We start from the raw sequence: 66,860 nt of genomic DNA on the forward strand, positions 1-66,860 counted from the left end.
AATGGTGGTCAGTGGGTTTACGTATTTCCAGTGAAATTCTTAGACAGCAACTTGGGGGAATGTCACACTTGCGCTGAGGCTGAATTCACAGGCAGAGGTGGCTGCTGACCAATCCAAAAACCCAAGCTAGATCCGTGCCACCCAGAAACATGGGAAGCAGCCTTATAGAATCAAGACCATTGCTCTCATTCAGTGATAGTGACTCTTCAGGGTTTCAGGCAGGGTTTGCTCCCAGCCCAATCTGGAGGTACCCAGGATTGAACACGGGACCTTCTGCATGCAAAGCAAGGGCTCTGTCACTGAGCTCCAGTGGAAGGCTCTCTCAAGCCGCAATCCTGTGGGAGTAAACTCCCTTGAAGTCAGTGAAACTTACTTGTGAGTAAGCCTGCATTGGGTTGCACAGGCCCCTTTGCTCCACTCAGGAACAGCAGAGAAGAGAACCACTTCCAGCTTTCCTTGCTAAGATGTGAACGTATCTTCCAAAACATGGGGGTGTAAATGGTGATGTATGAGCCCCCCAGTTTTTCTACAGCATGTTTAGCTCTTTAATTGATGGCAAAAAGACACACACACTCCCCACAGTGTTTTCCCAGCCATTTAGTGGCTTATCCACTCAAGTCAGTGTGATTCTAGAAGGGGAAAGGGCAGGAGGAGGAGTTAGAATTAGCTGCTGATTAGGTACTTGAGCCAAGGCAGTCAGTCGTCCAGGCTGCCATTACCCAGCCAGTTGCCCACTACCCTGTTCTCCAGCCAGGCTCAGCCAAGCTATTGAATCTATCTGGGTCTTTGAAAGGAGCAAGGAAGCCAAGTTCAGGGTTGTTGTTTTTTAACCATGATTAAATTTGCAGGTCGAAATAACAGGATCTTAAGGGCAGGTCCCACCCAGAAGGTACTAGGCCAGCCAATGTTACAAATGCAAATTGATATTACTCCTGGCCCTGTGTTTACTGCCCAGAGTTACTGCCTTAGCATAAAGATGTGATCATTCCAAACATTGAAAAGCGGCAGTTTCTCTATGGAGGCGCAGCCTCTCCATGTGCCAGCCCAGGGCAACCAGGAATAACAGAATGTGCCTTATACAAAATCAGACCACAGGTCCACCTGGCTCAGCCTTATCTACAGGGACCTGCAGCAGCTCCCCGGGGTTTGAGACAAGGAGACACTCCTGGCCTTACCTTGAGATGCTTCAAGAATCATAGAATCATAGAGTTGGAAGAGACCACAAGGGCCATCGAGTCCAACCCCCTGCCAAGCAGGAAACACCATTAGAGCACTCCTGACATATGGTTGTCAAGCCTCTGCTTAAAGACCTCCAAAGAAGGAGACTCCACCACACTCCTTGGCAGCAAATTCCACTGTCGAACAGCTCTTACTGTCAGGAAGTTCTTCCTAATGTTTAGGTGGAATCTTTTTTCTTGTAGTTTGGAACCATTGCTCCGTGTCCGCTTCTCTGGAGCAAAGGGAAATGGTAATGAGAAGAGGAAAGGATGAGCCCCACAGAAGGAGCTTTGTAAAGCCAAGTTTCACTCTGAGCTGGGTGAAAAGGGACTTTCTTTTCTCTGTCCTGAAACTCCCAACATTCAGCTTCCTTGGAGTTCTGGCGTCATGAAAGAGGGAGGGAAGACTTTTCTCTTTCCACTTTCTCCATGCCGTGCATGATTTTACAAACTTCTATCACTCCACCTCTATCTAGCCTTGTCTCTGAACTAAAGAGGTCCAAATGCTTCGACCATTCTTCACAGGGGAGTCAGTTGTTTTGTCCGCCCTTTTCTGAACCTTCTCCAGCTCTACAATATCCAGAGGCCATACACAGTACAGTGGTACCTCGGGTTACACACGCTTCAGGCTACAGACGCTTCAGGTTACAGACTCCGCTAACCCAGAAATATTACCTCGGGTTAAGAACGTTGCTTCAGGATGAGTACAGAAATCATGATCCGGCAGCGCAGTAGCAGCGGGAGGCCCCGTTAGCTAAAGTGGTGCTTCAGGTTAAGAACAGTTTCAGGTTAAGAACGGACCTCCAGAACGAATTAAGTTCTTAACCCGAGGTACCACTGTATTCCAAATGCAGTCGCAGCCCATAGCTTTGTGCATTTGCACTGTGACATCGGCACTTTACTTTTCGTCCAGGCATGGTAGTGAAGCTGGAACGGATCAACGCTCTCCCCTGTTTTGGACATGCAAAGTTTTAGACCAAATTGCTGCCTAGTTGAGAACCCTAATGAGACACACACATTCTCTCTCTGCTTGTGGAGCTGATCACCTTCCTTCTGTGTCGACTGAACAACCTGGGCAAATTTGTTTGCTAGCATCCCAAGACTCTTCCACAGATAAAGGCACTGATGTAACCATGACAAGAGAAACACACACACACACACACACACACACACTGATCTTTCTCCCGTACCCCCTAATTGCTTGGATTCTATGTCTCTTTATTTGATTTAAATAGTGCTCATTAGCCAAACCATTTCAGAATCAAACAGGGTGTGGGGGAAGGGGAAGGATAACTATTTGCCTTCCACCACCTTCTCCCCGGTTGCCATCAGGGCCGTCAAGATCCTCCTTTGTGAACCACATCAGGCACATGGGAACCACTGGCAGGAAGGTCCATTGTCTGTGGAGCATAGAGGGAGGGGAGGGAGCAGCCAGCCCACCAACCCAGGAGAGTCTGGATAAGTATTTACAGCCCATTTGCAGTGTTTGGGTGGGTGGGTGTGGATCGTCGGCAGGCCTCCCCCCGCCCCTACGAAGCCAAGGGCGGGCTTCACATGGCCGCGAGCTGCCCCAGCACCATCCGGAACTGCTGCGTGCTGTTTGCGAGCTCGTGGACCCGTGCCACCATGTCCTGGGCAGCAGCGGGGGAGGGGTACTGTAGTGCGGCCACCTTGGTGGTGGCCACAATCTCCTTGAGCATGTCACAAAGCAGGTTGCTGTAGTGGGTGACCTTGTGGCGCACGTCCTGCGCCTTGGCCTGGCGCGAGAGAGTGTCCCCGATGAAGACCAGCTTGTGGGCGCTCAGGATGACGAACTTGCTGTGTGCCACGAAGATCTTGGGGGGCTGGTTGGTGCTGACGGCCGTGAAGAAGGCGTCCACGGCGTTGGTCAGGGTGGTGAGGTTGGCCTCGCACTGCTCCAGGTAGAAGAGGAGCAGCTGCCGGTCGGAGGGGCAGAGAGAGGCGCCGTCCCCGGCCCGCACGTGGGCGTAGTGCTGCGGGGGCGTCCAGTTGGACAGGTCGTTGTCGATGGGCCGCGTGACCTCCTGCTCCAGGCGCTCAAACTGCTTCAGCTGCGGACAGGGGGGGGGGGGACACAGGGTGCTCCGTCAAGCAAGGGTGGGCTGTCGAGGACAAATTGCTCCCCCCCCAGCTTGTGACAAAATGAGCCAGCTTCCTCCCCGCAGGGCTACCTGGGACCTGGGCTTTGCCACTGGGATGTGGTGGCATCCTGAAAGCCACAGATCCACACAACCCGGCCCTACCGTTAGGCAGAGTGAGTACGTAGACTCGGGCAGCTGACTTTTGAAAGCAGTGAATGGGAGGTGAAGGTGGAGAGGCAGGAGTGGAGAGTGCCACATGGTCTGCCCTGTTTAAGCTAGCCTGGCATCCTTTACCATCAGTGGCGACCAAACATTTTTGGGCCACCGCCCCATTTGTTCCATGAACTCATCCCCAGTGCCTGCTACCCTGCCAAAAGCATTACAGGTGATGACCATGTTGTGCATGCGCCATTGACATGTGCCTGGCAAAAGCCTTAGTGGCGGGGCTGGACCCAGGAAGCCCACCCCACTCACCTGTTGCTGCTCCAGGTGCCCCTTCCCTTGCCGGATGATGTTGCCCCTCTCAAGCAGCTCCTTCTGGGTTTTCTCAAACTCTTCCTTTCCCTAGTTGTTTTTTAAAGGGGTGAAAAGGAGGTTAGTGCGGGTGCAACCAGAGGGACAGACCCACAGCACAAGGAACCCACTCCCATCAGTGCTAGAGCATCTGCTTGGCATGCAGAAGGTTCAGCCCCCGGCACCTTCACTTTGAAAAGGTTCTGGGCCAAGGCATCCAAAAAAGGACTCTTCACCAACCTGGCTCCCCCCAGATGTTTTGGAACTGCAATTTCAATCAACCCCAGTCAGCACATCTGGTGGACACCTGGTCGGTAAGGGCATGTGTAGGCAACACTGTGCTACCTGGATCAGTGACTTGACTCTGTAAAAAGGCCTATTTCCTATTTGCCTGTTTTTCAGCTTTCCACCACTGGGAAGGGCCGTACCCCAGCGGTTCAAGCACCTGCCTGGCAGGAGGAAAGTCCCCAGGTTCAAACCTTGACATCTCCAGGAGAAGGCTCCCTTGAGAGTCTGGAGCACCAGCACCCATCAACAGAGACAGCCCTGAGCAAGAGAGCCCCATGATGTGACCTGGCAAAAGGCCACCACAGCCCTGAGAGCCTCTCCCTGGCAGGGACCAGAGGCGGCACTGGAGGTGGTTGTGTGCAAAATCCAGTGGGGTAAGAGTGCTAGTCTGCTGCAGCAAAACCAAACAAGAGTCTTGCAGAAGACATGTGACTGGTAGGCACACTTATTGGTTGAGCTGAAAGATATTTTATCGTCTGAGGCAAAAGAGACGATGGCAGCTCCTGCTATTCTACATACAAAAACTGACTAGACCAGCAGCTGGAACATACTTCAGCACTGGTAATGGGGCAGCAGCCTTTACAGCCCCCAAGGGCAGCAAGCCTCTGGGCACATCTGCCTTGGGCAGCTGCCTCACCCTGTCTCATGAAAGGGCCGGACCAGATTATTCAATTATAAACCTGCAGGCAGGGCCTGTTTTTTTTTTAAAGCAAAAATCTTTGTGCAGGGCCCAAGAAACTTCAGAGGCTTTGTATATTAATGGCAATACTTAACCTAAGGCAAAGTGGGTGAAGAGCGGAGAGAGGAGGGGGCCTTCCTGCTTCTGCCACCTGGGGTACAAAACTCCTTATCTCCCAAAAAAATCTATTTTGAAGCTGTTAATTTTGCTGGTGTTGATATTGACATATTGTATCCTTGTTTTTAGATCTTATTACGAATTATGTGAGGAAGATTTAATTTTGCTCTTTACGCTTTGATTATGTTTTCATTCACCGCTATATTCTTGCAATGATGTGAACCTTTCCATGTGGTAAGCCGCCTTGAGCATGGCTTAACAATGGAAAGGTGGAAGATATATAGAAGATGATAACGATGGAAAACTTAGCCTGGTGCCAGGCTTTTAAAATATAGAACTATTATATTCTGGCTGCATTTCCCAGGAGTGTGGCTTGGGGGCTGGAACCTAGCAAGAGGTTTGACCCCTGAGGATGACGGGACTTTGGGAACGGAGGTGGAGGACTGAGCAAGGCCTGCCCCCCCCACCTGTCCATCTTCCCCCAGTGGCGGCTTGTCCCTTTGGAGGCTGTGTGTGTTATGTGTGTGAGCATTCTGCCCTTCCCCCCCCCCACAGCACACCCCTCGTCTTCCCCGCCGCCCAACCCCACCTGCAGGTGGACGTAGTCATAGTCTTCCATCCAGCCGCCCTCGCTGTTCTCATACTGCCCCTCGGGCGAGTCCTGGGTCAGGAACTTGGGCGGAGAGGGCAAGGGCCGGGACTGGATGCTGCTTGCCTTGTCAGCCGGGGTGCCATGGGTGAGGCTGCCATCCCCTCCCAGGGAGGTGGGGGGCACCTTGGTCCTCCGGAAGAGCAAGGAGGCGTTCCCGTGCAGGAAGGAGGCCAACTGCTTGGTGTCGTCCGGCACCCCCCGCGAGTACATTATCAGGTGCTCCAGGTCGTCCGGCGGGGACCCTGGCTTGCCAGCCACCAGGGCGCCAGGGGCCCAGCCGCAGCCATCCAGAGCCTGGCTGTGCCGCAGCAGAGCCTGGTATACGTCCTCCATCTTCTGCACCTGCTTGCTCAGCTTGGCGTAGAGGGAGCGGTCTGAGGCCTGCGAGGCGCTGCTCACGGCCGCGCGGGCAAACTCCAGCAGTTCCCGCAGTGCCCCCCGGACATTCTCGGCCGCCCCCTGGATGCGGGCCGCTTGCACCTCCATCTGCTCGGGGCTGCGCCAGCTGCCGCTGATGAAGGACATGAGGTAGGAGACAGCGGTGCCCACATTGCCCTGGAGCCGGGCCAGCGTCTCCATGGCAACGTCCTGGTCGAGGTGCAAGTCCCTGTCAGGGGCCTCCTTGACGGGCACCATGTCCAGGGAGGAGCTGGAGTGGTTGCTGCGGGTGCTGCCCGTGCTGGAGGCGGAGAGGCGCTTGCCGTCGCCTGCCTTGCCCTCCCGGTCCACCTGGGGTGGCACGTCGTAGATGTAGTCGCCCTCCCCGTCTTTGCTGCCCACCGGCAGCTCCCGCGGCACGTCGTAGACCTCCTGGCTCGCCAGCTTCCTCAGGCCAGGTGGCACGTCGTAGATCTCCTGGGCCTCGGGAACCCCTTTGGTGGCGGCTGGAGGTACGTCGTACACATCCTCAGGCAGGTAAGGCTCTGCCACCGGCGCGGAGGGCTGGGCAAGGATGAGTGGGTGTCGTAAGGGATCAAACGGCTTGGCCTTGCAGAAGACGGGGGGCACGTCGTATGTCTCCTCCCGCGCGGGGCCATCGGGGACGTCTTTGCTGACAGATGGGGGGATGTCGTACACCTGCAGGAGGGTATTAAAGCTGGCGTTTAACCCAGCAGCACATCTGTAGCCCCCTCTGCTTGTAACATGCTGCTAGTTCGTTTCTGGGTCCCATTCAAGGTGCTCACTTGGGCCCCAAAGACTGACATTTTCCCTAGAGACTGTCTAAGGTGCCCAGATCGGCAAATGGGGGGGGCCCTCTTGGTAGTTCCTTGCCCTCAAGAGGCTCTGGGGGAGGGTCTAGCATTCAGCTTTTTGTTTCTTAACATCTGTGGCCATAAAACTGTTTCTCTTAAGTTACACAATAAATCAAGCCTATGCTTCGGAAAGTGTACTTGGTGGGGTGGGTGTTTCTTGGCAATTTTTGTTTTGCCTCCGGGTCAATCGCCTTCTACTCTGCCTTGGGGTCAGAGTGGCTCTCCTAAGCACTGGGGCAGCCCCCCACCACAGCCCCTGCCACTGAAGCTAGAGGCCCTCCCCACTTCCACACCTCGGAAACCTTGCACACCATACTCACCACCTGCAGGCCTTTTTCCACACTGGGGGGCACATCATAAATATCCTGGGCATGAGCCAGATCCCTGCTGTTAGGGCCCTTGACTGCCAAGGTGGGGGTGTCATATACCTGGCAAAAGGAACAAAGGAGAGCAAGAGGTGTTAATTTCCAATGAGTTTGAAACCCATTGAGGGCTGGGGATATGGAAGCAGAGGTTTCACAACCAACCCACCTGCGTGGGCCCCATGCCAACCAGACTCCCCCCACTTCTAGAAGGCAGGGCAACACTCACTTCCTGGCTGCCTTGGTTCCCCAGTAGACCCCGTGTCGGGGGCACGTCGTAGATCTCCTGGAGGTGGCGGGGAAAGTCGTACTCATCCTGCTCTCCTTTGGGGGAGTCATAGACGTAGACCTGACCCACACGCGTGGGGACGACAACCTGCAAGGGGAAAAAAGGGGGGTGGATGAGACAATGTTTGCTGGGCTAGGCAGGTGGGAACCTGGCTGGGAAAGTCACAGGTCTGACCTCCACTTGCCTGAGGCTAACTCTGGGGGCTCCAATGGGTCTGAGACACCGCAACATCTCAGGCTCACCTACTGCATTCACCAAGGATCCTTTCCTCCCCCCCCCTCGCACTTTTAGGGGGGTTGGGAGATGCCCTAAAGACTAGCTCAAAGTCACCCTGAAAAGCCAGGGGTGGGGGGACATCAGCGCCCCTCCAAGCATTCAGCCAAGTCCAATGCATTATCCAGTGCCCTGACCTCTTGGATGCTTCCTAACGCCCAAATGCTGCTGAAGAGCTTTTTCACGCTGGGGCGAACAGTACTGGGAACATACCACTGATCCTAAAAGATGCTCTTAAATAGCATCTGTGTGTGTCACATAGGATGCAGCTCGTCCTTTCCTCCAGCAGAGGGTGCTGCCTGCCCACAGGCAGCCCCCGTCTGGAAGGAACCTCCAGGCACCTTGCAGCAGGAGCCCCTTCTCCAGGGGAGGCAGGGATGACATCATGTTCTATTTCTGGCTCTGAGCAAATGAAGGGCTTGGAGATGAAGCACAATGTGCGCTCATTCCCTCATGGGCAGCCGCTTCTAGAGGCGGGGGAAGGCGAGGGACCCTGCCGCAGACGCCTTCCCGGCTGCCGCTAGTTTGCAGAGCAGGGGGGTGGGGTGGGGTGGGGGGAGTGCATGCATAGAGAGGCATCGGAAGCCAGAGGCTGCAGGAGTCTCCAAGCGCATTTGTGCACAGTCAGAGAGCAATACAACAAAAACGTGGAATTCCGCTACAAGGTTAAGCAGGAATGAGTCTTTGCAAAAGCCGGCTCTTGCTAACTCAATTATAACAATGCACTCAGGTTGCATTATTTATCTTGCTTCTGATCTGCCTGGGGTAGGGTAAAGAGCTGCCAAAAACACTGAAGCTCAGAGAGGAGGCAAGTTGCCCCCGCATGCCGTAAGAACACAAGAAGAGCCTATTGGTCAGGCTCATGACCACCCAGGTGCCTCAGGGAAGCTGGACCAGGACACAAGGGCAGTTTCTCCCCTCCTGCGGTTTCCAGCAACTGGTATTCAGAAGCATTACTGCTTCTGACCTTGGAGGCAGAGCAGAGCCATCATGCCTAGTAGCTACTAATGAAGACTCATCTCTCCTGGAATGGGGACCTCAGAAATGGCAGGTGGGTCAAAGAGGGGATGGATGCAAAACATGGTGTCTGCAAGGTCTGGTATACAGAAATTAGTGAGCCAAAGCACTCCTAAGAACATAGGAATGCAAGAAAAGCCCTGCTGGATCAGGCCCATGGCCTATCACATCCAGTATTCTGTTCCCAGGTACCTGTGGGGAAACCCGCAAGCAAGACCTGAGCACAAGAGCCCTCTTCGCTCCTGGTATTCAGAAGCATTGCTGCCTCCAACCACTGAGGCACAGAATCGCCCTTTGGGCTGGTAGCCGCTGATAGCCCTCTCCTCCTTCATGAATTTGTCTAATCATTTTCTAAAGCTATCTAGGTTGGTGGTCATCATTTCCCCCTGTGGGAGCGAGTGCCATAGTTCAACTATGGCACATTTCAACCACTTACCCCCAATCCCAAACTACACAAATGACCCCAGGCAAGAGCTGGTGGCAGCAGCACCACCAATTGTCTCCATAGCAAATGTGCAACCTCTCCCAGGTAATACCCCAGATCTAAAGTCTCCCAAGACACTTTGGATGCTAGTATCTACAGATCTGATGCTTTGCAACAAAAATTAAAAGAAGCAGGAAAACCAACATATAATTAGCAAGTTAATAAGATTCTCATGAGGGTGGGAATACACATTTTGCAGGTTTTCAAGCCAACAGAGCCTGCCAAGGACTTCAAGATTTCATCATGCACAGCCCACGTATTCCAAACACCACAGCCATAAGGTGTGGGAACTTGTTTTGTTTGAAAAGGGAAAGTGGTGGTTCTCAGGATGGCAGCCATCGAACCAGAGGTGTGCTTGATGGCATCGCTTCATATCTTTAGGAGAACCTTCACTTATGGTTAATGGTCAAAATTCCCCAGCTGTTACTGGACTCCCACCACCCCTATCCCTGGTCCTGCTACCTAGGGAGGATGGGAATTGCAGTCCAGCAACAGCCGGGGACCCAAGTCTGAGAAACACTGCTTTAGGATAACCAACTAGGACCTGGGAGAGACCAGGGTTCAAATCCCTGCTTGGCCTTAAATCTTTCCCTTGATGACCTTGGGGGCCAGGCACTGCCCCTCAGCCTAACCTAAAAAGGGCAGAAGACCCCCTGCATGCCACCTGGAGCTGCTCAGAGGAAAAGGTGGGATATAAATGCAATACGTAACGTGGCACTGCCCTGAAAAATGGAGATCTTCCCATGGCACAGAAGCAGCCAGATGCTGCAACGCAGGTTTGCCCAGAGTGGTGCCACTCGCACAGCGCCACCATGAGCCACTCCCCAAACACACACACAAACACACCCTGCATGGTACCCCTTTGGCCTGCCCTCAAAGGCAGGAAAAAGCAACAAGGTCACCGGCGAGGAAGAGGCGTGGGTGGGGACCTAGCAGGCAGGCAGGCAGGCCTGGCCAGCTGCCAAGTGAGAGAAGCTTTTTTCCTGAATCATTTACTGCTCTGCCAGGCCTGCTCCATCCGAATCTCCTTCAAGGTCAGCCAGCAGCAGCAGCAGCAGCAGCAGCGGCTACTTAACAGAGGACAAGCATGCCAGGTGCTTTGCCTACTGCCAACACACAACACACAGGACTATCGGTCTCCCCAGCCCAATACTGTCTGCACGGACTGGCAGTGGCTTTCCAGAGATTCAGGCCGCTAGAGCCTCATCTACCTGGAGACGCCAGGGATTGAACCGGGGACTGTCTGCATGCAAAGCATGAGCTCTGCCACTGAGCTGTGAGCCACCTCCTAAACATAAAACAAGGACTGTATCTAACTACGTTAGGCTCAGAGCAGACACATGGAAATTAACAGACCCCGGTTTGTAATGTCCTTGTTTGCCTTTAGTTGGCTGAGGAAGGCAAGGGGAGCAAACAGACTAACCAGAGAGCATTTTCCCTGGGTTTTCCCAGGTTGGTTGGTTGGTTTTTGCTTTCGGGGGTCAAAATTCCATTGTCAGGAATGCATTGGAAACTTCCTCAAAGGAATCAATGGAAATCACCAACAGGTTATGCAAACGCTCGCCTAAGGAACGATTTCTGGGGGACGCCTTGTGATTGTAAAGCAGGACCTGTGTGTACTAACACTGGATACAATCCGAAGGTTCCAGTCCTCAAGGTTCTGAATGAAACAGGGGTTCAGGTATGACACAGGAAGCTGCCTTACACTGAGACTGTGTATACACCATTCATTTAAAGCATATTTCTCCTCCCCAGCCCCAAAGATTCCTGGGAACTATAGATTGTTTAGAGCGTTGGGAACTGTAGCTCTGCGAAGCATAACGACAACTCTCATGATTTTGGGGGCAGGGATAGTACATGGTGTGTACACAGCCTCAGTCAGGCGACTGGTCCACTTAGCTCAGTATGGCCCACTCTGATGTACAGCAGCTCTCTCTGGGGTTTCAGGCAGAGGTTCTCTACCGAGGACTGAATCTGGGAACTTCTGCAGGCAAACCAAACGCTCCAACCCTCTGCTCTCCCCTTGCATTGCAAGACCCCACATTTTGATATGGCACTCTGGGAAAAACCAAAGGCATCAGCCATGCCCAGCGATGCCTCCTTACAAGAGCCTTGTCCGTCTCCAATCCAGAAACAGGCTTGCCCAGGAACCAAGTTGAGGGAGCCTCAGAGATGGATAAGGAGGCCTCCCACCCAGAGGGAGGCCATTTCCTTTCCCAGGGAGAAACAGGAAACCGCTCCTCACAGCCTGCTGCAAACCCCCCTCCCCAGGGGAAAGCCATGCTGGAGCACACACACACCCCTGTCTCCACCCTCCACTGCAGAGGGAGGCAGGGGAGGCAGGAGGCAAGGCTGCCTTGGTGCAAATCTCCAGGAAGCTCTCTGTAAGGAATGCAAGCACCAGCACTTGGGGGCAGGGGAAGGCAACCCAGCCCCAGCAGTCCAGGAACACTAACTGCCTCTGCCCCCGTGCAGAGAAGCAAAGAGTTTTTAAAAGCAGACAGTAGTAGGTTGATTGCCACATTGGGGTAGCTGCTGCCTGCCCACAATGAGCAAGGCAGGCTGAAAAATCCCAGGGCATCTTTGCAGTCTGAAGCGTGGCTGCTGGTGTTGCAAATGGATTTCTCTCCCCCCTGCAGGAACCCCCAGGCCAGCAGAGCCAGCAGGGTGCAGCAGGAGCCAGCTTAAGGCACTGCTCTTTAGGCTGGCTCCTCTGGTGTTACTACTGATGTTCAGCTGAAAGACTTTGGTGTGTGAGTATTCTATTGCGGTTTTAGCAATTCATGCTTACCTGCCAGGATAAAAATATTTTAAACAAATTACTTAACTGCATTGCTTAGCTGTGATTCCTGCACTGCAGGGGGTTGGGCTAGATGACACTTGAGGTCCCTCCCAACTCAACAATTCTATAACCACCAACCACCCTTTGCTACAACTCCCTGGTCCCCAACCTCTACTTTAGCTAGACATAAGAATGGCTTCTTCTGCTTTCCCCCATTTACCTTTCTCCTCTTGCCTCCCTTATATTAAAATATACCTTGTAAGCCCATCAGGGCAGCGGACTGTGGTCTTGAATGCCATGCAGATCAGCAGTGCATCCATTAGTGTTCTAACAACAGCAACCTGCATGTGTTTCCTCGTTGTTCTTCTTTCCATTGCCTCCCACCATTTCACATTTATGCCCACGCACCTGAATTCAACGGGCAGTTTGACTATGAGCTCCGTGGGACAGGGAACTTCTTTGCTTCTGTTTCTCCTTGCATGTGTCCGAGGGGCAGCTGATGTAGCCCTCTCCAGATGTCACTGGGGCCCCCAGCTCCCATCCGCCTCTGCAGCCAGCCTGCCCAATGGTCAGGGTTAATGGGAGCTGGAGTCCACCAACCACCTCTGCAGCCAGCCTGCCCAATGGTCAGGGTTAATGGGAGCTGGAGTCCACCAACCACCTCTGAAGGGAATCATGCTGGACACCCCTGGCGTGCGAGGCTGTACAGATAATTCATAATAATGGACCCCGTGCAGAAGAAGCACTTTTCTCTCGACCGTGAAAAGCGCCCAGCTCAGCAACCGCTAACAAGGAACCATTTATGCCCCTTTCTCTTTCTCTGTGCCAAAACTCGCAAGACAATGCCTTCACAGCCACTTTACTACCACTGTCTGACTGCAGGAATAAAAGCCACTCTTGCCCACTTTGACGGCAGAGTGGTGGATTTCTCCTGAGAGCATCGTTCCTGCATCTGACTCTCTGCTCTCGTGCTAAACCCGGAGGGGGTGGGCTGGGGAGAGCTGCCTCTGCCTATTCACAACGGAAGCCAGTGATGGGCAAGAAACCGGCGGCATCACTTAACCCACCTTTCCTTTCCCCCTCCTCCTGCTCTTCCTCCTAAGGGGGTTTTCAACATTTTAAGACTTGATTCTGCTTTTCTTAAAATTAAAAAGGGGGGGGGAGAGATAATCTACTTTCATTTGCATAAACACACAAGTGGCAATTTAAAAATAGATCAGACAGCTCTCCTGCAGCGTGAAGGGAAGTAGGACAGAATACTGAATCGGTGCTTGATTTGCTGCCCAGTGTGCCTGTCAAATGCATTGCAAAGCTGCCCAGGCTTAAGCATGGCAGAGTTGGTCCCCATTGGCCTATACAAGAAATCACCCGCTGGCATGCGGATAGGGTATCCTTTCTTTATACCAGCCTGGCATCCCCCAGATGTTTTGGACTGCATCTCCCACCAGCCCCACTTTGGGGGAGGCTGCTTTAAGCTGTCCTTGTAGGGAAGGCGTTCCCACCTCTTGGGATTGTGCTGGCTGCCCTTTCTCCCCATGCTGGTGCTCTGAAGGAACATTAGAACATAAGAACATCCTGCTAGATCAGGTCAACAGCCCATCTAGTCCAGCATTCTGGTCTCACAGTGGCCAGCCAGGTGCCTCTTCTGGGAAGCCTGCAAACAGGATTCAAACTCAATAGCAGCCTTCCTGTGGCTTTCAGCAACAGGTATTCAGAATCACTGCTGCCTCCAGCTGTGGAGACAGAGCATAGCCATCATGGCTAGAAGCCACTGATAGCCATCTCCTCTGTGAATTTACCTAATCCTCATTTGAAGCCATCACTGCCTCCTGGGAGAGAGAGAGTTCCATAATTTAACTATGTGCTGTGTGAACAAGGGCTTTCTTTTACCTGTCTCGATTCTTCCTAAATTCAGCTTTACTACATGTCCACCAGTTCTAGCAACGGGAGAGGGAGAAAAACTTACCCCCATCCACTTTCTCCATGCCATGCATAATTTTATAAACTACCCTGTCTCCCCTTCCTTGCCTTTTCTTTAAACTCAAAAACCCCAAACGCAGCAACCTTCCTTTAGAGGGGAGTCGCTTCATCTGCTTGATCGTTCTGCTTGCCCTTTTCTGAACCTTTCCCCACTCTGCAATATCCTTTTCGAGGCGACGCAATCAAAACTGTACGCAGTACTCCAAGAGGGGGCCACACCTTAAACTTGCCAAGTGAACAGGTGCGCTTCAGAGGCTTACCTTTCCTTGGGTCTTTGGGGCTTCCCATCCCCGTCCATCCAGCGAAGGAGGCACCTGGTAGATGTCCTGCCCCAGCCCTGCAGGTGCTGGAGGGACCTGGTAAATGTCCTGGGGCGGGCTGGTCGGTCCAGCTGGTACTTGGTACACCTCCTGGCATTGAGAGGGGCTCTGCTTTGGGTAGGTGGGGGGCTGCTTGCCCGGGGGCGACTGGAACTGGCCCGCGGTCACTGTGCCCTGGTGGAGGGGGGCCCCCGGGGCCTTGTTTGGCGCCGGCACCAGGTAGACATTGTCCTCTTGGGGCAGGAAGGAGGGGTGCATAGAGGTGTACTGGGAGGCGGGGGACGTGGTGTAGCCCCCTTGGTGAGTGTAGGCCAGGGGGGTCTGCCCCGTCGGTTGCGGCGTCTGCTGTGGTGTCTGTGGCGTCTGCTGCGGCAGCTGCTTCTTGTCGTACATGCCCACCAGGATCTTGAGGCGGTTGCCGGGGACGATGCCCTGCCGCCCGTGCAAGGAGCAGAGCCACCAGCCATCCAGCCCTTGCGTGTTGCGCTCCAGCACCGTCATGATGTCGCCCTTACGGAAGGAGAGCTCGTCCGGGGACTCGGCCACATTGTCGTAGAGCGCCTTGGCCAGCACGTTCTGCAAGAGAGACAGAGAGGAGGGGAGTTAGGGCGGTCAGCAGGGGGCGGCAGAGGGCATGGGGGAAAAGGGGGGACACAGCAAGTGGCAGGGCACCAATGGCTGAACAGTGTAGAGAGAGGTCAGCAACTGGCACACCCACACACCCACCCCTAACTGTAAAAGATGGCTCCCAGAGGTACAATTTGCAGTCAGCATCACATAAACCATGCTCAAAAGGATCACCGGAGTGAAGTGTTCACAGAGGGGCCATACTCACGCCATAAATTTAAAACACCATGATACCACTTTAAACAAGACACGGTTTCTCCCTCTCCCTAAGAATTATGGGAGCTGTAGTTTGTTTTAAGGGTGCTGAGAGTTGCTAGGAGGCCCTTATTCCCCCCGCAGAGCTACAATTCCTAGAATTCCCTGGGAAGAGGGATTGACTCTGGGAACCGAGGCTCTTTCAGGGCAATAGGGGTCTGAAACTGCTTTAAATATACAGTGCAGACAGGGCGTGGGCTACATTCCACCCACATCAAAGTAAATGGTTTCTACGCACATACACATCTAGGTAAGCACAACTGCACTTCAAGGACACATTCCAGCCAGGCAAAAGCATTGGAGGGGGCTGTGGAGCAGGGCTGGCGGGGTGTGTGGCCTGGGAAGTGGGGAGTCTCGGGAGCCAAACTGAGAGGCTGGGGTGTGGGGGCTGCATCTGACCCTCGGTCTTGCAGTTCCTCACCCCACATATACCCACCCCCCTGACCATTGCACCTCCTCTTTCTAAATTAAGACTAAGGAGACACCTTCACTGCTATAGCCAAAAAGGGTTGGCCTTCAGAAGGACGTGAGGGTGCCCATGTGACTGCCCCAGCCCAGTTCATGCAAAGATCTCCTTTGAAGTGGAAAAGGAAAGTAATTTATCAATGAGCAAAGGTCACTGGGTGGAACGTCCCAGGCAGGACTCTCCGGTATGTATACAGAACTTGCCTGGTGCCCTAGTAAGAAGAAAGGCTACCTCTTTTACAGGTGAAATTAGCTGGCTCTCCCCCTCCCCACAAATAAAGAACATGAATACACATGGGGGAAATGGGTTAAAAACAACAAACCTGGAGCTAGAGACTTGTGTCGGCCTATTTATAAAAAGCGCTGTTTGCAAACAAAATGACATGCCTAACCGCTGAGAAAGAGATGAGAAGCTTTCAGAAAAGACACCCTGCGCTGAGACGAATATACACACATCTGTGCCTTTTAAAAGAGAGCAAAGGCAATGGAAATGATGTAAGATTTTAAAAGGACGCAAAAGAAAAAGGAAAAAAAAGATACAGACTCTGGGTGATTTTGAACAAAGCAGGAGACACACAAGCAAAGTGGAGCTGCTTTGAGAAGAAATCCAGTTTACAGTGCAATTCCAATGCATGTCTACTCGGAAGTAAGTCCCACCAAGTTCAGTAGGACTAAGTAAGTGCACACACAGAGGCCTACCTGGAAATAAGTGTCATTGGACTCAGTGGGGCTTATCTCAGAGGAATGGCTGCTGCAGATTCCAGCTCAAACCAAACTAATCATTCAGGGTTGTCCTTCTCCTCTCCCTCCCGCATGCCCCGCTCTCTCCTTTTACCCCAACTCTCCTTGCCCCACTCTCCTATGGGGAAGAACCATAGCTCAATGGCAGAGTCTGCCTTGCATCCACAAGGTTCCAGGCAAGGCTGAGCGAGAATCCTGTTAAAAGTCCTCCGGAGTCGCTGCCAGTCAGTGCAGACAATACTGAGCTCAATGGACCAATGGTCTGGCTGGGGATAAAGCAATTCCTGTGATCATTTGCTCTTATTTAAGTCCAAAGAGCGCAAAGCAAATAAATAGCAGCAAATGCTGCTCTTCATTAGCCGGTTTCTTGTTCTTTCAAATTGTGAAGTGCTCCAAACCCAACAACAGAGGAGGATTTTATCAGATGGGCCGGCTGGCAGACCAGCTTAGGGCCTGGGACCCTCCTTCTAGCACAAGCAAAGTCTCTCCTCCCCACTTCTCCTCTCCTGGGCAGGAAGTGCCATAGCTGTGAGTCAACCAGAGAATTCCCTTTGTGCGTCCCACTGCCCTCCACCCCTCCCGCAGCAGCAGGACACGCAGAGATTCAGAAATTACTTCCAAACATAAGTTTCTACTGGAGCCCCAAGGAGGTGGGTGGAAGGGGGAAGCCAGCCTCTTTTGAGTCTTGATGCCAGTCTCTCATCGGTCTTTCCCAACCAGTGTCCTCCAGCTGTTTCGGACCATGACTGCCATCAAACTATGCTGGCTGGAGTTGATGGGAACTGTAGTTGAAAACAGTCAGAAGGCACCAGATTGGGGAAGATTTCATACCTTCCAAACTATGCCTGTTTATAAAAAGGTAAATAACAGGCTTTTTCACTGCGGTCTATCAATTGCTAGTAGGTGCCAACCCAAAAGGGCCACCCTTAAAATATACTTACTCCGTTGCTTGGAAAAAATATTCCGTTTCACATTTTGGTGCTGGATCACACAACAGATTTGCTACTTCTGAACATCACTGTTTTGTGGAAGTTTAAGCTTCAGTACGGGATGCCAAGCAGTAACTCTGCAGAATGAGTTACCGTCACTCAACTCCATACTTCATTCTTTAGTGAGATGCCAGTCTACAGATCTCACCAAACTGCTCTGCCTACTAATTCTTGGCCCCTTCTACATCTCGCTCTCAGTTCTAAGTTCCTTCATGCTTCCTGTACTGTGTTTCCTCCCAGGAGGCCGAAAGCACATTTCCCCCCAGCAAGATTGTTTTGTTTACAACTAGTGGCTGATTGAGGCCCCTTAAGCAAAGAATGAGAAGAAAATGTTTTGTACGGTTTTCAAAGCCCAAGTGGGCGTTCACAGAAAACACAGGGCAGGGAAGGGGGAGCTGTCTGCGGGACAAGAGAAAAAGAAGGGTGATAGCCGAGCAGCACAGCACAAGCTTTGTAAGGAGAAGGTGTCAGGTTCAATACGCAGGGTCCCCAAGTAGGGCTGGGAGAGACCCATCTGAAATCTGGAAAGAGAGCTTTCGGCACTCAGTGGATGACCAGGGATTCCCAAACTGCAATTAGTGGACAGGACCACCAGCTTCATCCAGGTGGTCCACCGTGCTTCTGTGGATTTGTGGCTGAAGACGGGAGAAAGCATGCCCATCACGTTAAATATTCGTATCAACTTTTACTTGTATTTTATTACTTCTTTTATTCCTCACGTTGTGTTTTATTATGTTGCAACTTGAACACAATAAAACACAATTACCTAAGAAATAAAAGAAGGGAGGGGAAGATGCAATTAACATCATACAACATCTAGCACAGGGCACCTTAACTGCTAAAGAATGGGCAGAGGAATATCATTAGATGGTCTGCCAAGACCCTCGGCAATTTTCAAGTGTTCCATTGGGGTGAGAGAACTTGAAAATTGCTGGTGTACTCTGTATATACCAGCTCCCTATGTTCTGAGGACTCTATGTGTTCTTGCTGTGGCCAAAAGTCAGATCCCCTCCCATCCAACTATTCGCCAATGAAAAAAGATTCTTTCCACCTTTGAGTTCACAGGTACGTGGTGTGCTGACAGCCACCAACTCGGCTATACAGTTGGCTGATGCCAGGGACGGGGAACCTGTGGCTCCCAGAGGCTGTCAGGACTTCAACTCCCATCAGCCTCACCCAGCACAATCAATTATCAGGAAATATGGTGGTTGTAGTCCAACAACATCCAGAAGGCAGCAGGTGGATTCCGATCCCTGCTTTATAGCGAAGTAGATGTGTGGTTGCCACTTTGCATGATGGTGAGACATGTTTACATTTCCCCGTGTCGCTGCTTTTGGAACGCACTCACGCCGGAGGCCATGATGGCCACTGACATGGATGGCTTTAAAAGAGAACTGAACAAATTCATGGAGGGCAAGGCTTTCAATGGCTACTAGCCACAATGGCTCTGCTCTGCTTCTGTGGTGGGAAGCAGGATGCATCTGAATGCCAGTTGCTGGAAACCACAGGAGGGGAGGCGGCTCTTGGGCTTGAATCCTGCTTGTGAGGTTTCCCATTAAGGCATCTGGTTGGCCACTGTGAGAACAGGATTCCAGACTATAAGGGCCATTGGCCTGATCCAGCAGTCTCTTATGTTCTTTCCCTAACTGAAGTTCTAACCTTTCCCCTAACCCTTCCCTTCTCCCTTTGCAATTGTTGAATGGAGATGAAGAAAGAGCACAGATCTAAAAACGATGTTCTGTTAAATCTCTCGGAGTGTGGATAAAACCGCCAGCCTGGCCTTGCGCTGCTCCCTATATGTGCTCTTTAATGGGACTATTATTTGATTGCTTATACATGGCACAACCCTTTTCTCTTCCAACCACCAAACTGACCACAGGGTGACTGTGCAAGACATGTAACTGCCATGCTAGGATAGGCTGAGGGAACCCCTCTGTAGGGCTTCTCCTACAAATTTGATGCTGCCTTCCAGGAATTCAAAATATTTTCCAGGCCTGCCCAAACTTTACCAGAAGAGGCCCTCCTGGAATAGGAGACTGAATCTGAAAGCTAGGATATTGTAAGCAACAGGCTCGACTTCCCACCCTCCCCAAGGGAAAGAGGCGGAAAAGGCATCTATGGAAACGGGGCCTCAAATGGACAGATATGTTGCAGAGGCTGGAGGGGGGGGAGGCAGAGAAAAGGAAGAGTTGCTGCTGTTAACAGCCCTAAATGCAGCTATGGGGCATCTGGTCAGGCGCTGTTGCAGCCCCACAAAAATACTGGCTATGCCACAAAGACTCTCCACATTACTGGGGCTACATGGGTTCCTCTGGCGCAGAACTACACCTAACAGCACAATGGCACTTTTTTTCACCACAATGGTTCCCAAAGCAGTTTACAGTAATATTATATTATATTAATAGGTAGGTCATGTTGCTTTCACAATGACAGATCCCAGTGTAAGCGCGGGAATTGGAAAAGAGCTTTCCTGAATATTGTTATCGTGCTGATTGGAGAAAATTCCTCAGAAATCTGGCCCAGAGGTGGAAAGAAGAAAGAGTCCCTACCAGAGAGGAATGGCAAACTAAGTTGATGGACTACGCTGAAATGGCAAAGCTGACCGGAAAGCTCAGAAACCAAGAAGACAAAAACCTCAGGAAAGAATGGGAAAAAATTATAATTTATTTAGGAGACCACTGTAAGCAGATGAAAACATTAGCAGGATTATTATTACACTTGTAGTGCAATAAATACGATGGATAATATAAATATAAAACATAGATTGTGATACAATATGCAGTTGAAAACATTGACATTAGGACCCACTGAAGGGATGGGGGGGGGAGTCATGAGATTCAGAGAAATCTCTGTACATGGAAATGTATTTGTATATGTTTGAAAAATGTTTATGTTTGAAAAATGTGTATGTTTGAAAAATCAAATAAAAAAGATCACAAAAAAGAGAAAATTCCTCAGAAACAAGCCTCCCAGTGAAATTTCTCTTTGGGGGCAGCCTTGCACCTTGGAGCAAGCATCCCCCCCGCCCAGCCCCCGGCTGTTTATTGCTTGGGCTGGAAGGACAGAGCAAGGCATGCCAGGTCAGATCTGCCTCTGGGGAAAGGAATGCAAGAAAATAACATCTAGGTGGACAAGACCTGCCATGCACACCACAAAGAGTAACCTTACGCTGAAACTTCCACAGAAAACACTAAGCTTTTTTGGGGGGGGGGCTCTGCCACTGAGCTATGAACCTCTTCTGGGTTTTGAACAAGGGATGTCCTCAACCTTAGTTTAGGAAGCTACAAGTCCCAGAATTATTTGAGGGAAGATGTGGCTGTTTAAAGTGGTACAATACTGCTTTAAATGACACCAAGCATTCAGATAACTAACCATTTAAAAGAGTTTTTTGTTCTTTGCCTTAAAGACAGGTTCAAATAAATGTATTTCAAATGTACAGTGGTACTTCAGGTTAAGTACTTATTTCATTCCGGAGGTCCTGAAACTGTTCTTAACCTGAAGCACCACTTTAGCTAATGGGGCCTCCTGCTGCTGCCGAGCCGCTGGAGCAAGATTTCTGTTCTTATCCTGAAGCAAAGTTCTTAACCTGAAGCACTATTTCTGCGTTAGCGGAGTGTGTAACCTGAAGCGTATGTAACCTGAGGTACCACTGTATTTCAAACAAATAAAAACAGAAAAACAGGCATGCTATCCATGGTGCCCAACCAACCTCACTCCCTAAAGCAGCTGTCACCAACTTCAGATGTCAACGCCCTCCAGATGTTTTAGACTACAACTCCCATCAGGCCCAACCAGGTGCTGATAGGAATTGTAGTCCATAGCAGCTGAAGGGCACCAGTTGGTTGAAGATGCCCAGTAGAAAACAAGTCATGAAAAAGGTGGGAGACAAGACTAATTATTTATTGTATTCATATCCCACCTTTTTCTCCCTCTCATTTAATCCTCACAACAATCCTGCAAGTAGATTAAGCTGGGAGGCCATGACATTCCCTTTTTCTTCTCCAGCTGTCCCTGGAAACACTTTGCAGGGATGAAGGAGTTAAACCTCACCTTCCCTCCAGTCAGAGGAATGCATGATTAATGTAGCTTTAAAAAAAATACTTTTTAAAAAAGGCAGCAGGAAGCCGTCCAAAGGGCCCCAGTTGCTCAGATAGGAGTTTGATTACAACATAATGCTCATTGCTCACGCAAAGTCTTACTAAATGGGCATCTTGTGAGCTCATACACTGAAGGGGAAATTACTCTGAAAGCAGATGACTCACTTCCATCAAAAAGTCCTTTAAAGCAGGGCCCCCATTTCCGGCTGAGCCGTCTCCTAAAAAAGACCAGCCCTTGAACCAGTCTAGACCTTAGCCTGCCCCACTCACCTATGGTTTGGGACACAGGCCAATAAAAACGTGCTGTCTTGGGGGACGGACACAAACACACACACACACACACACACCACCAACTGGTTTCGCTAAAAGGAGGCCAAGAGTTGTCACTCCAAAAGGGTCTCTGGGAGGGCTCACCAACATTTCAATCCATGATTTCAACAAAAACGAAACACAGGAGAGTATGTGACTGGCAAGGGATATAAAAGGAAATCCTAATTCCCCACATTATGCTTCTTTTTAGGGGTGAGGAACCTCAGGACTGAGGGCCAGAGGTGCCCCCACCCAGGCCTCTCAATTTGGTCCTTGAAACGTCCCACTTCCCAGGCCACACACTCCGCCAGCCCTGCTCCAGAGCCCCCTCGATTGCTTTTGCCTGGTTGGATTGTGTCCTTGAAGTGTGATAATGCTTACCTAGATGTACATTTGTGTGTGTAGAAACGTGTGGCTGGAATGTAGCCTAGATCCTGTCTGCACTGTCCATTTAAAGCAGTATCATACCACTTTAAACAGGCATGGCTGTTTCATGGGAATTATAGGAGCTGTCGCTTGCTAAGGGAGTTATTAAGACACCCCTATTCCCCTGAAAGAGCTACAGTTACTAGAGTCAATCCCTCTTCCCAGGGAACTCTGGGAACTATACCTCTGTGAGTACCTCTCTCAGCACCCTTAAAACAAACTACAACTCTCAGACTTCCTTGGGGGAAGCAATGCCTGTTTAAATTGGTATGATACTGCTTTAAATAGACAGTGAAGAGGGTCTAGGCTACATTCCAGCTACATAAAAGTAAAAGCCATGCCTGTTTGAAGTGGTATGAAACTACTTTAAATGTATATTTATATATTCCACCCACTTTCATATCTGGCCCCACCAACTACTGTCATGCTGCCCCAGGAAGGTTCCCTATGATCGAACGTGGCCCTCAGTCAAAAAAATGTTTCCCCTCCCTCTGTGCCACAGGAAATTCTTAGTCCAATCTTGATGGGAGACAATCTGTCCCTTCCAACCAGCATCCAGATAACTTTTCAGAAACAGAGAGACAAAGCACTGCCCAAACTGAAACTATGAATGCAAGGTAGAAAACTAACAGCAGCATTACAACACGACTCTCTGGATCTTTACTTGTAATTAAAACCATTCAGTACAGTAGGATTTACTCCAAAGTAAGTGGACATGGAGTTGCAGCTCTAATGAGATTGAGAAAATACTGCTTCACAGACAAAGTTAAAAGCCCTTCACAAACATCACAGAAATCCCCACTACAGTGCTGTAGGGTAGGTCTGCTTTGCAGAAGGAAGCTAGAGAGAGTGGCTTGCCTAAGAATTAACCATGAAGAGCAAACTAGAAGTCTAAACTAATGCAACAATAGCAGTTGGCTTTCAAGAGTGAAAATTCATAGTCCCAATATTATAATCAAAAGGACCCAGGAAGAAAGGTGATGCTAACGACAGGCCAGTTTCTACTCTTTATGTTGGGATCTTCCTTCCTTCAGGACTTACAATGTGGTTCTCTCTACATAATCTTCGAAGACACTAATGAAATTGGCATAAGTAAAGCGGGCTCTCCAGAAAGCTCCATTCATCACAAATAGGAGGCAGAAACTAGGATGCACAAGCTCTTCCCAACCAAAGAGGAACAAAGGATAAGGATTATTTATTTTCTGCTCCAAGGGCCGAAATGTACATTCCACCCAGGCCACTAAAACTTGCTCAGGACACCTGCTTCTCCAGGCAAAAGCTGACTGCTCCAGGTACAGCGTCAATGCAATAATGCTTGGTCCTTGCAACATTGACGTTGACAGTTTATTGTCTTGGCTGCAGGCCATTGCAAAACAGAAGTATGCATACAGCAGACAATAAAGCACTGTACCACACGAGCAGCCAAATAAATGTGTGCCAGTTGCTCTGCAAAGGCAAACAATTGAAAAGCTGGTGTTTTGCAAAGTCTTAAAGAGGATAAGTTATGGAGCATGCAGTCCCCAGTTCAAACATCCCAAATGCTATGAACTCATTACTTCATGCAAAAATGGCCACCAGCTTGGGTGGCTTTACACAGATTTGTGGAGGAAATGTTGGCTATGTTCTATCTCTAATGTCGGGGGTAATAAGGAGAGCCTGCTGGATCAGGCCAATGGCCCATCTAGTCTGGCATCCTGTTCTTACAGTGGCCAACCAGATGCCTGTGGGAAACCCACAAGCAAGATTCGAGTATCTATATACCACCTTTTATTCCAGTGAGTTCAAGGTGGATGGTTCCCTGCCTCTTCATTTACTCCCACAACAATCACATGAGACAGGTTAGGCTGAAAGGCAGTGACTGGTCCAACGTGACCCGGTGAGCTTCATGACCAGGTGGAGATTTGAATCCTGGTCTCCCGGTCTAACACTGTAACTACTACACCACACTGTCTCTATAGTTTAAAGTGCTGTTCTAGCAGGCAAACATGTGCCACTCCCTAGAGTGGACTTCTCTAACCTGGGGCCCTCCAGATGCTTTGGACTACAATTCCCATCAGCCCCAGTCAGCACAGTGGCCACACTTCTGTCACCCCAGCACCATATGGCCATGACTGATGGGAGTTGTAGACCAAAGCATATGGAGGGCCCCAGGAGGCACTGATATCTGGACCAATTAGTGAGGCAGATGTTCCCAAATGTGTGTGTGTATTGATATCCTACGTGAAGATGTTTGTCAGTAATGCCAAACACCTTTCTGAAGAGACCCTAAAACCTACACCAATAGATTCAAATTACAAAAAAGGAGATTCTAACTAAATATCAGGAAGAACTTTCTGACCGTAAGAGCTGTTCGACACTGGAACAGAAGGTGGTGGACTCTCCTCCACTGGAGATTTTTAAGCAGAGGTTGGGTGGGCATCTGTCATGGATGCTTTAGCTGGAATTCTCACACAGCAGGGGTTGGACAAGATGACCCTTGGGGTTGGACTAGCAACTCTACAATTCTATGAAAAACTCTACTTCTAGGCCATTTCATTTTTAAATCCTTTCATCCGAGGTCCCAGGATAGATGGTCCTTCAGCTAAGGAGGCATATCAGAGCTTGCTTAGGGAGCCTTGTATATTGCAAGAAACCCAACCGTATACCTAGCCACTACTGTTGTGTTTTGAAATATCAGGCACTGCTTTTCCTGTGCAAACAGCACCCAGAGCAGGGTGAAACTTGCAGAGGTCATGGGGTGGGTTAACCCTTTCCCTGCCCAGCAACTCTCCTTTATAGCCACTCATCTCTCAGATAGTGATCCAGACCCACGTTTGCAGCTAGGCAAGAGCCCTAGCAAAGAAAGGGGGCAGCTTGCAGCAGAAAAGTTAAAGCTGGGTTCCTTCCATTTCCCCCCTGCAAGTCAACCCCCCACCCCCTGAAACTTTACACTGGAGAAGCAGAAGCTTGGGCAGGAGGTGGGAGTCGCTTTTTCAGAGTTATGGGATGGGAACACATGGGCCACAGACCCACAGATCACAGCAAACACACACACACACACACACACACACACAGTACCCATTCTCTCCTTCCTTCCTTCCTTCCTTCCTTCCTTCCTTCCTTCCTTCCTTCCTTCCTTCCTTCCTTTCCCCCCCCCCCCTCTCTCTCTCTCTCATTCTGGCCTGGGGAAGGCCACAGTGAAGAAGTCAGAGGGCCACCTGTGGCTACCAGGCCACCCACTGGTGATCCAGGGTCTTTTCAATGCCCAAGTAGAGGCAGAGGACACTGTTACACCCTCAGGGCAGCTATTTGAAAACAGCCAATCCTGTTGGCACAGTCCGGGAATTTCAGAGGCGTGCCAACCACAACCGCTCACTGACTTTAGCACAAGTGATTCAAAGGCTACTGTTGAGTCGCTGTGTAGCTGTGGAATCCGCCCACTCGGGTACATCAGAGATAAAAGCTGCAAATATTGATATGAGCACTTCAGGGAGTCATTGTTGCACTTGGCTCCACTCCAGTTCCCATCCCTTGACCTCATAAACCCCCGAGGAGTGTGGAGGGAGTTAGGGGAACTCAGCCCATGATGACGAGCAGCACAGCTTGCTTGGGAGGAGATGCTTGCAACTCAACCAGGTTGAAGCCATGACCTGTGATGCCAACCGGGCAACAGTTGCACTACGATCATACCTACATATTACTCTTTTCAAGCTGGGCACTGAGAGTGAGGGGAAAGGCAGGGAAGGTATGGGAAAAGGCAAGGTTTGCAAACTTTTTTTTCTGCTTCAGGGAACTCTTTCTAAATCAACATCTCTGTTAAGAACACCCACACACCCATCGTCTGCCACAGCACCCTTGGGAGTTGCAGAAGATTTTGGAAGCATTCCAGCAAAGGAGTGGGCCAAAAGCAGTCTGGGTTCTACTGGCAGATCACAGGAGGATGCGATGAAGATAGGCAATTGTTTAACCATTTACAGTGGACGGCCTTAGTCCACTGGGAGAATATCTGCCTTGCACAGAAGGTCCCAGGTTCAATTCAGAGGCAGAGCTGAGAAAGACTCTTTCAGAAACCCTGGAGAACCACTGGCAGGAGGTATAGGTGAATCTACAGGACCTTGAACTGGCTGCAGGAAGTCTGTGCTCCCCCCAGTGAAATGCACACCTGTGACACCACTTTAGACACACTTGATTTATTTTCTGCACTTCTATAAAACTCTTACTGAGCTGCTCACTAACCTCAGCTTCTAAGCAACCCAAGGATTCTGGAATGGGAGTCCATGTGGGGCAGGAGATAGAAATGGGTGGACTTGAGAACAGGAGGGCCAGATTGAAATTCCTTATCAGCCTTGAAAACTTCAGAAGCCAATCTCGAACCACAAATTGCCCGGAGTGCTCATCTTCAAAGGATGTTTAGCAATGGCATAAAGAGTGGTCTATCCCAAGCCAGGACACTGTTCTTCCTAGCTGGAACCTTCTGGGTGCACAGCAGGTGCTCCGCTGCTAGTGAGATGGAGCCCTTCCCCAAGCATCCCTCCAGATGAGTTGCTGCTGGAAAGTAACTTCCCAGTGCATTTGCATCCTCTGGAATTGGACGCAGGCACCCAGCAGAACACCCTCAGCCTCAGAGGCATTTTTGAGCACCTTCCAATCAGGTAACACAACCAGAAGATTGACTCACACAGAAGTGGGGAGGAGGCACCACCCAGGGGAGCTCTTTGCTGGGCATAGGAGACTGAGGTGTGTGTCGCAGAAAACAAAAAAAAGGCGTGACTCAGAAGTTTAAAGAACACCATGCAAAATCTGAGCAGAGCAGCCAAGTCAAAACAGCCCTCCTGTAGGATCCACAGGCTGCTTTTGTCTCCCGCAACCACACATTCCTCAGCAAGCCAGAACAGAGCTGTGGTTACTCAGCCCCAGTCAAATCCTGCTCACGGACAGCGGTGCAGTCAATCCACCCACCAGCTTGCAAGGGGAACCTGAGCAACAATGAGTGGTTTTGTGCATGCGTCGCTGCAATGGGATCGTCCCAGGAAGCCAGACAAGGCGCTGCAGGGAGAGGGAGGGAGGGAGGGAGGGAGATGTCGAAATACCCGTGAATATTGCACAAGAATCCTCAAAACTGACTGACATGCTGGCTGGGAATGATGCGAGTTGCAGTCAAAAAACATTTGGAGGGCGCCAATTTGATGTAAAGTTTGGGGCTGTAAACTACCTCTGGTGTACTGTTAGGCAGGTGCCACGGAAATGCAGCAACAGCCAGGCTTTGGGCAAGGCACCTGCACATGTATGTGTTTCATGCTGGTATGTGTGTGAAGTGGTGGACCATGAGCTTTGTGTCCCATCCAAGGACTCAGGTACAACCCTAAGCATCTCCAGGGAGAGATGAACCTCAGCCTAAGTCCCTGGATACTTCTGTTCCCTCTGCAATAGTAGGACAGGCGGGCCATTGATAAGATGGCTCTGACTCACTGAGAGAATTTTATATATACACAAAGCTGATGCTGGGCTCCAGCTCTCAAATATGGAAGCCTGTTCCCAACAGTCCCAAAGTTCATGTTGCTGGCACTCCTGTTATGGCTTCTCCACAAACCCAGAAGTCTGCCGAGCACAACACAAGCCACAAGAAGCACCTCCCCCCGGAAGACACACAAATTTAATATCAAACCTAATCAATGCCTACTTCAATAGCACTGTTGTGGAAGAGCAGCACAATGCAGAACAATTTATCTGGGGTCTAGCCAAAGACACCCTCCCATTCTTACCAAAATCTGTGCACACACACCCCCAATTGTCCATGGGTTTCTAACACACACACACCTCCATCCAGTTAGCCAGTGCTCTCCATGGTGCATTAGCTAATTCCTTGGCTAAGATGGAGACAGGAAACTAGGAGGGAAAATGGGTGAATGAAGTCTCCTTAAAGTCCTGCATTCCACTGCAAGGGCAACTGGGTTGTTCATGTCATTTGCAGAATGCCCTACTAAACCAGGGATCCCCAACCTTTTTGGGGCCTGGGGGCATATCTGGAGCAATAAAGAAACCCATGGGCACCATTAAGAATGGAAAACAATCATTTCACAAAAGAGAAATGGGCAACGCTCAGAATCTTCCCACCCGCACCAAAAGAGCAGGCATACAAATAAAATACAGTACAGCCAAAAAAAGCAGGCTATTATTATTATTATTATTATTATTATTATTATTATTATTATATTTCTATACCACCCTTCATCCAAGGATCACATAGTGGTTTACAATATAAAAAAACACAAATATACATAACAGAGTAACAAATGAAAACAATAACCCCCAGGGGTCAGCAAACTTTTTCAGCAGGGGGCTGGTCCACTGTCCCTCAGACCTTGTGGGGGGCCGGACTATAGTTTGAAGGAAAAAAATGAACAAATTCCTATGGCTCACAAATAACCCAAAAATGCATTTTAAATAAAAACACACATTCTACTCATGTAAAAACACGCTGATTCCTGGACCGTCCGCGGGCCAGATTTAGAAGGCGATTGGGCTGAATGTGGCCCCTGGGTCTTAGTTCCCTTCAGTTTTAGGTAGGGGACCTTTGCAGGCACCAGGATGTGTCTATGAGGGCACCATGACTCCCACCCGCGGGTTATGTTGGAGACCCCAGCTCTAAAGCCCCTGTATAAAACATTGCCGCTTCCCCCACTCTGCCCGTGCACACAGATCCATCCCCATCCTCAGCTCTAGAGTGGTGGAAAATTGGCCACTAGCCACCAAAGCACTGCTAATTGTCTAAACTGATTTCCATGCTTCCCTCAGGGAGGATGGTGCACTCGCTTTGCGGACAAGCTTGTGGCCTGGAGCTGCGGCTTGCATTCTGCTCTCCAAAATGCTCATTTAAGAAAACCAACAAATCATTAGGGCATCGCTCAGACAATAGCAACTCTGTTGTCGTGTGCCTGTCAGCTGCTTGTGTGTGCCAGGGCTCACCAATCCTACAGCACTGCTGTGCTATTCTTGCTTTGTTTTTAATTAAAACAAGATCCTCAACATTATTCCTTAAAAAAAAAAAAATCTACTGTGAATTTCAAGGCCAAGCTTAAAATCCAGTGGAGAATAAGACATTCTTGTGAGTCCTTCTGATTAAATGAAACATGTCCTGGCCAGAGATTCTCCCAGAATGCACTTGGCTTCCTTCATTTTGGAGATCCCACTGCTTTTTGCAATGGCCCATTGAGTTCTCAGCCCACAACATCCCTGGAAGTTTCTCTTTTACTGACAGCAGAATGAGGCTTTTGAGATAGCAGTTTGCCCCCCAAAACACACAAGGTGTCCAAGGCAGATTGCCCAAACCCAGTTCTATGGCAATCCTCATGAATCCCAGTAAATCTCTGCCCAGGCTGGCTTTATTCCAGAGAAGCAAAAAGCTCTGGTCTCTACGCAAACAGCAGAAACTGAGGGGACAAAAAACACAGGTTAGGAGATGGTAAAAAAATGTTCCTCATGGAAGAACAAAAAAAATCTGCAAAAGGGGGAGGGATAGCATGCCACAGAGAAAGGTTCTGTCGTCCCTTTGGTGTAGTACTGATGCTATACTGTTTATGCAAGGCATTTTTTCCTTCTTATTTTTTAGGCATGGGAGAGCATTCAAAATTGTCATTCTGTTCAGGATATCTGAAGTGGCCCAGTCCATTTTAGCACCTCAGAACTCTGCCCCCTCCTTCCCCTGCATCTATAGGTCCAGCACTGCCAGCTGCACAAAGGTAGTTGGCTTCTTCTCTAAAATTAGGAAAGACCACTCATTTCCTCTTCTCTCCTATGTGATGAGCCCAACAATTGGTGTGAACTGTTTTGGCAAGCGCTTGACAATGAAGTCAGGAAGCAGCCTGAAGCAGAGACCTCCCACCCGCCCCCTCGTCCCTCAGTGACCCAGAAAATGAGCCAGCAAACCAGGGCATTCCCTCACCTCCCAGAAAAATCAGACAGAGCTACCTGGAGCCCAGAGGGAGGTGGGAAGGAGAAGAACCTGGGTCCGGTGCAGCTTTCACCAACCTGATGCCCTCCAGATGTTTCGGAGCACAGCTCCTGCTGGGTCAGCACTACAACTTCCATCAGGCTAGTGCTACAACTCCCAAAGGGCCCAGCAGGAGCTGGCTGGAGCTGCATTCCAAAACATCTAGAGGGCACCAGGTTTGCAAAGGCTGCCCTACAGTAACTGCAGGACCAAGCAATGCCACCAAGAAGAATATTCAGAAGAATCCCCCCCCCGCCCTTCATATCAACCTAGAACTAGGAGAGGGCTGGGATCAGATGAAAATGGTCGTCTTTCTTGAATCTATTGCCAAAAAGCAGTGCTCCTACCCAGAGTGCAAAATGAAATTAACTTCTCACTCCCACACGATTTGGAAATGGCTTTTTACTCAGGCTAGGCACTATGTGAAGGCAATGGTGGGGGTGTAAACTATATATATGTGCTGGGCTACTCTCGGCTGGCATCATGTTTAAACTGGGTCACCGGTTTTGACACCAGCAGTCTTCGTGCGCCGGGGCAGAATCCATGGTTCAAGTACGTGCTATGCTTGCAAGACAATGCCTCGTGCACACAGAAAGCAGCCGTGTTAAAGCTTTAATGTCAGCATCATATGAACTAGATGACGATGTGCAGCAAGACATACACTCAGAAGTACAGAAACCGAGAACTTCCTAAGGACCAGAAGCTTAGATGTCCATTGTTATTTCCAATATTTACACCCCACTTTTCTACTGAAAAGAAAGGTAAATCAAGGCAGGTTTTTAAAAAGCAGAATGAATAAATAAATACACAGCAAAAGAGCAGTAAAAACAACTTCACTGAAAGCATCTAATGCAACAGAAACAGCCTGGCCTGGTTTTTCCAAGTTCCAGGTGCCACCACCCAAAGGCCCTGTCTTTTGCACCTACCAACTATTCAGCCAATGAGGTGGGGTCCAGAGAAGGGCCTTAGAAGTGGATTGTAGAGACCGGGCAGGTTCCTATAAAGGAGGCAAATCTGGAGCCCTCCAGATGTTGCTGGTGCAAAACGCCCATCATCCCTGAGGCTGATGGAAGTTGGGAGTCCAAGCAACATCTGGAGGGCCACCGGCGCCTGCTTTTAGACCCAGAGGGCTTACAGCTTTGAATGTATAAAGCCAGCACTTTGAATTAAGCCTGGAAACAGACTGGTAACACAGAGGAATGAAAGGCTTTTGGAAAGGAACAGTGCAGGAATAGCAACGGGAAAGGACTTTGACAGGATTGAATTGACAGAGGGATAGAGATAGAGACCCGCTCAGAACCACTTTACACTCTACACAAGGAACAAAGGACAGAGCTGCATCCCTCAACAAAGAATGAGGCACGTGCTGTAGAGGCTGTGCTGGCCAGGACTGATAAAAACTTGAGCCCAGAGCATCTAGAGGGCCCCAGATGCTTCGGACAGGAGTAACCACTGCAACATTAGTGCTGAAGCAAACGTGGAGGCTGCACAAAAATATACTGTGGCTCTTGTGGTCGCCCTCTTGCTCTCCTTTTACACAGCAAACACACAAACACACATCCCTTCCCACACGTATGAAGCTTGCTTGAAGGCTGCAGACCCTTGAGAGGCCGCCATGCCCCCATTCCAGAAGTGACCATTTGCTCCAAAGGCCATTCTGAGCCTGACGCTGTGATGGGAAAGCTGCTGGGAAGGCAGCTGATCAAAACCTCCTCCGCTCACTTCCCAACACCCTGTCCAAACACGACTGCTGTGCTGTGTAAGCCATTCCTGAGGCCCAGCCTGTAGCTGGAGGCTAGCAATACTGCACCGGGCGGCATGCCTGCACTCATTCTGCTCCTGCTTGGGGAAGGGAGGGCAGCAGATCCCCAGAGGGAAGTGGGTGGGAGTCAGCTGGGTCCATTCTGCTTGCCAGACCCAAACAGCTCCTCTCTCTGACGGTGGCAGGCCACTCTCACAGCATCCCCAAGGAAACATTTGGCAGCAATGTGCCATAACGTTTCACCTGCCCTACGCAACCAGAGAGATGAACACGAAGACAGCCTTCTGGATCAGGCCAGTGGCCCATCTAGGCCAGCATCTGGTCCTCACAGTAGCCAACCAGATGCCCTAATGGGGAACCAGCAAGCAGGACCTGATCACAATAGCCCTCTCCCATCCTGTGATTTCCAGCAACTGGTATTCAGAAGCATTGTGGCCTCCAGCTGTGGAGGCAAAGCATAGCCATAGTTGCTAGGAGCAATCAATAGCCTTCTCCTCCATGAATTTGTCTTATCCTCTTTTAAAGCCATCCAGGTGAGTGGCCCCCACCGCCTCCTGCAGCAGCAAGTTCCATAGTTTAATGGGTGCTGCAATAAGAAGTGCTTCCTTTAATCTGTCCTGAATCTCCCAACATTCAGCTTCACTAGGTGTCTGTGGCTTCGATAGTCCTGCACTCTGTGATTCACCAAGAGGTCACAGAGAATGCCAGGATGCGGCCTTCCAACTGTGCTCACTGGCGCACAGCCTGAACACATTCTGCCCAGGGTGTTCTGCAACACTGCATGGGTCTCCCTCCCTGACGGGGCGCCTACAGGATCTGTACACTGAAATTACGTCTGTTCCCAGCATGCTACCAGCTTGGCCTGCAATGGCCAGGACTCTGTGCAATGCTGGCTAACAAGACCACAGAGAGGTCCCTGCTGGTTTGGTCAAGGGCACTTGCTGCCTGTAGTACTTTGCATGGGGGTCAAGTCATCCCTGCACTGCACATGACCACCATCTATAACCAGCGCCTGCTGCTGCTGCTGCTGCTGCTGCTCTATTCCTGTCAAGACTTGCTTGGGAGACTGGCACAGACTTTTCTTGTGTGTTTTGTGCCCGTAGTCATGAAAACTGCAGTCCCTGTTGAGCCTCAGGCACTGCCTCCTCCCTCCTCCCCTGCCCCAATTCTGCCATTGCTTCACACCTTCCCTGACTTAGCATTTATACAACCAATGGGCAGAAGAGCAAAGCATTTTGGGGAAGTGGGGCAGGGAGACAGAAGGAACAAGAGGACCCCAGTGAAATTTGTGGCCCTGAATGCTCAGAAATGACAGAATCATAGAACAGTAGAGTTGGAAGGGCACCAAAGGGTCATCTGCTCTGACCCCTGCAATTTTGTGGGTTCACCCATATTGTTGTTCCAAGTGGACAGTGAGCTCCAGAAATTCTCCATCGTCTATATCGTTCTCCTTCAAATCGCTGCCTTCCCTCTACCTCAGTCTGGATTTTCTTATCCCAGGGATACTCTGAAAAGGAGACAACCTGACAAAAATCCATATTAAGGGCCAGAAAAGTGTGGGGAGGCAATAATTTGGAGGAGTTATGTCCACAACCTCTCTTGGTGCTTCCGTGAATCTTCTGCACAGCACCCTCCTTTGCAAAAGTGGGGATTCCCAATCCCAGCGCACCCCTTCAAAGAGCCCCAGGTACCTGAAACCACAACAACTCAAGCAGCAAAAGTGGCCACCACTTGGCCCAAAACAGGCTCCTTTCGGGTCCTTGCATCATAGCAGAAGGAAAAGTTCACTGGGGGTTGGAGTGAGGTGGGCTTTCCAGAAAATTTGGAATTTGGAAATGTTCCTTTGCAAGTCAGGCTAACTTTCAGCAGAAAATGTTCTGTTTGCATTAGATACTTTTCCAATGTCAAAGGGATTGGTTTAATTTGCCAGGTTTATCTTACTTGTATTTAGCTGAACAAAGCTGAAAATGTTAAAACAGCCAAGCTGGCCTAATAGTGTATTTGCCAATGGAAAATTATAAAAGATAAAAGCATTGGGAAATTTTCCATGCCACATCACTAGTTAGAGGCGTTCTTACTAATGGGGTTCAAAATGTTTGGAGAGAGGCATTGTTGCCCTCGGTATATCTCAGCCATCTTCAACCTGGTGTCCTCTGGATACTTCAGACAACAACTCCCATCAGCTCCAGTAAGCACAGCCTAATGGGATTTGTAGTCCGAAATATCCAGAGGGTGCCAGGCTGTGGAAGACAAGTGTGCACCCTTTTTTATTTTGTCTCAATGCCACTCCCAGTCAAGTTAGTTAGGCAGGTCTCTGAACCTGTGCAACTCTCCTCCGCAAAAAATGTTTGCCAGATGCAGAAAGTCTCCTTTGTGAGGGAAAAGGGTGCAAATCTAGCCCTCACCCATTCCCCAGTGCAGGGGGCGGGGAGCCTCCCAAGCGGGTCTCCCTTGAGCGGCCCACCAGGCTTGTTTTCATTGCCTAGCATGCAAAGCAGCAATAAACAAGTGTACCCTAGGGCATGTGCAGAGTGCACACCCATTCTTCACCACTGACTGCAGCCAGCAACCCCACACCTCCTTGTTTAGGATGTGGGAGTTGTCGCTGGTTAAGAGGATGCAGATATTTCAAGCCCTACTTTTTCTCTTTAGAAATTACGCTCTAGCAGAGTTGGAAAAGAGAACCAGCAAGTTCTCTCTGCACACAGGGCAACATTTGGCCCATGCCAGACAGGTGCTTCCTGACACGGATCCCTCTTCGACCCTGGTGCTCGCAGAAAGGTAGAGGGCACCTCCCAGCCCAAGCCACCACCCCCACCAGCCTGGTCAGTGGAGTTTACTGCCTCCAACTTGTTGGTGAATCATTAACTCAGGGTTCAGCAGCTGCCACACACAGAGAGAGTTCAGCTGCCAGAAGGCAAGCTCTGCCCAGTCAATTACTCACCCAGCGCAGCCTGCTGGTGCCAAGAGAGGGGAGGGGAGACAGGAGAGCCAATGACAAAGGAGTCCATAAGGATGGCTGGTGGGGGGGGTGGACACACACACACAGCTGGCCAGGCTCCTCCTCTGTACTTAATTCCATGGAGTCTGCAAACATGTGGTCCTCCAGACGTGGAAGCCCCCACAGCCCAAACTCCTCCCAGCACAAGGATTCTGTAGCAAGGGAAATGCTCTTTACTCCTCCTGCACAGGAGCACCTTCTATCAAGTACAGGCAACTCCCCATTTACATGGAGCCTCAAGCCACTGAAGTGTTGCTGAAGTTTGGAGCCCAAATCTCAGCTTCATCACCCTCCAATCCCAAGCAGTGACCTACCCAACCAGGCACGTACAGTGGTACCTTGGGTTACAGACGCTTCAGGTTACAGACTCCGCTAACCCAGAAATAGTACCTCGGGTTCAGGATGAGAACAGAAATCGTGCACCAGTGGCACGGCAGCAGCGAGAGGCCCTGTTAGCTAAAGTGGTACCTCGGGTTAAGAATGGACCTCCGGAACGAATTAAGTTCTTAACCCAAGGTACCACTGTAATATCAGATGTTCTAGAGCTTTTAACAGCAAGGGATGGCAATGAACTTTCCAGAGGCATCTGCTGCCGGCTGGCTGGCCTCAGAGACAAGAACGCTAGGGTCTTGGAGTGATCCCATCAAGATAGCCCTTATGACATCCATTAGACAGCAGGAAGTGCCCCCCCTCTCTCTTAAAGGACCCTGTCTCCAAGCTGACAATCCTGCCCAAGCCTTTGGAGTGTCAGAGGGACTCCTTTAGACAAGGCAAAAACATTTTGAAGTAACAAAATGGAGCGACAGTGTGTCTTACCTCTGAAGGCTGTTGAGAAGAGGCCTGCTGGGTCAGACTCAAAGTCCATCTAGCCCTGGATCCTGTTCTCACAGTGGCCAACCAGGTGCCCATTATGGGAAAGCCAAAAGCAGGACCCAAAAGCAGCAGCACTCTCTCCAGCAACCAATATTCAGAGTTATACTGCCTCTACTCCTAATAGGCAAGGATAAGGTTGTGAATAATGCAGACCGAAGGATGGAAACGGTGCAAAAGTCAGAAGACAGCAAGACCGGGGAATCCCCTATGACAAATTATTTCAGGGTCCCTTCCAGTCACTACAAAGGAGTCCAAGTGGGAGGGCACTGCAGTCTTTTAAGGTGGCTGTTCAGACTGACACACAGATGCGGGGGGAGTTGCAGAGACACCCCAGAATCACCATCTTTCTCTCTCACACACTCTTGTCCCACAGGCATCATCAGGTTACACTTCACCAAAGGTAAGGCCAGCCGCCTTTTCTTGACACAGGCATCCACTCAGGAATTCAACTTCCAAGCCAGAAAACATGGAACAAAGACCTAGACTCTGTATCTGGGTGTAAAGGACTCTCTTAGCCTTGTGGGTCAGCACAACAGATGGGGAAGGGCAAGTGGGACAAATGGGGGTGGGGGAAGCAGAGGCATCAAATATTCCCTCCCCATCCAGAGCACTCAGGAGAGAATACTGGCAACCACATTCAGGATTATAAAATGACACCTGAAAGATGTATCCACCAGAGTGCTCCTAGGCCTTCCAGGTAACAAAAAGGGAGTTATTGGCAAGCCTGAAACTCATTTCACAAGGACCCCTAAGCAGCCAGAAGGCAGTCTTCATGACAACCTAAGAAGAGCTTGGCTGCTGGTTCAGGCCAAAGACCTGTTTGGTCCATCATCCTGTTCTCATAGTGCCAATTGGATGCCCCCAATGGGAAACCCACAAGTAGGAGCTGAGTGCCACAGAGCTCTCCCCACTTGTGATTCCCAGTAACTGGTATTCAGAAGCATCACTGCCTCTGACATCAGAGGCAGCGCTCACAGTCCACAGCCTGCTGCTCATACAGCAGCCTTTGCCAAATTGGTGACATCCAGATGTTCTGGACTACAACTCACATTAGTCCCAGTCCCAGTTAGTGACAAGAATCAAACAGGTAGGAGGATTTCGTATATCCACCTTCAGCTGGTGTGTGTGTGTGTGTGTGTGTGTGTGTGAGAGAGAGAGAGAGAGAGAGAGAGAGAGAACAAGCAAAGCTTTGAATCACACAGAAAAGTACAGAAATGATTTCAGGGATGGTTTGGCCACAGGGCATCAAACACAGGCACACATTTTCAGCAGTTGTGCTTCCTCTTGCTGACCACCTAATTTCAGGCCTCGCCAAGTTTCCATTCTGACCAGGCATAACTTTCTTCTGTTCTGCCAGCTAACCAGGCCTCAAGCATTCCCATGGTCTGGCTCCATCAGGCTCTGCCTGGAACAAAGTCGCACTCCATTTCTATTACTTTGCGGGATCAACGGCTCCCAGAGCTGGAGATGAAACAGCCAGCCGTGGGACTCCTTGGGTGTAATCCTTGCCAGGACCAACAACTGGCACAAGAGGCAGAGAGATGTAAACATGCGTAGCTCATGGGGAGCCCTTCCCACCTCCAACTGGCTGCCTCCATAAGACAGAGCTTTTCAAATGCACAAATCACAGCATTTGTCCCCTCCAGCAAATCTTGCACAACAGCCGGGAGGTCTGGACACCCACCAAATATAGATAACCAGGAGCTCCAGCAAGGAAGAGGGCAAATGAAAGCTTCATATGTGTACCAGAATGCACACCCGGATGAGCACAGTAGGGATTGCTCCAGAGTATACAGGCTGTGAACCTACTACGGATCAGGGACTGTGAAATTTTACACCCCGTAGCATTCGAGCGGCCATAGACCAGCGCCAGGATTTGGCTCTAGTGAAATCTGTCAAAACAGAGCTGTTTCCTGGCATTGCCAATTATCACGGCTCATTTGAACAGGATTTCTCTCTTCTTATTCATGAACAAAACATTGCAGGCATCTCTGATGTCAGAACATATAAACAAAGCAGCTGAACTTAAGCACCAAAATCTCATTTAGTTCAGTGGGAGGTTTCTACACACATTTCTATCTTTCCTATTGGGGCTGGCTGTGGGCAAACTGTAGACCTCCAGAGGTTGCTGGACTCCCATCATCCCTGACCATGCTGGGGCTGATGGGAGTTGTAGTCCAAAACATCTAGAAGGCACCAGGCTAGGGGAAGCCGGCATCTCTCCATCACCTCTTTTCACCCCACACCAGTCCCCAGTCTCTTGGCATTCCAACAAAAGAACAAGTGCAAGTGCTTGCACAGCGAGATGGGCCAAGAAATCAAGTCAAACTAGGCTCTACAGAGGATGGCAAAATAAAACTGAAGGCCACAAATGACCAATGTGAGTAGGGAGAAGAGGGAACACACACACCTCAGATTCTGAGCCACAGCAAAAAAACACTCATCAGGAAATGTTATTCAGGAGTCATTTCACCCCACCTGACCTGTTATGGTAAATTCCAGGAGGGTTCACCACATTTGAGTATTAGAGCAAAAAACACACAACTGCACACTTTCAAGACCAACAGTACTATCCTACATGTGTTTTAATGGGGCTTATTCCCTAGTAAGCATGTTTAGCACTGCAGCATAATTAAGGCTTCCCCAGGCAATAGTCTCCTTCACTGGATGCTTGAAACACTACCCTCAATTGGCATATATGTCTACATGTATAGGTCAGGGAGTTGGGGAATCATAATGCCCAAAGACAAAGGAGCCAGCATGGTGTAGTGCTTAAGAGTATTTAGCTAGGACTGTAAAGATCTCAGTTCAAATCCCCACACTGCCATGAGGTTCATTATCTGACCTTGGGGCAATCCCTATCCTTCAACTTAATCTACCTCACAGGGTTGTTGTGAGGATAAAGGGGAAGGGGGAATGATGTACAGCATCTTGAGAGCTCAATGTATTGATTATATATATATATATATATATATCAGAAACATGCAGAATCATTGGGGGAAGAGGAGTCCACAAATACATGCTTCACACACTTCCTAAGTTTATCCAACTCTCACCTCGAAACTAGCAAGATTTACGGTACTTTCAGTTATCACTGCAACTCTCTTTAAATAATAATAATAATCCACTATTCCCAAAGTGCTGGTTTGGATCCAGACCAATGGGATTCAGGGACATTTTGGGGGTGCCAGCATACACTAATACCCTACCTGTCCCAAGGCCAGGCCTAAACAGAATTTGCCACAACACGCATTTCATGGGGCTTGGCTCTAGAACCACTCTTGGGGTGCTCAGGAGTGGCTGGTTACCTTCCATTCATTGCACACTTGGGGTAAGCAAATGAAGGGGCCCCGGGAATAGTTATTATCTGGGGGGTCAATATACACTGCAGAGTGGAACCTTGCCATGTCCGTGGTGCAGCCCTGAAGAGGCTGGGGGTTGGGATATTTTCAGCCTTTCGGGTGCCACAGAGCTCTTCGTCGCTGCGTCCCCTTCAGCCGGGAGAAGCCGCGCTCAGTTTTAGCCTCAAACTAGACCCCCGTCCAAAGTCATCCTCGGTTCCCACCGGCCACCGGAAAACCTGCCGCAGCAGGCCCAAGGCGGAAAGGACCGGACAGGGGGAGGCTGGCTTCGGGCAAGCTACTCTCCCCGAGCCGACGGCCCCGTAACGTCCCGCCCACCTCACTTCCCCGGGAAGAAGAGGGGGGATACCAAAGATGTTGCTCTTTCCTTCTTGATCCCGACGCCGACCTTGGGAGCGGGGGCAAGAACAGCCTTTGGTTTTCCCGGACCGGGGGAGAGAAACCAAGTGCCCTCTCGTGTCCGGTCGGGTTCCTAACATGGGGGTTGGGCAGCATCGACCCCCCCCCCAGGACTCCCGCCTTTTCTTTCTCTCTCGCCCCCTCCCCAAAAGCGGGAAGGGAAAGGGGGCAGCCCGCGCCCTCCTGCTCCTCCCGCTCCGCCTGTTGCCTGGAGAGGCGCTTCTGCGCCGGGGCTCGGCGGCCACGTCAGGGCGCTCCCGGCTGCAGCCCCGGCGGGAAGGGTTAGGGTTCCCACAGGGGCCGGCCAGCCAAAAGCCCGGCGCTCGAGTCGGAAGTGCGTTCCCCCAGCCGACCACGGACGCGGCCAAGACTCGCCTCCAAGTGGCTTTCCGAGTAGGGAGGGGGCTCTCTCTCAGCCTCCTGCTCCCAGGCGGAGAAAGTCAGCCGTCGGTCCCCCCCCCCCCCGCCGCCCAGCCTCGTTCCCTCCCCGGGTCTCTCCTCTCCCTCTGGCAGACTTGAGGGCTCGCTCGGCCTCTCCCGACGGCGCCCACTTACCAGGTAGTTCATCTTCCCGGCGCGGCCGCAGTGCCCCCTGGCCGTGCGCCTTAACGCATGATCCCGCCGGCTGGCTGGCTGCGGCACTGGCGGCGTCCTGCTTCCCGCTCCCGCAGCCGGGCCGACGGCTAAGCAGAGACGGAGCGCGAGCAGCAGCGAAGCGAGACAGCCAGCTCCTGGGAAGGAGGAGGGAGGGCGGGCGAGGAAGACGGATGCCCCCTCCCGTTCCTGCCGCCGCCCTAAGCCGCCTTCATTGGTTGCCCGGGAGAAAAGGAGGCGGCGCTGCCGAGCCAGGAACGGGACGGCCAGGCTGCCTCCACCTGGCACCGAAAGGGGGCTGGACGCGCGGCGGCGGCGGCGGCGGCGGCCCCGTCCGCAGGGACGGCGGGCGGAGAAAAAGAGGCGGATTGTCTGACGCCAGATGGGCCTCCGCCGCCGCCGCCGCCGCCGCCTCCCCTCGCTGCCGCTCGCCGGGAGCACAGCGGCCCCATTGAGCTCGCCGCCGCGCCAGGGAAGGGGCGCTGCGTGCCCAGATTTGCCTCTCGCCCGCCTTGGCCGGGCAGGCCCAGCAGCTGGAGACCGGAGCGAGGCTTGGGGTTCGCGAAATGCCGGCGCTCGGCCCGGAGAAGGAAGGAGGGGCAGATGTGGGGAAAGGAAGAACGAGCGGGCCTCTGAGCATACGCAGAGGGACCCGGAGCTCTAGGCCCCTCCGCCTGGAATCAGGCGGGAACCTTGCAGCGACCCCCGTTTCCCTGCGCTGCGTGCAGAGCGGGGAAAAGGAGGAATTGTGAGGTAGGAAGTCCCTGGTTCAAATCTCACCTCAAACATAAACTGACAGTTTCTCAAACTCACCCCTCCCAGATACAGAACAAACATAGCCCACCCAGCAGGGTTGTTGTGAGGATTAGTGATGTCATATTAGGTGAGGCACTATGGGACACTTAAAATGTGCCAGTGCCTTTGACAACCTGTTGCTCTCCAGATGTTTTGGACTGCAACTCCCATCAACTCCAGACACCACTGTGATGGGGGTCGCTGGCCAAAACAACCGGAGGGAACAAGGTTGGCAAAGGCACTTCTATTAATTAGCCAACAATACCTTTAGGCAGTAAAAAATAATAATTACTGAATCATAAAACATGAGAAATGACTTTTAAAAAATAATAATTCCAGGTATTGCCCCTGAAATCCATGGATACACAACTCCTGTTTATTCTGCATCCACTTCACACCTGCCGCTGGTTCGTGACATTATCCATAACTCACATCTGTCTTGTAGTTTCTTGAGAAATACTGTGTATTATTATACGTTTCATTTATTTTATGTCCTGCTTTTCTCCCAGTGCAGGACCCAAGGGCTCCCACAGCATATATTAGAATAAATACAACTAAAAATACACACTTTAAAAATATAAAAAGTTTTAAAATGCAATTAAATTGTTAACCCTATTAAAAATAGCATTGAAAACAAAACCATTAAAAAATTTCAACTCCCACCCTCAGAAGACAGACAGTGGGCGACCTGGAAAGACATCCAATTGCATGAGGTGCAAATGTGATGTGAAGTGTAGTGAGGGCTGGGGCTGGGGAGACACTTCCTGTGTTTTAAACTGGTAATATGCCCATTAGGATTCCAGCCCTGGTAGTTTGACACATGATCTGGTGACTGAGCTTGCATTTCCCCATTTCTGTGAAATGGTGTAGTCTTGAGCATGTGTACTCTGTGTTATCAATTATATGTATTAACACAGTGTCACTGGGCAGCAAATGTTGGCATCGTGGAGTATGTGAAATTCAAGACAGACAGGCACAGTGCATTATAGCAGCGGGATTGGGATTCTGTGGCCTGCAGGTCCCATCGTCGCTGCCCATTGGCCAGGTTGGTTGGTGCTGATAGGAATAGGAGTGCAGCAAGATCTGAAAGGCCATAGGTTCCCCGTTCCAAATATAGGATTATGGACCCCACCTAGAGACCCTTCCCAACATCTTCTGGGGCCTGTAGTTGAAGGTTGTGCATAAGAGGAATCGGCCCCAAACCCATCAGGCACAAACACCGCTCATACCACGCATTGTTTTTCCCAGCAATAATGGGCCAAAGCTCTAAAACTGCTTTTCCCAACCTGATGTTTTGGACTACAACTCACAGCAGCCCAGTGGCGTAGCGTGGGTTGTCAGCACCCGGGGCAAGGCAAGTAATTTGCGCCCCCTAACCCGTGGATTTGCGCCCCCTAACCCGTGGATTTGCCCTAACCCCAGATGTTGCGCCCGGTGCGGCCGGCCCCCCCTGCATCCCCCCACGCTACGCCACTGCAGCAGCCTCAGCCAGTGTGGCCAGTAGCTCTTCTGGCTTAAAGCTCCTCAGCTTCTTGACTTTAGCGGCATTTGATCCCCTGACATGGGCATCTTTTACACTTGTTCAGACATGAATGCTGGCAATGCAGGACAGAAAGGTGGAAAGAGTATCACATCTAATTTGATTGTACATTTTAGCCAGTCTAAGATTTACATTGCAATTACAGGCCTGGAAAATGGGGAGGGGGAAAAATCCCTCCTAATGTCACATGTAGAAATGCAGTTAGGGTGGTTTCCTTTTCTTTCCTCTTAAAAGTCCCTATGCTTATTTTGCTCCATGATTTCATTTTCCAGTACCAGCATCATCAGGGTGAGCATCTCTCATTTTATCATCTGCACCTCAAAAGGTCCTCCCAGTTCTGCCACAGCCATTTCCTTGACTCGTAAACCCAGATGCCTAGAAAACGTGGGCATATCTGCCTCCACTCAGGAAGGGCAGGACATTCTTGACTTCTCCACAACTGATAATGGCACACAGATCAGGTTGTTTGCGCACATGAGACTTAAATAGCCTCTGTGAGCTCCTCTCATGCCCCTTACATCAAGGTCTGCTGACTGTTCATCACAATTTCTGTTGACATTGCATTCTGCACCAGATGCAGGGAGCCCTTTTTCAACCCAAGGGCTGCATTGCATTCTGGGAAGCCTGGGGGGGGAGGAGCACATGCTAGTGGTAGGTGGAGCTAAATGCAAAACTAGGCGGAGCAATTAATGCAAATTCTACCTTTGTACGGTAGGCTAGTTTCTATCTATTCTTAGTCCTCCAGGCAAGCGTAAGGCATGATCAGAATTCAAGAGAGGCAAAAACACTCAAGAAAGAGGCAAAGTAGGATTGGTAAATGGCATGGTCCTGGGAAGAATCGGCATGGCTGGGGCGGGGTATGACATGGAGAGACTCCTGAGGGCCAGATGGAGAGATTTAGAGGGGCACATTTGGCCCCAAGGACCTGAGGTTCCCCCACCCCAACTCTACAGTTATGATTCTGTTATGATTCTGTGAACATCTAGAGGAAGAGCAAAGCCTGGCTTGAACCAGCAGGTGCTCAGCCACAACTGCATCACATTCATGATCACCACAACAAACCATGATAGCTTCTCCTACCCAACAGTGATGCTGGATCAACTTGCAATCAGAGGGAAGACAAATGTCATATTCATAACAGTGGCTGCAATAGGTTTTTCACCAGGAAGTCTTGCCCTTTTCCCTTCAAAGCTGAATGTCCCTCCTTTTTGTGTTTCAGGCAGGCTGTCCATCTTGCTTCAAATACATTTCAAAATGGCTACATCATAGGTCTTAGAGCAGGGGTGGTGAGGTGACGAAGCCTTTTAAGCCCAAGGGCCGCAATCCTTTCTGGACAGTGTTCCGGGGGCCACATGCCAGTGGGAGGTGGGGCCAGAGGCAAAAGTGGGCAGAGCAATGCATGTGAGTTTCACCTTTGCACATCGGGATAATTTCTACACACACATACATACATCCTCCAGCCAGACAAGCAGGAGGCACAATCAGAGTTCAAGGGCATATCCCAGCCAGGCAGAAACACTCAGGGAGGGTATGAAACAAGGCCAGTGAGGCATATGGCCTGGACAGCCAGCTTGGTCCAGAGGCCTACATTTGGACCCAAGCCTAAGGTTCCCAACCCCTGGCTTAGATGAACATACATTCATCCTTTGCCTTTTTTTAAACCAATGAGCACTTACAGATTGTTGCAAAACTGTTCCAGCCTTCAAGGGGAGAGGGTGTTCATGATAGCACAGGTACTAGCCAATAGGCTTCAGCTGAATTTCCTCTGGCAAGGTGGAAACACAGGACCAGTATTGCTCAGACAATAATGTAAATTTTCATGGCTTGTTCTGCAGTTTCTCCAGAATTTTTTTAAAATACATGTTTGCGTTTAGGGCTACGATGGCACTTTTTGCGTTACTGTCATCACGTTTAAAACATTACAGCTGTGTCTGCCCTTGATTTGGGATGGAGTATATATTTGAATCAGCTGCAGCACTTTTCCCAGGTGAGGCTGGAGCAGGTGTGGAGAGCAAACTGGGAAGGGACCGAGCTCCAGCCACCTGCACCAGCTCTTCTTCCGGGAGTCCTGCTCTCGCCTCACCCCGCTTTGATCTACTGTAGCTTGTCTGCTGTTGCCACATCAACTGTCAGCAAAGTCTCTCAGTCCCTCTAAAGTGTTGCCCCCTCGTCGCCTCTCCAGAGAGCACAATGCCTCTTCAGTGGAACCCAATGGCACACACAGACCCGCACAGTTTCCTGAGCCCCATCCTTGTGAGGGAGGAGCAAGAAAATTCCAGCAGCGCCCCGGGCCCCAACAAACCCTGTATTGTTTTCTCCCTCAGCAAAAGACTCCTGCGCAGAGCGAGCCACACAGTCTCGCCACTGAGGCTGGTCCCTGCCACCCTGGTGTGACATTTCTTACCTCCTTGAGAGGAAAGGCTTCCTCTGGAGGCTAAACAGTCTCTCTGCAGCAGGCTTCTCCATGTGGGGTGCCCTCCATGTTCTTTGGACTACAATTCCCATCAGCCTCAACCAGCACAGGGGCTGCTGGGATTTGTAGTCCAAAACATTAGGAGGGTCCCCTACATGGAGAAGGCTGCTAGCCTCGTTGGCATTCATTTAGTCGGCTGTTTGCCTAGTTCCCCAGAGACTTAGGTTGTGTAGACATTGCCAGTTTATGTGGGATGGGTGATCATGTTGCAAGACATGTACGCATTCCGCATGTACTGTGCACAAACCAGCCTTTCCCAGCCTGATGGCCTCCCAATATCCCACCTACCCCAGCCAGCCAACATGTGGCCCGCAGAAGGTTGCCCTGATGCAAATGTGACCGCCAGGCTGGAATAACTAAGCTCTTTGAGGGTCCCACCACTTGGAAGAGAGACGTGGGACAGCTTTTTCTTTTGTCAGTCCCAGAATGTGGAACGTTCAGCACCCATCATCCCTGTCTACGGATCCTGCTGGCTAAGGCAGGTCCAAGATCTCTGGGGGCAACAGGTCAAGGAAAGCTGGTTCAAGAACTTGGCTAGCATATGCTGAGTTTCAACACAGAGGAAATTAGCATGGGGAGGGCAGGCTTGTGTGTTGCCATGTGCAATCCCCACTTCCTTGAGCAGTCAGAAGCTTCAGGGGCGGTGCTTATTAGGAGCTGGATTTATTTGCAAGTTGAGAAGTTTAAACACTTCCAAAGGCAGCACATTCACAGCTCAGACGCATTTGGTGCAGCCTTTTTCAACCTGGTGCCTTCCAGATGTTTTGAACTACAACTCCCGGCTTGTGCTGATGGGCGTTGGAGTTGCAGACACCCACAAGACAACACATTGATGAGGTCTGTTTTAGCATAAAGGTTCCCACCTCAGCTCTCTCTCTGTGTGTCTGCTTCTCTTTCTGTGTCCTGCCAGTTTCCCCCATTGCTGCTTTTTACACACGCAGCTTGTTCCCCACCCCGCCTCCTCCTCCCTTCATCTGGGAGGAAGTTTTCACATTCCAAAGAATCTTCAGACAATTAGTTCCCATGAAGAGACATTCTTTGAACATCCTGGGCCATTAGCAAGCAATATGCCTGACAAGAGGTATGGTCAGCATAGTTGGCCCAGCTTGGATTCATAAAAATAGATAGATTGATATAGCATGCAAGCACACGCACAAAATGGATTATGACTCAAAAGTCATCATTTTGAGAGCCCAGAAGCATATTGAACCTGGGAGAAATCAGCTCAAATACCATCTCAACTGTTGTCTCATTGAATAGGATGAAGTCACAATGTAGCCAGGATTTTGGAAATAATGCACTGGCAATTATGATTACAATTCTAATTATTTAATTTAAGTTCAATAATCATAGAATTGTAGAGTTGGAAAGGATTCCGAGGGTCATCTAGTCCAATGCTCTGCAATGCTGAATGCCAAAATCAGCTCCTCAGCAGTGGATGCTCTCTACAGCCCTCCACACTCATGCCTGTGCACTGTGCAAGCCAGTCCTGAAGTTATGAAATAGTGTTGCATTTTTCCATCATCCAATTTCAAAATTTCAGTCCTTGAATTTGTGAGTGGTGGAAGGCAACCTGGAAGAAAAGTCTGCTTCAGCTGTGAAATATAACGGGTGGGGGGGGTGTTATAGTCCATGCAGCAGCCTCTGATGGATTTTTCTCCTCCAAAATACATGGTGCCCCTGTGCATATATGCTCACACCAGCTGTTTGTTTACTTTGAAATATTTATATCCCACATTTCAAATGCAATTCACAAGGCGGCTTTTGAAGATGGCAATCAAATATAAGACCAGGCTGGTCACATTAAAACCTGCTCAAAGTCTGGAACAGAAGAAGGGATTTTACCTGGTATCTAAGTTTAGCAGAGTAGGTGCCAAAGGAATGGCCATAGGGAGGGATTTCCACAGTTGAGGTGTTCCCACCTCATCTCAGAAGCTGGGGCAACCCAAATATATGTCTCTAATGCCACATCCAGCTTGGCTTTCTGTCAGGAGAATCAGAAGCCCTCTGCAAACACGTGCAGAATGAACACACTGAGAGGAGGGGTTCTGGATCAAACTTACTGGATCTGCCCCAACCCACACATTTTGCACAAAGCTCATTCAGAGAGCTACAGCTTTGCCACGGCAATCCATGCTCTTAAAGGTTAGAGTGCTGTGACACATTGTATGAGGAGCTGCATTTGAAGAGTGTCCAGAAACTGTAACTGTAATACCGGTCACTTGAGGGAGGTGAGGCTCTCTTGACCTCCCCACCCCTTGACCATCAAGCAGGGGGGATTCCTCTCTGGGGCCAGGGTAGGTTTGCCATCCCTTTGACTTCTCTTCTGCTGCTCTAATAGAGAACAGCTGTCAGCAGGCCTCTGGTTTTCCCATGTACGAGGACAGAGCTGGAACTAGGCTCACAAGCACAGCCCTGACATTTTCTAGCAGGAGCTGCCTCACAGAGCAAAGGCCACTTTTCTCCCTTAGATATTCTCAGCGTTTCTGGCCCAAAGGATGCACTTTGCAGGCCCAGACCAAGCACTGTGGAAAAGCATGCAGGGAACTTTTCCTGCACATCTAGGCCATGGATTTGCCAGAAGATAGTGGTAGTGGCAGGGCTGGCTGGATACATTTTGCCACTTGTGGAGAGGGTGGTGGAATATCTTGGAGCAGGGGAGGACCACCACAGGAACCCTGTCCCAGATACTCACAAACTCCATCTGAACTATCAATTTAAAGTAGTATCACACCACTTTACACAGTTGTGGCTTCGCCCAAAGAATCCTGGGAGCTTTAGTTTATTAAGGGTGCTGAGACTTCTTAGGCTATCCCTATTACTCTTCACAGAGCTACAATTCCCAGAGTTCCTTGGAAAGAGGGATTGACGGTTAGATAACTCTGGGAATTATAGCTCTGGGAGGGGAATAGGGGGTCTCCCAAACATGTCTCAGCACCCTTAACAAACTACAACTCCCAGGTTTCTTTGGAGGAAGCCATGACTTCTCCAGCCCACATATTTTTTTAATCTCAAGTAGCTGGCTGCCAACTGCCCCAGTTAGCAGGCAGGCAGTAAAACAAAACAAAATGAAGTTGGAAATGGGTGGATCAAAAAACTAGAAAATACGACAGAAGCAGGAAAAGTGCACTAAAAGGAAGAGGAAAACATATGTCTTGAAGATCCCAGGGATTGCCTGTTGTCCAGACAACTCACTTATCAATCATAGCTCAGACTTCACTCATTGGCTAAACACACATGATAGGCAGGAGCAGTCAGGCCAGTTATCCACACATTTGCTTCATAACTTTTTTCCAGGAGGGCTAGAGATTTACTTTAAAAAAAGGGAAGAAAGAATGTGGAGCCTTTGCCTGTGTGCGCCAAGTAAGGTCTTTGCAGGTGCCATAGCACCTGTGGTTTAAGTGGTATTAGGGTGCTTTAATTGTATGGTGTGGGTGTGATCATGGTTGTTTCCAACCGCATCAGTATCAGCAACAAACAACGACAAAAATAACATTCATCAAATTAGATTCACCCCCCCAAAATGCAACTGTAAATAGTGTTGCAGGCGCTCCAATACAATGATGCAGGAAATGTATGACTAGGCAGTAGCATTCCTGAACAGGATTTAAGGCTTAACGAGGCCAACAAGCAGAACATGAGCCCGGAGCATGACAGCGTAGCACAAACAGCCAAGGCCATTTTAGGTTGTCCTAACAGGAGCGTGTGTGTCCGAGATTTGGGAAATCACATTATTTCGCTACTAGGCATTGGTCAGCCTCATTCCAGCGGTAAAGAATGTTGAAAGGAAATGAGCAATAAACCAGGACAGGAAGCAGGGTGTGTGTGTGCATGTACGTGTACATGTGTGCCTGTTAAACTGCAAAACAGTACACCAGATATCCCCAGCCTGGTGCCCTCCAGCCGTGCTGGCTGAGGCTGATGGGAATTGTCTCCCAAACAAACTATGAGTTATGGCTTGGTCTTTTCAAGAAGGCCACAAGCAATGTTGGAGGATGCAGTAGATGGGCTTGCCACTGTCTGGGCAGTGAACATGGTCCTTAATCAATGATGAGGTCAAGCTGCACTCATCACCTTCCCCTCTGACCCTGCTCCTCTGCCAGTATATTCATCATAGAATTCTAGGATATGATCTGCGACTGAAAGAGGAATATGGGTCTCCTAGCAACTTGTAGCACCCTTAACAAATGACAGCTCCCAGAATTCTTTGGGGGAAGCCATGACAGTTTAAAGTGGTCTGGTGATGCTTTAAATCTATGGGCTGAACCAGGCAGCCCAGGCAGAACTGCCTTCCTCATGTAGAGGACTGTCCTCTGAAAAGTAGGGCACGTGACCACCGCAGCCCATCTGCCTGCAAGCAAAAGTATTCCTGCTTCCCTCTCCTGCCCTCTCCCAACTCCCATAGAATGGGGGGGGGGCAGTGCACTGAAAGCCACAACACTGATGGAATGACGGACATGGCCTTCTGCCCCCTCTCTCCCTTGGCTCAGCCATCTGTTCGCCTTTCCTTTTCTCCACCCCTCCCTGCATGGCAACCAGCCTCATTTGTGGACAATCAGAGGATGGTTTCATGGACCATCTGTTGCCCACCAATCATTGCTGACAGAGGCTGCTGTCACCGGCAAGTGGCTTCTCCTGGGTCGCAGCATATGCAGGCAACCGAGGCCAAGTCTGCCCCTGCCCTGATCCTCCCAGCCTCCTGCTGCACCCACACCCTGGACTCTGGAGCAAGCATGCATGGTCACATGCGCCCATCCACGCACAGAGGGTGACGGAACATTTGTCAGAGGCCGGCTAGGAGGTTCCTGAATGAGAAGATCAGTTATGGTTGGCAAACCTTAATGGGAGAGAAATTTGCCCTATGGAGAGCTGAAAGGGAGGGCATGCACTCAGTGCATAAAAGGAAACAGTTTGACCCAGGTGGCCTGGCCATTCTGCCACTTGAGCGCAGCATAAATCAAGGGATTTTTTGCCTGGTCAGAGGAAACAATGCTTCTGAATACCAGTTGCGGGAAGCCACAAGGGGGAGAGGTGAGTGCTCGGGCACTTGGGCCCTGCTGATGGGTTGCCCACTGACATTTGGTTGGCCACTGTGAGAACAGGATGCTGGCGAGATGGGCCATTGGCCTTATCCAGCAGGCTCTCCTTAAGTTCTTATGACATGCGCAGGGACATATAAGGCAAGCACACCTATTGCTACTTACCTAAAGGTAAAGGGACCCCTGACCATTAGGTCCAGTCGTGACTGACTCTGGGGTTGCAGCGCTTATCTCGCTTTATTGGCTGAGGGAGCCGGCGTACAGCTTCTGGGTCATGTGGCCACATGACTAAGCCACTTCTGGCGAACCAGAGCAGCACACGGAAACACCGTTTACCTTCCCGCCAGAGCGATACCTATTTATCTACTTGCACTTTGACGTGCTTTCGAACTGCTAGGTTGGCAGGAGCAGGGACCAAGCAACGGGAGCTCACCCCATCGCGGGGATTCAAACCGCCAACCATCTGATCGGCAAGTCCTAGGCTCTGTGGTTTAACCCACAGCGCCACCCGCGTCCCATGGTACTTACCTTACATCAGCTCTAAAAAGCATGAAAGACAAAGATGATTTTTGACAGAATATGGTATATGTTTATTCAGTACATGAGAAGGAGCGGTACAGTGACAAAACCACCAGCAACTCGGAGCTGTCTCTGGAGCAACTTGTTAAGATAGGAATAGACAACAATGCTCAACCATCACAACTATCCAAAATCCAACATATGAACCTCACTATTACTTACCTTTTCTCTTTTCTTTTTTTTAAAAGACTTTATTAAGTAATCAAAACCTCATACAACAAAACAAAGCAAAGAGCTAAGAGGCAACTTACCATTACAGATCCATGATGCATACTTAGACATTACTTCGAAACAGAGAATCATAGAATTGTAGAGTTGGAAGGAACCCCAAGGTTCATCTAGTCCAGCCCCCTGCAATACAGGAATAGAAAGGTTAATCATAGAAAGGTCAGCCCAGGCCAACCAAGATCAATCAAGACAATGAAAATATTAATTTTGTGAAGGCAAAAAAGAGCTAATAGTAATAAGTATTCTCATGTAATCAGTACCAAATAAAATCAAATTTGGTGGGAAGGTGTCAGCCATGAGTTCATTTTGTTAATAGACATCAAAAACATCCCCCACGTAGGGGGATAATCAATTGGCTTAGTGAAACACATATCATATAGGTCATTTTTTATTAAATTGCATTATGCAGGGCCTTATTAAATGAGGTGTTAAGTTAAAAGTCTGATGTCTCCACTCTCAATCTAAAAATGTACACACAGGATATATGGGGGATTTACATTACAAGTATTTGTGCTTTTGTAATATTTTTGAAAATGAATATATATATATATATATATATATATATATATATATATATGACCCTCTTCAAGGATGCAGGCTAGGTAGGTGAGGCTAAGAGACAGTGACTGGCCCAAGTTCACGGAAGGAGCTCTGTGGCTGAGTGGGGAATTGAACTCTGCTCTCCCAAGTCCTGGCCCAATACTTTAACTACTAGACCACATTAGCTCTGAGTATCGAACACCCTCCCCACCCTGATCATTATTGGACCTCCCAACTCCGCTGTGGTTTCTGATGTTCCACCAGGAAATGTTTGAGGTTATATTTAGCACCAAAGATAGAAGCTTGCCTTAAGAATCTATCTGATAGGTTCTGCACCCAGTTCTTTATTCTGTGCTTGTTTAGTAGGCCATCACAAGCATGAGGAATAAATGCATCCCTGAATATCGCCTTTGCTCTGCAAGTATCTTGCAAACACACAAACTGCCATGGCAGTCTGCGAGCAGCAGCCCCAAGGGACAGGGAAGGAGCTCACAAAGTCACTGCTAGTCCTTTCTCTGTTTCATTTGAAGGCTACAGCCATTTGGCCCTCTGTCAGCATCTATATAGGTGGACTGTTTCAGGGAGCGAAGCTCTGCCTATAGGTTGCCCTGGCAACTGTTGCCATAGAAGGCATCCCATGGTGAAGTTGACAATCACAATGATGAGTCCACTGTTGTCCTCCGAGAGAGCCTTTGTCTCTTGGAAGGAGATGTTTTATGGGTCTGTCTTAAGGGACTCTCTCTGCAATTAGGTCGCTGCCCTGATCTAACAGAGGCTCTGCAGAAAGGATAGTTTCAGCAGGATATACAGGAAGAAGTTGCACCTATCAAAACTCTCTTTTCTATGCAACTCGTGGATAGGATCTAGCACAAGGGTCAGCAATCTTTTTCAGCAGGGGGCTGGCCCACTGTCTCTCAGACCATGTGGTGGGCTGGACTATATTTTGGAAAAAAATATGAACAAATTCCTATGCCCCACAAATAATCCAGAAATGCACTTTAAATAAAAGGACACATTCTACTCATATAAAAACATGCTGATTCCCAAACCGTCCACAGGCCAGATTGAGAAGGCAATTGGGCCACATCTGGCCCACGGACCTTATGTTGCCTACCCCTGATCTAGCAGTTCTTCCCAGGTCCGTTAAAGACATCAGTTGCTTGTTCTGGGTGGGGTTGTATTTCTTCTAAAGGAGTAGACAAATTGCAGGTGTTTTTTTTAAAAAAAGAATCTTGCAGAACTGGCAAAACTGACATATAAGGTACGGGACAAGGATAACTGTGACTTTAAAGATGAATGGGAACCCTTTACAAAGTATCTGAAGATGCAACAAAGTGAACTGGACTCCCTGGCAGGTTTTGAATAAACATTCACAAACTTATTGATAATAATCAGCTAAATAGTTTGAGAATCTATACAACTTTGTAACATGCAGAAAACAGCTGTCTCAGAGAAACCAAAGTCTGGAACTGAGGGAAGTCGGGGGGTGGGGGGTGGGTGGGTTTTGTGTGGAAGGGTGGGGGGAGAGAGGAAAAAATGGGGGGAAAACAAGGAGGATATGTTTTTGGATAATATGTCTTGTTTTAATTTTGAATAAAAAAACCTTTTTTTAAAAAAAGGAAGTCAAATGGAATCCATCCCGGAAGTTGTTCAACTTCCAAAACATTTGGAAACCAAGGTTCGTCTTCCAATTGGCTGCAGGAAGCTCCTGCTGCCAGTTGGAAACCGCAGAAGCTGCGTCGAACGTTCAGGTTCCAAAGAACTTTCGCAAACTGAAACACTCACTTCCGGGTTTGCAGCGTTCAGGAGCCAAAACATTCGACTCGCAAGGCGTTCGGAACCTAAATAGAAATAAATATGCTTAGAGAAATGTGGTGCCCTTGAATCATCTGCCTTCTTAGCACACACTGATAACATGCTGGGTCTAAGGCACAGGTGGCTGGTCTGTACCACTTCAGACAGCAGGTGGAGGCTCACATGACTGGATGCTCTTCTATCCAAGAGGAAAAAAATCCCTGCCACTGTATATCACAGAGAAGGCAAGACTAGAATATGTTTCTCTGACACCTAGGGCTCTTCCAGACAACCTGTTTATTCAGCATTCATCCCGATTTGCTTGCACAAAGATTATGTGGTGGTTTGTCTTCATTGAACTCTCGTTCTGATTTGTTTACAGAGTTATATTCCAATGAGCATTCATGCTACTTTCATTGTGATTTGCTTTACAGGTCTTTCGATTAATCATTTATTCATCCCACACTTTTCAATGCATTCCATCCTCACTTTCCAAACCACAAAACGAGAGAGAGAGAGAGAGAGAGAGAGAGAGAGAGAGAGAGAGAGAGAGAGTTAGTTTAGTGGATTTGTTGTGCTGGAGCAAGAGAAAGCTTTGATTCTTTTAAATTGTGCAAACCTAAATTTTCGTATGTGCTTGAAGCTTTTCTGAAAAATAGAGGAACCCTTAGTTTTCTATGCAGATTTTTTTTCTGATGGAGAAACATTCTCTCTTTTCCCTGAATTTGAAGGTAAGAATGAGGTAGACAGGGCAGAAATTATGAAGAAGAGCAGAAATGCTTCTCTCTGTCAGTCTGTCTCACTATGACCCCCATCAGTGAAGAGAAATGAAATGTATTTGATGACTTAGCACTGCAGCTCTCTAGCAGCCTCCAGGCCATACCTACAGTAATCCAGGAGGAAGCCCTCTTAATGATCTGAAAAACCAAAAGAGAAATCTTGCAGAAAGGCACTGGAAGGAAGAACAGGTCAACGAGTCTTGCCCTAGATTTGTGCAGTACAAATGTGCAGGATAAAAGGCACAGGATGAGTTACAAGCAAAAAGGAAGACCAAAATGGCGGAGTCCCACACAGAACTCTAATGTGACCTTGTTTCTTACTGGGCTGACTCCATTGCATAGGAAACCCAGGCACTTGGCTGGGGGCAAAAATACTTGGAGGGGCACAGTGAAGCTTCTGGAAACCTGAAAGCAGGAGGAGTGTGGACGAATCTCCTGCAGCAGGTGAAGATCTTGTTCTAGGGGAAAGCAAAGAAGTGTGAGGCATCCACCTCAGGTGGCAAAATCCACCTGATCCACAGGGGCTGCAGATCCTAATGTAGATATTTATTCCCCCACCCCCTTGTTCCTGATGGAGCTCTTAATTTACCCCTTCTTCCCTGGTGGGAAGGGAGTGCCATTTTGTGGTTGGCCTTCGGTGCCATCATGTTTGTGTTGTCCCTGCTAGTAGGAGAAAAGTGAGAATAACGATTAGGGATGTGGAAGGTGGACATATATTAAGAGGATAAAAAGGTTATGAACTAAGGCAGAGCTGGAAACCAGGCAACCAAACCAAATCCCATGTGGCATCCAGCACTTGGCAGCAACTCCAGATTCCTGGAAATGCTGACCTTAATTCTCTCCTTTTAAGGGGAAAAAACAAGGTTCTAGCTCTCATTGTGTACGGTTGGAAACATGGATGCAACATTTGCCAAAGACTTCAGTATTCATGGGGATGTGTCTCTATGGCTTGCATAGCTTGCCTGTCCCTATCTGATACCCAGACTCATACGTATTACAAGAAATGTATGGCCATTGCCATCTACATCTCCCCAGAAATAATGCTTGATTAAAGGAGGGTGTGTTATATGATGAAATTGCATCACATCTAGTGTTTCCTTGCCTTCGAAGACTGTACTAACTGTCCCGCATAATCCTATACATCTCTTAACTCACTGCTCCTGTTACGGTATTCCAGATTCCACAAAAATTCAAACCAGAAGTTTAGAGTAAATCGTGTGGGCTGAGATTATTAGCAAGATTAGGCATTTGACCTGTCTGGTTGGTTTGCTAAAATATTATGATTGCAGGATTTATTTATTTTTCATGGAGAAGAATTAGAATTTCAATCACAGACAGATTTAAATTTTTTAAATGAACAAGAGTAATCATCACTGGATTGGAAAAGTGAACAAGGAAATTATTTTAGAAATGGAAATATTTATAAAGTTTCCACTTTTAGGGCCTTTTGGTAAAGTTTTCCCCAAATATGCACTTTAGCCTTTGTATAATTCCAGTGGTTAAGACACACTTTCCCAAAACTTTTCAAGACTTAATGAGAATGCTGCCCTGCTCCCTAGCTTCCCAGAATAACATTTTGCCTATTCCTATTGATCACAATGATACGTGGAGGCTGGCCGCCTTATCTAACAGGCAATTTCCCAAATTGTCAGCTTTCTATGTTTCTTGTTTATTTTCCTTCAAAGAAAGTAAAACTCAGTCCCTTTCATCTGCGGATACATAACAACAAGCAAACTTGTTTTCTGCTTCTCCAGAACCAAGAAGTTCAAATGACAAGAAAGGAGATTCTGACTAAAACGTTAAGAAGAACTTTCTGCTGGTAAGAGCTGTCCAACAGTGGAATAGCCTGCCTCAGAAGGTAGTTTTTAAAGCAGAGGCAATACTGAGCTAGATGGACTTTTGAGCTAACTCTGTACAGGTTAGTTTCCTGTGTCGGCATGACCAACGGCAGCAGTGGGTGGTGACCTGAATGTCCCAATGAGTGCCAGTACTGGCTGGGGGGTTCCCTTTTGAATTCAACACAATGCCTTGAAGTGATGCTATGTCATGGGCATTGTGGGAAATTAAAATGGCAGCTCTTGGCCATTTTACAGGGCAGGGTGCGGTGGAGACTGAGTCAATGGTCGGCCTAGCTGGGGCTCTTTTACCATCACTATGAAATGGCCTCTGTTGATAAGATAGTATGTAAAGTTTTTGCTCCTGTTTGGATGCTAGGCATTGTTTCAGTGTTTATTAGACATTTGTTTGCCTTACTGATGCTAATGAGGGTTTTTTTATTGTTTATATTGTGTTCTGTTTTGTAACTGTTAATTCGTAATCTTCAAAAGTTGCTATATTTTATTGTGCATGTGTTTCTGAGCCTCTTTGAGAATGTTTGTATGCCGTTTTACCATGGTATATCCAAAGTCATAGTGACGGTCATTTGAGAGGGTTGCATGTTGATGCTGGGCCTGCCCCTGTATGCCTTGATACTGAGCCCAAACTTATTACACCCCCCTTGATTTTAGCCCGAAACTTGGAGATTTTAGTCTTTCCATTGGGGCCCCTAAGGAGGTGGTGGCTTGGAAGCCAAAGCCTGGCTGCCCCCAGGCACACTAAAGGCACCACTAGGCAGAGGCGTTGCCTTCCTCCCCCCATTTTTGTTTGCTGGTAACAGACTGTTTTCTGCAGCCGTGGTTGGCTCTGAGCCCACAGTGACGGGGTAAGGAACAGATTCCAATTAATTCCCAACTAATCTTCCAGCCGGCCTCCCCCGAGTTTCCTCTCTGGCCATGGGCACTTACGATGGGCTTCTCTGGGTTCATCCTGTTCTGCAGCAGCTCAGATGGCAAAAGGTGTTTCCTGACGCCCTTGCTGGAGTCAGCAGAACACAAGCCTGGCCTGGAAGGAAAGCTGGGGCAGAGCAGCCAGACAAAGCATTAACGGAAGCCTCCCCAAGCTGTACGATGCCCAGGAGGCAGCAGAGGACAGGCACCACAAGGCACCCCCGCACTGGACCATCTGACAGACTGGCCTTCTGATGTTATCTGACATGCTTCAGCTTCCTAAGTTCTCCTCGCCCAAAGCTGGGAAGGGAAGCCTGCGATTAGGCAGCCTCCCAGCAGCCAGTCTGGGTAAAATGCTGATTTTGGAATCTTTTGCATCATTCCCCCTCCCCTCCTGGAGTCATCTATGGAGGGAATTCTTTCATGCCAGCTCTCTCTCCCCCCCCCCAGTGACCTTCAACTGTCACAAGTGTACTCTGCTCACACTTCATTGGGCTGTCTGAAATGCCACCTCCAGTCCAGCAGTGCTAAGTTATGTTCTTATTTTATGCCTACTTGCTTCTATTTAAATTGAGCCAAGAGAGGGCTCTTCTTGACCCCAGCTACACTTCCTTAAGTGCTGCTCTGGAAACCATGGTTGGCCCACAACTCACCAGCACATGGCCACGAATTCTTAAGTGCATTGGTCATGCGCCCTTTACACCATCTGCTGCGGCAAGTGCTGGTCTGTAACACAGAGTTCAATCCCCGGTTTCTTTTCCAGGTAGGGCTGGGAATTGTCCTTTCTGTGAAACCCTGAAGAGCCACTGCCAGTCAGTGTTGACAATGCTCGGCTAAATGGACCAAAGGTATAAGGCATCTTCTTATTTTCCTAGTGTAGGATGGTTTTTAATGGGTGGGAGAGATTATATTAATTGCAATTTATCCTTCCAGGCTCCCACGTGTATGGGTTGCACAGAGTTTCAAAATCCCATCCTTTCACAGGGAAACCAAAATGCTTGTTTACAAAGCTATTGTACTACCAACCTTACTATGCTTGTGAAACATGGACCACTTATAAACGCCATCTCCAACTCCTCAAAAGATTCCATCAACAGTATCTCTGAAAATTTTTACACATCACTTGGGAAGACAGGTGAACTAATGCCAGTGTACTGGAAGAAGCAAAGATCACCCGTGTTGAAGCAATGATTCTTCAACATCAGCTTCGTTGGACTGGTCATGTTGTTTGGATGCCTTATTATCGTCTTCCAAAGCAACTACTCTATTCCGAACCTAAAAATGGAAAGCGTAATGCTGGTGGTCAGCAAAAGCGGCTTAAAGACTCTCTCAAGGCAAATCTAAAAAAATACAGTATAAACACCGACTATTTGGAAACACTGGCCTGAGACCACTCCAATTGGAGAACAGCTTTTTCCAAAGGTGTCATGGGCTTTGTAGACACTCAAACTCAGGACGAAAGGGAGAAACATGCTAAGAGGAAGGAACCCTTGGCAAACCCTCACCATTATCAACAGCCACCCAGAAACCTATGTCCCCAGTGTGGAAGGATGTGTGGATCCAGAATTGGCCTCTACAGTCACTTATGGACTCACTGTTAAAACTGTTTATGGAAGACATTCTTGTTCAGCTATGAGTGATCACCAAAGAAAGAAGAATTCTAGTTTGTAGCCATTGGTCATCAAAGGCCATGCAGCAAGAGCCAGTTTGCAAAAGCCAAAGGGAAGGTCATTTTGTGCAATTGCAACATGGCAAAAAGATGTCTTCAAAATCCAAAACAGAAAACACTAATCAAGAATAGAACTGGAGAGAAAATGCTATTGCAGGAGGAAACATATGTTATCCAGGAGAAACAAAATCCAGGACAAAGTGCCAGATTTGATAACAGATTTCCAATTTCACTTTTTTCTGAAATGCAAACTAATTGCCAGCAAAGACAGCTCACCCATCCATTCATAAATACTTGGTGGAATGAAATTTCCAGAGCCACAGGATCATGTGGATTAAAAATGAATAAAAGCATAGACTCAGTTCAGGTAAATAGTGATGAGTAACAACTGGTGGCTTTGAATTTGGTTGGGCATCTCCATCACAATTAAAAGATGCATCCAGCCAGCAAAATAGGCTTGGATACTCATCTTGTAAAGGAGGTGTGTGTCCTGATTCACATCTGCGTTGGCAATGGGAGCAGAAGACTGCAAGCATCTCACTGGACAGGGGCACATAACCTTTGCTCCTATTTCAGTTTCTATATATTGGGAAAATATCCCAAGAACAAATGAAGAAAACTATAAATGAGCAGGGCTGTCCCCAAGGCCAAATAGAAATAATGCAACTTTTTGCCAAAATACCGGTAGATGGTTCTATTTAAGAGTAGTATTTTGATATTCCACATTCGGGTTTAAATATTAATTGTTCAGCAAAGATAGAGATAAGTTTTAGATCTCAGGGCCCACTAGATATGTTCAGAGCATCCATCGTGGTTTTGAACCCAAACTCCAGAACAACTACTTTGGCCCATGTGAGTTTGGAAACATGTATTTGCCAAGATAACCTTTGCTTCACATGTGCAAAAACGGCCAAATCTTGCCTCCTGCTCCCCTTTGGTTTACTTAAAGAGGACTGCTTTGTCACCTGGGGGGTTGACAAGAGGGGCTCTTTGCAGTCTTCACAATGGTGCTTGTGGGCTCCAGGAGTGTTCTGCTGATTGGTTTCTGCTGTTAGGAAACCTTGAGTGCTTTCACCTGCCAAAACGATAACACAAGTGGCTTTCTCCAGATGAACAATTGGGTTGTTGCCAACTGTAGAGCTGAAGGACAGAGTAGCTGCCCTCCAGACATTTTGGACTACAATTCCCATCAGCCCCCACCAGCACTGCTATGCCGACTAAGGCTGATAGGGAATGTAATATAGAATGTCTGGATTGCATCAAGTTGGCAAAGGTTGCTATTTGTTACTGGCAGGGAGCAGAATTCCATGCTCACTTTTTCTGCAACCTGGAAAACTGTACAAACCTCTATCATTAGCCCCTCCCCCAGGGGCAAATTTATGGAGTCCAGCCCCGCTGGGCTGCTTTCTGAGAAGTGAACTAGCTTTGGCAGTTTGACTATGGGCCTGCTGTGTTGTTAGTGTGAGGCAGTTTGTTGTTGCATTCCTGTATCTTTCACAGGGAAGTACCTGCCTTATTTGCTAGGGATGGAGAAAGTTCACAATTAAAGGTGAACTTACCAAATTTAAAACAACATGCAAATCGAAACACAAATACCCTTCAAATGTGCATTTTCCTCATTTTTGCAATGCAGTTCTCCAGCCCCACAGCAGATGCTAGCATGCAGCCCAACAGGTCTAAAGTCCAGTTAGGCCAGGTTCCCACCTCTGCAGCTGTTCCAGGGGGTCAGCACGCCTGCAAGTCAGTCCTGCACAAGCACAGTCCCAAAGAGCTCCCTGGAACATCCAGACCATGGCCCAACTAATGTGGGAAGCTGCGCAGACACAGCACCTCAGCTCTGCTGCCCTTTTATATTTTTCATGCTGATTGCAGCATCTGGGCTTGATGAGGCAAGTGACCCTCACCTGTTCTGAGCCTACTCCAGCTGAGGAATCACACACCTCCTCCCAGAGCTAGCAAGCCCCACCAGACCAGCTAGTGAGCTGGGTTGTGGATCCTTGCCTGCCTCAGCCTCAAGAGTGTGCATCCTGCTGCCTCAGAGCCCGCCGTGTTCGGGAGACAGGGACCCCTCTGGCTCTGGTGATGGGTCCTGCTGCTCTGGTTCCTGTGCACTGACCTCCATTCCCTCACCATTCTCCGTTGCCCCTGAGTACTTCCTGTACCAACCTTTGACTTCCCCATCCCTAGTTGAGTCCCAGTCCCAGTCCCAGTCCCAGTCACAACTACACTCCTCACCTCTTTCTCCTCTCCGTCGCCTTGCCAGGTCATGAGACTAAACAATGTATACAAAGGTCCATATATAAGGGTAAAGAGTGCATATATAAGGGTAAAGTGTGCATATAAATACATATATTTGTGAAAATAACATGCAAGAATGCATTACATTGGGGAAATTTGCTTGTAAAGGTGTCCAAATACAAGCATACAAAATTGTGGTTATGAGGAGAAACTCACACTAAAGTTCTTACGAATTTTCATAAGGATTTTTTAAAAAAATAAATCCCTAGAAATGGGGGAACTTTAAATTTGAATAAATGAGAAACAGGGAGAACCAAAAATGTACAGAATTGCTCAACCTCCTGAGGACCTCATTCTGTTGGACAGCACTGTGCCCCTGCCCCAGAAATGACACATTAAATTTTACTTATTTAACTCACCCACCACTTTCCACCAAGGAGGACCTGACATACATGGTTCTCCCCACTGCCACCCACCGATAGGTATGGATTGGTTAGACTGGTTAAGCCTGGTACCTGCAAAATAAACCTTTGGTTATACAGTACTCTGCAGGGGAGTTAAGACTGTTGCCTCCATCTCCAATCTCCTCTCGTTTCTTCTCTCCTTATCCTCATGTCATTCCAATCTTTTTCTTTCCTTTGCCTCACTGAGTGAGATCTGAAGGTGCCTATGGTGTCGTTAGCACAAGGACCATTAAGTATCTCCTGCAGAAGTCAGGAGGGACAGAAGGAATAGCTTAACCCAAATTGCCTTGCTAATTAAATCCACAACAGGGCTGGATGGGTGACTCAGATGAATGTGGTGACCCTTTTGCCTCCTGGCTCTGCATCCTTCCGGTGAAACTGCTCCATTGCTCTCATGCATGGGCTCAGTCGTCCCATGAGGGAGAGATGCCCCCCCCCATGGTAAAAAGGGTTGCCATGGCAACGGGCAGGCCGCAACCTGCCAGCCAGCCAGGCAGCTAGAGGGTTGACTGGTGGCCATGGCAAGCAGGCAGGGAGGGTGTGGGACCCACGAGGCAGCAGCTCAGAGAGAGAGAGAGAGAGACCCTACTGCATTCCTCCAACTTGGCCTGGCCGTCATTAAGCCTGGCAAGCTGGCCCTTTCAGAGCAAATCAGGTCACAAAGACGTGCTTATTTGGGCCACAATGCTTGCCTCTGTTGCTCACTTGCAGTGGGCAAAGAGTCTTTCACTGCAAGAGCAGAGAGAGGGTGGGGGAACACCAGCGACAGTGTGCACAGAACAAAGCCTGTGGCACTTTGGGCAGGATTTTTTTAGTGTGGGCATTGTGCAGCACACACAGAGAATCAGTCGTCCAGTGGTCGTGGCAGCCTATCTGAGAACTACACAGTTGTCTTTCCCTATGGCGGATCCCGTTAAGCAGCTACTGGGAATATATCTAATGCAGGAGTTGCCAACTTATGGGTGCCAGTGCACCTTCCAGTACCTCTTACGGTGCAAGCTATGTATGTATGTATGTATGTATGTATGTATGTAGCAGACGACGCAGTGATTTCTCCAAAGCAGCTCTTTATTTGTAAGCTGGAACAGAACTGAACAGCAAACACCTCAGCCGGCCTGCTTTTATAGGCAGCCAGCTATCAACATTGTAGCAATAACAACCCAGGGTTTCCCGCCTAAAGTAACTGACGTGGACCTGAGTGAAAACTATATACACAATACTCTTGGTGGCCAGGGTGAGAACTTCAATACATAACAAGGAGCATATCCACAGTATTTTGTGTGCTTTCCTCTTTTTTCTGCTCTTTTAGCTGTGGTAGCCATTTTTTATTATGTGCCACACCCACCCACCCACCCACCCACACCCATCATCCATTTTATGACTGGCAACCATAGTGCTTTCTCAACATTTTAAATGTGTTCACACTGGTCCCAAAGGGCTAGCAACTCCTGATGTAACACTTGCTTCACATAGAAGTTTCCAGGTTCAATCCCACCTGGGTGTCTGTAGTTGAAAGGATCTTAGGTAGCAGATTAGGCAAATACTCCATTCATGGAGTCTACTTTTCTCGCTTTTCTTGCAGTGACAGGCTTTTTGTCACCATGAGCAGCCAACAGAGATGTCTGTCTGAGCAAACTCTGGCTCAGTAAGTATGTCCTTTGTGACCTGATTTGCTCTGAAAGGCTCCGTTTGTCAGACTCAAGGAAGGCCAGCCCGAGTCCATGGCACACATGCCTGGATATCTCTGAAGTGCTTGCTTTTGGTCCCTGCACCCTCAACCACCTGCCATCGCTGTTGATCAAAATATATGGTTTGTTTTCTGCCTGACGCCACAATTGATGCACACCCTTCAACATTTCTCTGATGGAAATAGGGACGTCCTATTCCATAACTATAATTTTAGTATGTATACCCTGTTTATCTGACTGGGTTGCCCCAGCCACTCTGGGCGGCTTCCAGCATAAATAAAAACATAATAAAACATTAAACATCAAAAAGCTTCCATACCCTCCAACATTTATCCAATGAAAATAGGGATGTCCTAAGGAAAAGCAGGACATTCCAGGATCAAATCAGAAACTGGGACGGCTTCTGTAAATCTGAGACTGTTTCTTGAAACTAGGTTGGGTCTGTTATTGTGGCAACTCTTACAACATGGGGGCATGTCCATGTTGGATATTTTGGTCTTTGCTGTGTTCCTTTTAGCCGCAACTTAGGGTTATTATTGCCCCGGTTGAAAGGATTTATTCCTATAATACAAACAGTATGTGGCTTGGCTTGTCAGCCCAAACCATTTGGCTAGAAGCCGGCTTGTTCCCTTTGCTTATACTTCCCACTGGCCTCCTCCGCCTCTCACAATTTAAAGGAGCCCACTGACAGTGTCCTCCAGAAAATCATTGCGTCTGTCTGTCGGAAAGTGTGAAAGCTTGATGTTCTAGGTGTGGAGGACTTCGTCCAAAATATACAGAACTTCCGATATCTCAATGGAAAAGGCAGGCTTTCTTCCTGGGTAGCTTCCAAAGTCTTCTTGTGGGGAAAGTACAAGCTGCAGCACTGTAACACACTCTTATGCGGAGCTTCCTTTGAAAAGCATCCAGGAGCTACAGCTGGTGCAAAATGCAGTGGCCAGAGTAATTTCTAGTGTTGGCTTTCCACACCACATCAGTTTTGTTTAATGTGCACTGGCTAACTTCTTTCCGAGCCCAGTTGAAGATGCTGATTATTTTCTATGCAGCCCCAGACCCAGGGTCTCCAACACGGCACCTGAAGGCACGCACTCCTAGGCCCCTGCCCATTACAACTTTGCATTTCATTTTCTTTTTCTTTTCAATGGGTTTTGGCTATTTGGGGGAGATGTGAGACCTACATTTTTGTTGGTGTTTGTCGTGCTTTCTTTTTTTTTGCTTTTTGGTTTTACAGCGTGTGTAGGTATGTTTTGCCTGTTTCTTGCAGGGGGGCTCAGAGCACTGACAGTTTTTCTTTTGTGAAATGGGTATTTTGTGATGTCCACATCAGTAGCTTCAATTTCAAAATGTGCCGTTTGGTTGCACAGGGTTATAGCCCAGAATATCTGGTGGACCATGCCCACCAACCATATACCTCCATTTGGGTGAGCACTTTAGGTCTTGTTTCATTGCTGATTTCATTTTTGGTTTCCAAGTGTCCTGATATTCCCATTTTCATCCTGCAAGCCACTTTGAGACATTTCAATTTAAAAAACAATAAATATAAAACATCGTCATTATCATCGCCTTCAGAAGCCTTGCTTTGCACCCTGTTAGCAGGGTGAGATGCAGAAAAGGCCCTCTTTTGCTACAGTGCCCTTTCTTTCTTCTTCTTTTTTTATAAAAAATAATTTCCTTATATTCTTATAACATCCATGCCGACACGACCTTACAAGGGGCTGCTCTGGACTTCGTGGAAAGCATGGCCTCCATGGGGCTGTCCCTGAATAAGTTTGGCCCAACTCATAGTCATGGACATGCCTTAGACCTGGTGTTCACCTCTAGTGACGTGGGTGATCTGACACTAAGTAAAAGTGAAACAAAAGAAGTGCCATGGTCAGATCACTTCCTGGTGCAACTGGACTTCTCCGCGACCCTTCCCCTCTGCAGGGAGGTGGGACCAATTCGGATGGTCCGCCCCCGCCACTTAATGGATCCAAATGGTTTCCAGAGAGTGGTAGGGGATGCCTTACCCCATGTTGATGGCCTTTCAGCTGATTCCCTGGTGGCCCGCTGGAATGCGGAGTTAACCAGGGCTATCGACTGTCTGGCTCCGAAGCGCCCTCTCCGATTGCATGGAGCCCGGACAGCTCCGTGGTTTTCTTCGGAGCTGAGGGCGATGAAACAATCGCTGAGACGGCTAGAGCGTCGGTGGCAAAAAACTCACTCCGAATCTGACCGGACACAGGTTAGAGCTCAACGTCGAGCCTACCAAGTGGCGATAGCGACGGCGAAGAAGACTTTCTTCACCGCCTCTATTGCATCTGCAGAAAATAGTAGCAGGAGACTTTTTCAGGTGGTTCGTAATTTAACGGAACCACCTTTACCACCGGGGCTTTGTAAAGACCCCAAGATCTCCTGCAACGATTTTGCAAAGTTTTTTGCAGATAAAATCACTCATATTCGGAAGGAGCTAGACACCACCGTGGGAGCAGGGCTGGGGCGGGAGAGTGCTAGAGCTCTGTCTGGTCAAGTTGCATGGAATCGATTTCAATCCATTACCCCCGAGGATGTGGACAGGCTGCTTGGACGCGTGAAACCAACCACCTGTCTCCTGGATCCTTGCCCATCCTGGCTAATAAAAGCAAGCCGGGAAGGGCTGGGCGATGGGCTCTGCGGGGTGGTGAATGCTTCCCTCTGTGAGGGAGCATTCCCAGATCCGCTGAAAGAGGCGGTCATCAAACCGCTTCTTAAAAAACCATCTTTAGACCCGGCCAGTATGGCCAACTATCGCCCAGTCTCAAATCTTCCATTCTTGGGCAAGGTGATTGAGCGCGTGGTTGCTGAACAACTCCAGGCACGCCTGGAGGATGCGGACCATTTGGATCCCTTCCAATCGGGATTCAGGCCTCATCATGGGACTGAAACTGCCTTGGTCGCGCTGGTTGATGATCTCCGGCGAGCTAGGGACAAAGGTGAGAGCTGTTTCCTAGTTCTGCTGGATCTCTCAGCGGCCTTTGATACAATCGACCATAACATCCTTCTGGACCGTCTAGAGGGGCTGGGAGCTGGGGGCACTGTTATACAGTGGTTTCGCTCCTTCCTCCTGGGCCGTGTTCAGAAAGTGGTGGTGGGGGATGAGTGTTCAGACCCCTGGGCCCTCACTTGTGGGGTGCCTCAGGGTTCCGTCCTCTCCCCCATGCTTTTTAACATCTATATGAAGCCGCTGGGAGAGATCATCAGGGGGTTTGGACTGGGTGCCCATCAATATGCAGATGATACCCAGCTCTACCTCTCTTTCAAATCAGAACCAGTGAAGGCGGTGAAGGTCCTGTGTGAGTGCCTGGAGGCGGTTGGAGGATGGATGGCGGCTAATGGATTGAGGTTGAATCCTGACAAGACAGAAGTACTGTTTTTGGGGGACAGGGGGCGGGCTGGTGTGGAGGACTCCCTGGTCCTGAATGGGGTAACTGTGCCCCTGAAGGACCAGGTGCGCAGCCTGGGAGTCATTTTGGACTCACAGCTGTCCATGGAGGCGCAGGTCAATTCTGTATCCAGGGCAGCTGTCTACCAACTCCACCTGGTACGCAGGCTGAGACCCTACCTGCCCGCGGACTGTCTCGCCAGAGTGGTGCATGCTCTAGTTATCTCCCGCTTGGACTACTGCAATGCGCTCTACGTGGGGCTACCTTTGAAGGTGACTCGGAAACTACAACTAATCCAGAATGCGGCAGCTAGACTGGTGACTGGGGGCAGCCGCCGAGACCACATAACACCGGTCTTGAAAGACCTACATTGGCTCCCAGTACGTTTCCGAGCACAATTCAAAGTGCTGGTGTTGACCTTTAAAGCCCTAAACGGCCTCGGCCCAGTATACCTGAAGGAGCGTCTCCACCCCCATCGTTCTGCCCGGACGCTGAGGTCCAGCGCCGAGGGCCTTCTGGCGGTTCCCTCATTACGAGAAGCAAAGCTACAGGGAACCAGGCAGAGGGCCTTCTCGGTAGTGGCACCCGCCTTGTGGAACGCCCTCCCATCAGATGTCAAAGCGATAAATAACTACCTGACATTCAGAAGACATCTTAAGGCAGCCCTGTTC

At 49.2% G+C, this 66,860-nt stretch overlaps 1 protein-coding gene across 1 annotated transcript; it reads right to left on the reverse strand.

Annotated features, from left to right (window-relative positions):
• Window positions 1–2,418: 2,418 nt before the first annotated feature.
• On the reverse strand, window positions 2,419–40,307 carry BCAR1 (BCAR1 scaffold protein, Cas family member). The gene is made up of 7 exons (XM_081871848.1): window positions 40,159–40,307; window positions 14,269–14,904; window positions 7,413–7,559; window positions 7,142–7,249; window positions 5,506–6,645; window positions 3,794–3,883; window positions 2,419–3,289 (listed from the first exon to the last, which is right to left on the reverse strand). Exons 1-7 carry the CDS (start codon window positions 40,168–40,170, stop codon window positions 2,768–2,770), a joined length of 2,655 nt encoding a protein of 884 aa, XP_081727974.1. The 5' UTR covers window positions 40,171–40,307; the 3' UTR covers window positions 2,419–2,767.
• Between the last annotated feature and the right edge of the window lie 26,553 nt (window positions 40,308–66,860).

Source organism: Podarcis erhardii, assembly GCF_964252035.2.
Source record: "Podarcis erhardii genome assembly, chromosome: 7".
NCBI classification, from domain to species: Eukaryota; Metazoa; Chordata; class Lepidosauria; order Squamata; family Lacertidae; genus Podarcis; species Podarcis erhardii.

Bases quoted from the DNA above. Each gene is read 5' to 3' on its own strand.
- BCAR1 (XM_081871848.1), bottom strand. The intron at 6,646-7,141 runs GTGAGTATGGTG...ACCCTCCTGCAG, and splicing joins TGGAAAAAGGCCTGCAGGTG to GTGTACGACATCCCCCCATC. The intron at 3,290-3,793 runs GTGAGTGGGGTG...CCCTGTCCGCAG, and splicing joins GGCACCTGGAGCAGCAACAG to CTGAAGCAGTTTGAGCGCCT.